Below are 71,409 nucleotides of genomic sequence, written 5' to 3'. Positions count from 1 at the left end.
GGAGCAGTCGGCGGCGTGCGCGCGGGCGGGCTAGCGGTGGCGCTGGCGTGGGGCAATGCTGTGCGGGCACGGTGGCGGTGGAGTTGGCACGACGGTGCTGGCGTGGAGGAGCTGTAGCGGCGTCGGCGCGTGGAAGTAGGCTAGGGCAAAGGCGGATGCGGTGCTAGGTATGGCCGAATTGATTATAAAGGGATCCCAGCGAGACAGAATAGGAAACAAAAACAGAGATCGAAGTCCGCACGATTCCTACTGACCGGATGCTCCGGTGGTAGCGATCGGACGCTACCACCCAGTGTCCGGTCGATTCCAGAGAGGTCCAATTCCTCTAGAATCGTGACTGGAAGCATCCGGTGGTCCATGACCGGACGCAGCCAGAGTCCGGTTAGTTGCCTTAACGCCATGTAGATCGATCGGACGCTGGAACCCTTCCTGACCGGATGCACAAACGCAAAGTCCGGTCACTCCTTCAGCTTCTGTTCACCTCCTGTGAACTGACCGGACGCTGGACTACAGAGTCCGGTGCAGCGTCCGATCACTCTTTTCCAGCAAATCTTCAATGTTCCTTCACACTACCTATTCCCAATCAAGTCCCAACTTAATTAAGATCCAAATAAACATCAATTGGGACTGATGTGAGTGACCTCTCTTAAACCCTCATATTTTTCAAAATATTTTGCCTTAGGCTATAAGTCTTTTTAAGAAAATAGGCAATAAGAGGGCAAATGGAACAAACCGACAAAACAACATCCATGCATATGCAATACTTGTAAGTAAATCTAGTTGCTTGTCAAGTTTGATCCAAGGTTAAGCTTCTTCACACGCTTTTCGGCGGTTATCTTAACCATGTTAGACAAGCCCTATATGCATTACCAAAAATTAAACATGTTGTATATTACAATGAATGCAAGGGACAACACAAGCTCAATTTTTAGTGAAGTTGCTAAAATCAAGCACATTGAGCTCATTCCGCAATCTACAAAATGTAGCCTCATCTAGCGGTTTAGTGAAGATATCCGCTAATTGATCTTCGGTTCTTACACCTTCTAGTGATATATCATTTTTAGCAACATGATCTCTTAGAAAGTGATGGCAGATATCTATGTGCTTGGTGCGAGAGTGTTGAACTGGATTATTTGTAAGTTTTACCGCACTTTCATTGTCGCACAAAAGAGGTGCCTTTTCTAGAACTACACCATAGTCTAGCAAAGTTTGTTTCATGTATAAAATTTGTGCACAACAAGCACCAGCGGCAATGTATTCCGCTTCGGCGGTGGACAAAGCCACACTATTTTGTTTCTTGGAGGACCAAGACATAAGTGATCTACCAAGCAAATGGCACCCTCCAGATGTGCTTTTTCTATCAACTTTGCAACCGGCATAATCCAAATCGGAATAGCCAACTAATTCAAATCTAGCTCCTTTGGGATACCAAAGGCCAATGCTTGGTGTGTGCTTAAGATACCTAAGGATTCTTTTTATGGTAATTAAATGTGTTTCCTTAGGATTAGCTTGAAATCTAGCACACATACACACACTAAACATGATGTCAGGCCTAGATGCGGTTAAATATAACAAGCTACCAATCATGGAACAGTAGAGAGTTTGATCAATCGGGTTACCTCCCTCATCTAGGTCGAGATGTCCATTTGTAGGCATTGGTGTCTTGATTGGCTTACATTCATCCATCTTGAATCTCTTGAGAAGATCTTTTGTGTATTTCTCTTGAGAGATGAAGATGCCTTCTTTCATTTGCTTGACTTGAAAACCAAGAAAGAATGTAAGCTCACCAATCATGGACATCTCGAACTCCTTCGACATCAATTCACCAAATTCTTTGCATGAGTCTTCATTTGATGATCCAAAGATGATATCATCAACATATACTTGACAAATGAAGATATGCCCATCAAGCTTCTTGGTGAATAGTGTGGTGTCGACATTCCCAATGGTGAAGCCCTTCTCAATGAGGAAGTCCCGAAGGCGCTCGTACCAAGCTCTTGGGGCTTGCTTAAGCCCATATAGTGCCTTGGACAACCTATAAACATGATTAGGATATCTAGGGTCTTCAAACCTAGGAGGTTGATCAACATAGACTAGTTCATTAATAAAGCCATTTAAAAATGCACTTTTCACATCCATTTGATATAGTTTCATTTCATGATGTGATGCATATGCAAGAAGGATACGAATGGCTTCTAGCCTTGCAACCGGTGTAAAGGTCTCTCCAAAATCCAAACCTTCAACTTGAGAGAACTCCTTTGCAACTAGTCTTGCCTTGTTCCTCACAACAACACCTTGATCATCTTGCTTGTTTCGGAACACCCACTTTGTTCCAATGACTCTTGCACCTTTTGGTCGCTCTTCAAGTGTCCAAACTTCATTGCGAGTGAAGTTGTTCAACTCTTCATACATGGCATTTATCTAATTCGGATCTTTAAGAGCTTCTTCTACCTTGGTAGGCTCATAGCAAGAGACAAAAGAGTGATGAGCAATAAATGAATCAAGTTTTGGAGATTGAATCATTACACCCTTTGATGGACTCCCTATGATGAGATCTTGTGGATGATCTTGTAGGAGAGGTGTATTTCTTCTATTGACCACTTGAAGAGGAGGTTGTGGAGCATCAACATCTTGTGCTTGTACCACCGTTTGCTCATGGGAGACATGAGTGTATTCATTTTCTACTCTCCCATCTTTTTCGCCATCTTGTGGTACATTTGATGAAGAGGGTGGATCTATCACTTGTACATCATCTTCATCATCTTTAGGCTTGATGTCTCCAACCAGAATGTTCTTCATAGCTTCCCTCAATGGTTCATCACCTACATCATCAAGATTCTCATGTGCTCCTTGGGAGCCATTAGATTCATCAAATTCCACATCATATGTTTCTTCAACCAAGCCGGTGGCATGATTAAATACTCTATATGCTTTGGACTTTGATGAGTAACCAACAAGAAAACCAATATCACAATGTCGTTGGAACTTCCCTAGGTGTTGCCGCTTCTTGTAGATGTAGCATTTGCAACCAAACACCCTAGAGAAGGAGACGTCCGGCTTCTTCCCATTGAGCAACTCATAAGGTGTCTTGCCAAGGAACTTTTGAAGGAATGGGCGGTTTGATGCATAGCATGCGGTGTTGATTGCTTCCGCCCATAGAGCTTCGGGGGTGTTGTACTCATCTAGTATTGTCCTTGCAAGAGTGATCAAAGTCCGGTTCTTCCTCTCAACTACACCATTTTGTTGAGGAGTATAAGTTGCGGAGACTTCATGCTTGATCCCAACTTCATCACAATAAGCTTCAATGTTTGTGTTGTCAAATTCTTTTCCATTGTCACTTCTTATCTTCTTGAGCTTCACTTCAAATTCATTTTGAGCTCTCTTGGCAAACTTCTTGAAGCAAGATGCAACTTCGGATTTGTCATGAAGGAAGAATACCCATGTATACCTTGAATAGTCATCAACAATCACAAGACAATAGAGATTCCCTCCCAAACTCTTGTATGTTGTTGGTCCAAATAAATCCATGTGTAGGAGTTCTAGCACTCTTGTGGTTGACATGAAAGCTTTTGTTGGATGGGTATTTGCAACTTGCTTGCCTGCTTGACATGCACTACAAAGCTTGTCCTTCTCAAACTTCACATCCTTCAACCCTCTCACCAAATCATTCTTCATTAGCTTCTTGAGTGAACTCATACCAATATGAGCAAGTCTTCTATGCCATAGCCACCCAAGTGTTGTTTTGGTGAATAGACAAGTCTTCAAGTTTGCATCTTCGGAGGTGAAGTCCACTAGATATAAGTTGTTGTATCTAAATCCATTGAATATCACTTGATTGTCATCTACCTTGGATACAACAACCTCCTTCTCGGTGAACAAGCATTGGAAGCCAAGATCACACAATTGTCCAACGGATAGCAAGTTGAAGCTCAATGATGCAACATATAGCACATTGGAGATGGAATGATCATTTGATATTGCCACTTTGCCCAATCCTTTAACCTTGCCATTTGAGTTATCTCCAAATGTTATTTTCTCTTGTCCATCTACCTCTTCATCTAGTGAGGTGAACATACGAGGATCACCGGTCATATATTGAGTGCAACCACTATCAATAACCCAATGACTTTCATCGGTCTTGTAGTTCACCTACACACAAGAGATTCAAGCTTTAGGAACCCAAACTTGTTGAGGGCCCTTCACCTTCTCAACAAGTGACTTAGCCACCCAAATCTTCTTAGGCCTATTCTTGTTAGGGGGTCCTAAGAACATGACTTTCATCTTTCCACTAGAATTCTTTCTAAGCATGTAGTGAGCATTGAAGGCAAAGGGTCTAGCATGCTTGGGCAAGGGTTGTGGCGGTGGAGTTTGGTACTCATGAGCAAAGTGGCCTTCTTGTCCACACTAAAAATATCTCTTTGGCTTTGGCTTTGGCTTTGATTGTTGTTGTTGAACTTGAGCCTTCTTCTTCTCTACACTTGCCACATATCCAATGCCACTTCTATCCATCTTTATGACGGTGTTCATGAGTAGCTCACTTTGGAGATGCTTGCCTCTTGCAAACTTGCTCAATCCTATCTTGAGATGCTCTTTCTCCATCTTGAGCTTCTTGTTCTCTTCCTTGAGAACATCATTGTTCTTCTCTTCCTTGAGCTTCTTGTTCTCTTCTTTGAGCTTCTCATTCTCAAGGATCAACTCTTCATCATGATCAAGATTTTCTAGCACAATGGTGTTGTGGCTTTTCATCTCTTCAAGATCTTTCATGAGCTTTTCATTTGCATTCTTGAGCTTGACATATTCATCATAGTCATTGCACTCAACCACTTTCTTGCTATTGCCACTAGATCCTTGCTCAATGCTCTCATCAATTAAATCATCACATGATGTAGCTATATCAATCTTAACAACATGGTTAGTAGCATCATGTGGCTTATTTGGTAAAAATTCTTGAGCAATAACAAGAGTATCATGATTGATCTTAAGAGTAGTGTATTCATCTTTTAGCTTGTTGTGGCTAGTGATGAGCTCATTGTGTACCCACTCAAGTTTATCATGTTTATCTTTAAGCTCTTTCTTAGAAGATTTGAGCTCCTTGAGTTTGGATGATATAGCATCATTTGTTTCTTTAAGCTCATCATTAGCCTTTTTCAATGTATCATATTTAGCTAAGAGTGAATCATTTTTAGCATCAAGCTTTTCATTTTTAGCTCTACTCTTTCTGATGATCTTAGTGTATTTTCTTAGTATTTTGACAAGATCATCATATGAAGGTGAATCATCATCATCGCTATCGCTATCACCATCACTAGCTTGCTCATCATCACTACTATCATCATTATTAGTTACCTTGCGATCACCCTTGGCCATAAGGCATAGGTGTGTAGAGAATGATGGCGATGGTGGCGGTGAAGATGAAAGATCAATAGCAATGGCGGCCACCTTCTCATCGTCACTATCATCATCGGATGATCCACTAGATGAATCAATGTCCGTGAGCCAATCACCGATGATGTAGGCCTTTCCACTCTTCTTCTTCTTGTGGAAGTCCCCCTTTTTGCCATCTCTCTTCTTGTATGGCTTGTTCTTTTTCTTCTCATCTTCATCTTCATTGCTTGAGTCATCTTTCTTGCCCTTACTCTTGTTCTTGAACTTGTCTTTCTTGGGCTTTGTGCATTGATGAGCTAGATGGCCAAGTTCTCCACAATTGTAGCAATCCATCTCGGAGATTGGCTTTCTTCTTGAGCTTGTGAAGAACTTCTTCTTCTTGCCATCGAACTTGATGCCACTCTTGTTGAGCTTCTTTAGCATCTTGGCGGTCTTCTTCACCATGAGAGCAAGGCTTTCCTCATCAACTTTATCTTCACTTGAGCTTTCATACTCAAGTCTTGCCTTGCCCTTCTCTTGGCTAGCTTTGAATGCTAAGTCTTTGTCTTTCTTCTTGGTAGAGGATGGGCCATCTTGTGGCATGATGTGCATGTACATTTCATGAGCATTGATATTTCCCAAGATTTGTGTCGGCGTAGCGGCGGAAAGATCACCTTGATGTAGCACGGTCACAATATGCCCATATTTGTCAATGGGGAGGACACTCAAGATCTTTCTCACAACGTCGGATGGTGACATTTGAGTAAGTCCAAGCCCATTGACTTCCTCTACAAGAACATTCAAACATGAATACATCTCATTAGCACTTTCTTTGGGAAGCATCTCAAATGAATTTAGCTTTTTAATTACAAGATGATAGCGTTCCTCATGCTCACTCTTGGTTCCCTCATGGAGCGCACAAACGTCCGACCATAGAGCATGGGCGTCTTTGTGGTTCCTTACGTGGTTGAACACATCTTTGCAAAGGCCACTAAAGATGGTGTTTCGAGCCTTTGCATTCCATTTTTCATAATTAACCTCATCGCCTTGTAGGTTAGTAGCATCCCGAGGTTTTGGGAAGCCTTGTGAGGCGGCTCTAAGTATACCAACGTCTAGAGCTTCTAAGTACGCCTCCTTGCGGATTTTCCAATATGGAAAGTCATCTCCCTCAAAGATAGGAGGAGGTCCATCCCCGTGAGACATCTTGCTCTAAGCGATTAAGCTTAAAAACGTGAGCACAAAGCTCTGATACCAATTGAAAGGATCAAGATGCCCAAGAGGGGGGGTGAATTGGGCTAATTCTAAATTTTCTTGCAATAATCAAATCCTACGGTTAGCCCAATTAACCCCTTGTGCTTAGAAAAGTGTTTCTATTAATCTAACGCACAAAGGACTTGCAACCTATGTTCCAAACTTACTCTAGCATGACAATTCTATGAATGTAAAAACAAGTATTGTATTGCTCAAAGTAAATGCTCAAAGTAAATAGAGAGAGAGGAACGCGGTGATATTTTGCCGAGGTATTGGAGAGTCACCACTCCCCACTAGTCCTCGTTGGAGCACCCGCGCAAGGGTATAGCCCCCCTTGATCCGCGCAAGGATCAAGTGCTCTCTACGGGTTGATTCTTCGACACTCCATCGCGGTGAATCACCCAAAACCGCTCACAACTTGAGTTGGGTCACCCACAAGCTCCGCTGGGTGATCACCAAGCTCCTAATCACCACCAAGCCATCTAGGTGATAGCGATCACCAAGAGTAACAAGCACGAACTCTCACTTGACCACGCGAAGCCTAATGAGAACGGTAGATGCACACTTTGCTACTCTTGATTCACTAATGAGGCTACTCTCTTGGATTCTCAAATCTCAATCACCTCACTAGGACCTTGCTCTTCTTGGCACTCACAAATGTGTTTCTCAGCTATTGGAATGAGCAAAAGTAACTCCACACATGAGTGGAGCTTCTATTTATAAGGCAGCCTAAAAAACGAACCGTTATGAGCTTCTACGGGGTGATCGGACACTCCAGTTAGTTCAACCCGCACACCAGTGTTTAAGTGTTGACCGAACGCTGTTAGGGTCCGATCACCACTGACCAGACGCGTCCGTTCGCATTAAACCCTCACTAGAACCTTACTGTACTCGACCGGACGCTGAAACCCCAGGGTCCGGTCAGTACTGACCGAACGCGTCCGGTCCCAGAATTCCTTCTCTGGAACCTTACTGGAGTCGGCCGGACGTTGGACCTCAGCGTACGGTCACTTGACCTCTCCAGCGCCCGGTCACACCGAACACAGTCTCCTTGATCAAATGAACTGACCGGACCCTGCGGCCAGCGTCTGGTCGCACCGGAGCCAACGTCCGGTCAGCATTTGACCCTCCATTCACTTCCAACTCTCAATCATATGTGAATGAAGTTTGCTCCAAAGGATCTTAGGAATATGTAGGAGCTACCTAGTGCTAGTTTTAACAAGTGTGCACCACACCTAACTCACTAAACTCACCTAGGTCAAGCTACCCATCCATACCCCCCTTAATAGTACGGCTAAAGGAAAAACAAAGTCCTAAACTACTCTAAGTGTCTCTCCAACTCCAATGGACACTTAGAACTAGTCATCCTTAACCTTGTCGTCCATCCTTTGAAAACCGAAACGATTTCCATCGTAGGGGCATGACCACCTCGATTGCCCAATCGATCTCCATTACCCAATCGATCTCCATTACCATGACCTAACTTAATTGCATCTGCAAAACACACGTTAGTCATAGGGCCTAGATGCTTTTAGTTACCATGGCTAAGGTGGTGGTGGAGAATGGGTACAGGAAGGAGGATGTGAAGGATGGGCCATCCTTTGATGATGTTGGAGGCGATGAACAGCAATGGGGGGTCGATGTGGATGCAACACCTGGGAATATGGATTTGGACGGTCAGTTGACGTAGGAGCAACTTCATTCCTCTCCAATGGTAGTTGATGAATCTAGGCAGTTTTTAGTAGGCCATCTAAACGATGACTTCAATGTGGGTTTGTATGAGTAGGACGAGGAGGAGCAGCAGGAGGACGAAAGGATTGGTGATGAAGTCAGCATTGATTCAGAGAGTTCAGACGATGATGAAGGAGGCAGAGATGTGCCAGTTGATCGAGGTAACCGTTACCCAATACCGGTTCAGGAGAGAGTACTCAGAGATGTGCCAGGTCTTACTCAAGTAGAGGATGGTACCCTTATGATTCATGGGTGAGGTTGAGCGAAGCATAGCAGTACGTGCCACCAGAGCCTTACACAGCGACAGAGCTGATGCAACCAAGGTCGGTGAACATACCTTTTTGTGGCATTCCCAACTATAGGGACATCAACATGATAGATATGGTAGTTTATGACACCAGCCTGAAGATGTGTAGGAAATCATTGTATGACCATGAGAAAGAGATCATTAGCAAGGGGATGATATTCAGTACAATGTCTGAGCTAAAGTTGTTTCTTCAGGACTATGCAGTGTATCACCATAGGCCCAATAATGTTAGTCATTCTGATAAGAAGTTGAGATACTACGTGGCATGCAAGAGGTTGTTTGTGGAGGGTAAATGCTCGCAAGAAACAGAGCGATGGCAAATGGAGGATAACTAAAGTGGTCCAACCCCACACCTATCTATCAAATAAGGGGAAGGAAAATCATGCTCAACTCACGACATGTTACCTTGCCCGTAGCATATTGGGACTCGTTGATGAGAATAACGACATTTTGGTGTCGTACTTGATTCGATCCATACTTGGATTCACAGGTTACACTCCGAAGAATGAAAAGGCTTGGCATGCTAAGCAGCATGCCTTGGTGATTCATTGGGGTAGTTGGAAGGAAGCATACAATGGGGTTCTGAGGATATTGTGTGCAATGCATCACTTCCCTGGCTTGAAATGGTTTACATACACTGGAGGAAAGTACTTCCAATACTACACCGATTAGGTAACACATGTCTTGCAGCATGTGTTTTGGTCTGTTGCGCAGATGGAACATGCCTTCCAGTATTGTCGCCAATCATACTTGTTGATGGCACTTTCCTTACCGGGCAATACAGGGGTGTGTTGATGATGGCGGCTGCTGTTGATCTAGAGGATTAGATAATACCATTAGCTTTTGCTTTGGTAGACGGAGAGAACCTTGATTCATGGTCATGGTTCATGCGGCTTCTATGGGTCCATGCGCTTGGCACGTCTTGCAGAATATGTATGATCTCCGACCGGCACACCGGACTACTAAATGCAATAGAAGAAGAGCTTGTTAGGTTTCCGCCTCTACTGCACAGATGGTGCATGAGACATTTTAGCGCTAATTTCTGGCGCTGTTAGAGAAAGAAGGAGGTGTGTGACAAGGTAAAGGCTCTTTGTTGTGTACGTACAGAGCACTATTTTGAGGAGACAAAGAAAGAACTTGATAAGATGCTAAACACTGAGGGGAAGGCATGGTTGGAGGAGCAGATGCAACACAAATCTAAGTGGGCATTAGCATATGATGAGGGTGGTTTCAGGTATAGCATCATGACCACCAACTCGTCGGAGTCTTTCAACCATGTTTTCACCAGAGTTCGAGCCTTGCCAGTGTCCGGAAATGTTGAGTTCTCGTTTCACAAGTGCAACGAGTAATTTGTGAAGAGGTGGGCCCTTGCGCAGAGGAACGAGCCCACCGATGGGCCATGGGGAAAGGCCAGAAAAGAACATTTGCACAAGGCTAAGGGTTGGGCCAATCAACAAGTCTGCGAGGCCTTTGGACCAAACAGGCAGGTGTATGGGCTGCCGGTGGCACAACCTTGGGCGGCGAACGTTATGTTGGCCGCAACTACCGAATGGGTCTTGAAAAAGTGGAGTGCACTTGCAACGTCCCTCAAATTATGCATGCCCCTTGCTCTCACATGATCATGGCCTGCAGGGCCCGAAGATAGGACTACGAAGCTCCACAGTACATGTCACCCTTATACCCTCCGGTCAAACACCATGAAGATATGGGAGAATAGTTTCAAGCCATACCTTGACCCGACACAGTGGCCGCCTTACCATGGTGCTGACTATTTGCCGGATCCTGACCTGTTAAAGGTAAGGAAGGGTAGGAGGAAGAAGAAGCGACTTAAGGGGAACATGGACGTTATGAGAGGGTACGGCAAAGACAGGTACGGAAGGGGGACTTTGACCAGAAGCGTGGCACCAATCTATGCTCGGTTTGCCACTAACCTGGTCACAAGGCTAGCATGCACACAAGTATTAATACATTTATGTTCTGTACTTATGTTCATTTAATATTTGTTGCTACATTGTCACTAACTGTTTCCTTGTCTTTGTGATGCAGGATGGCCCATCTAGTGTACCCCCTTCTTGAGTTGCACTACGACGAGAAGCACCGAGCACACCTAAACAGGTACTTGGAATTAGTTCTTGGCAAATAAGTATGAAGCCTACAGATTATATGTGCTTATGCATATGTTATGTTCTACTTGCAGGGTACTTATTGTAGAGACCCATATAAGAGGCAGAGACGCCGTACGCACTGCTTCACTGCTGGGACCTAGGACTTGTGATTATTGTAGTTCCACTAGTGAGCTGTAGTAGTTAAGAACTTATTATGTACTTAAGAATCTATGAAGTTATGGAACTTACGAACTTATGGCTCATTATGGTGTATCTATGAACCTAGTCTAGTTATGAATTTGTACTACTAATCAATTTAATGTGTCGTATTTTCTGAGACGAACCGTAAAGAGCCAGCTTTAATTCTACTATTTTTGTGCTGCCAGGCGTTACCGCGCCAGGTCCCTCGGTGCGGCCTAAAGGTACTGCCGCGCCACCTCGAGTGGCGCATCAACATTGCATTGCCGCACCAACTAACCTGGCGCGGCCAGACTGGCGCCAATTTTTCATATTTTGAGCGCTTTGTTTTTATTATTTTCATTTCATAGTTCTTGCACTCAACAGTGGATAATTAATATGTTGCACTCACCTAGATTGGACAACACACTGAATCACTGCAACTTAAAAGCGTAGTTGATCATAGCCATGTCATGTCTGTCCAACCAAGTAAATAAGGTACATGCAACAAACTAGTTCATAGTTACAAGTTTAATTAAGGTACAGTCCATACTAAACATAGAACAGGTCAATCAGCACCATAAGTTCTTCTTTCCTTAGTCAGAATCAACTTTGATAAGCAATTCATCGTCGGAGAACCAATCCTCCTCAGGAGGCAACAGCTTGGATGCGGCCGATTTATGTTTGTAGTACTCTACCTCTGCGTCCCAATCCTCTACCACAACCTTATTCGTGTGGCTGGGCTCACCTGCATTGGCTTGGCTGAAGTACTCCGCCTCCAATTGATCAGCGGCCTCACACAACAACGCATCGCCCTCTGGTTCCTTCTCTTGTGCTAACAAGCCCGCTTCCGCTAGAGCGAAGAGCTCGCTCAGTCTAGCATAGTCCTCCTCCTCCTCTCCACCCTCATCGCCCTCCATGATCTGAGATAGCACGGGGCGACCACCTCTCTTTTTCTGCTCATGTGCCTTCCTTTTCTGTAACCTTGCATGTGCTACCTCAGCGGCATGCTCCTCGCTGTGTCCTGTCCCTGTATGCACAAATAAAATAAGTTAGCAACGCTAATAGAAATAAAAACATGGTACCAAAACAAATAGAGAGTCGAACCACTCACTAAAAAATCTAGGCAATTAAGCAACAAGGTCTTTCATGACCTGCATCTAAACTTTTTCAGCCTCCCTTGCCCTCTCCTCCTGTGCCTTCTTCTCCACAGCCAACCACCTTTTGTCCTCCCTGGCATACCCCTTTCTTTTGCTTTACGACGCATCTCCTGTATGTGTTGCTTAACGAAGACGTCGATGAGCTGAGATCCACACACTATCTTTCGTCCCATTACCTGCTTCGCCTTTACTGTCTCCCAAAATTCATCTCTACCAGCATAAGACACCCAATCACATTTCCTAGTGCTCTGTTCAAAAAATATATATAAGTCATTAAGTGCCGCAAATTCTATTTGAAGTATTCCTAAACAATAACCAACCTCATCATAATCAACCATATGGACGCACCAATGGCCTATTCCATGCTCGGAAGGAACTAGGCCGTACTTGGCTTTAATGCCACATTTGCACAACACTGGTGGGGCTGGGATAATTATCCTATCCTTCTTCTTTTCCTTTTCCTTTGGTTCAGGCCAATGGGACTTAGGTCCATAGAGCCACTCGCTAAAGCGACACTTCCTGTATCCATCCTGCAAAAAAGGCACATAAGAAATTACATACAAAATACCTCAATTTACAAGAACTGTCGATTGGTTTACGTACTTCATTTTTGTTGCCACACCAAAACTGTGCAGAAACAAATGAATCCTCAACCACAGCTGGATCTCCCATTCACACAGAGGCTGGTTGTCAAGTCGCTTTGATGCAGCTTTGTTCTTATCCTCGCCCGTCATTGGTGGAGGGTTCAGGGGAGGTGGAACCCAATGCTTGAAGTCCTCGTATTTTGTTGCAGGAAGCCCCCATGTCTTGTGGAAAAGGAGAAACCTTGGGTCAGACTTCTTAGGCCCATCGATACACCAAAAGAAGTAGGACCTCTCCCAGTGCTACAAAATAGAATACCAACATCAAAACAGGTAATTCATACGAAACATAAATGAACTATTTATAGACAATTACTTACACGACAATCGCCACATGTGTAGTAGGCTCAGCAAGCGGTATCCGGATGCTTTGATTGAAGCACGTGCGCTGGCTTACCACAGTCACAGTTAAGAACAGGTAGTTCAGGATACACAGGTGCATCCTTGCAAGAGGGGTCCGGGTACAAAACTTTCAGAGGACCCTGCTTTCGCCACTTCTCCATACGCCACATGTCGTTCATCTAATGAAATGGAGGGTGCTAAGAACATTTATCCATTATAGTTGCCTTCCAACACTTAAACTAAACATAAAACTAAACATACTAACTAACATCATAACCTAAACATACGGCAATGCAACCACATGTACACTAAAAATCAAGGGCAGCCACTAAACCCAGGCTTGCTAGCGTATTCAATCTACGTACAAGACTTTGCATCTCTTCCCAAACAAAGATTTTGCTTCAAACCCTACCTAACAAGCCAACTCCTCAAATCCACCATCAAAACACAAAAATGAGAGGGGCTTTACCTTGCCCTAGGCTGGGGGGAAGCTTGGGGGCGACCACCAACTAGCTCCAGAGGCTGATTTGGCCGGGAGGACGCCTGTGGCGTCGGTGCGGCCGCTGAGCACGCCTAGCCGAGTGGAGGAGAGAAAAAGAAATGAGGAAGGGAGAGAGAGGGAGCCGTGAGCGGCTCTGTAAGTCGCCGAAGCCACGCTAGGTGGGTTGGCACGGCAATATAGATGGTACGGCAGCCCCAGCCACATCAGCGAGTTAGTGTCCGGCTGACCGGCCACGGTGGCAGGCTAGCCGCGTCGCCATGCATGGCGCGGCAGCGTGGTTTGGCAGCGCCAGCATAGTAGGTGTGGCCAAACATGTTAGATTTGACAAAAAATCAACCGGGCTATTTTTTAAAATAGTATTAAAAAAGGTTAAAAATAAAAAAAATTCTCCCACAAAAGGGCTTCAGCACACCTACATGAAACACGTCGTGGATACGGGCGCTGTCGGGGAGGCGGATACGGTAGGCGACAGTGCCGATGCGCTCAACGAATATGGGCGCTGTCGGGGAGGTGGGCTAAGCTTAGCCCATGGCCCCAGCACCGAGGACTGAGTCGGGCAGTGCAGAATCTGTAGCCAGACCCAATCACCCACGGCAAACTCTAGTGCACGTTGCTTGCCATCGCAGTGCTTGTGGGCGTACTCCTATGCTTGCATTAGGCGGTCGCGAACGTCCGCTAGGAACGCATCGCGATCCTTCAGACCCAATCACCCACGGCGAACTCCAGTGCACGTTGCTTGCCGTCGCGGTGTCGGTGCGCGCAGTCCCTGCCGTGTAAGGCAGTAGGACGAGTGGGGGCCGCCATACATGGCCTCAAAAAGGTGTCACCCAGAGAGCAGAGTGGAAGGTGGTGTTGTAGCAATATTCAGCCCACAGGAGCCAGTCGAGCCACACCCGTGGCCTGTCACCGGTGCTGTACCTCAAGTACTTGGCGATGGTCTTGTTGACCACCGCAGACTGGCCTTCCATTTGTGGGTGGAAGGCCATACTCATCCATAGCTTGACCCCCGCCTGCCTGAAGATGTCACGCCAGATATGCCTGGTGAACACGGGATCGCGATCACTGACAATGGAGTTGGGGAAGCCGTGGAGCCTAACAATGGCAACAAAGAAAGCCTTGGTGACCATGGTCGCCATGTACGGATGACTGAGCTCGATGAAGTGGGTGTGCTTAGAGAATTAGTCGACGACAGTTAGGATGACGCTCTTGCCATGAACGCGGGGGAGGCCCTTGATGAAGTCAAGTGCGATGTCCGACCAGACCTGCGACGTTACCTCGAGAGGTTGGAGAAGACCAGCCAGGTGGAGGGCCTCTGTCTTGTTGCATTGACATGTGGAGCAGGAGCTCACGAACTCCCGAACAAGCCACCTATCATGCTCGATGAAGAAATCCAGGTGGAGGCGCTGAAGGGTTTTCTACATACCTTCATGGCCGGCTGTGTGGGCGAGTTGGAGCACCGTGGGTAGGGCTGTGGATGTGGCGGGCACGAACACATGGGTGCCACGGAGGATGAGGCCATTCATGATGCACCACGGCGTGCCCCGTTCGACGACCACAGAGTCAAGGAAGGCACGGAAGTTGGCTTTGTCTTGTAGCTCCCGGCAGAGCTCCTCAAAAAGCTTGGAGGAGGGCCTGGTGAGCACACTGAGGTGTGCATCATCGTCCGTCCATCGAGACAAGGCATTGACGATGGTGTTGAGGTGGCCAAGGCGATATTCGACATTGAAATCATAGCCAAAGAGCTTGCTCACCCACTGATGTTGTAGAATAGTGGACCAGCGCTGGTCAAGCATGAACTTGAGCGCATAATGATCCGTGCGAATGATGAAGTGGCATCCCCAAAGGTAAGGCCGCCAATGTCGGACCACCTGGATGAGTCCTATCAACTCCCGTTTGTAGGCGGCGAGCTTGAGATGGCCGAGCACGAAGGGTCGGCTGAAGAATGCTAGGGCGCCAGCGCCTAGGTGAATGACCGCCCCAAACTCAGAGCCAGAAGCGTCACAGTCCACCACGAATAGCTTGTCAAAGTCTAGAAGATGGAGAACCAGGGCAGTGGATAGGGCCCGTTTGAGGCCGTCGAAAGCTGTTCTCACCTCTGGTGTCCAAACGAACCCCTCCTTCTTGAGCAGCTAGGTAAGGGGGGTGGCAATTGTGCCGTAATCTTTGATGAAGCGGCGGTAGTACCCCGTGAGTCCCAGGAAGCTGCGCAAGCCACACACCGAACACGGCTACTGCCAGGTTGTCACGGCTTCGATCTTCTCGCTATCCACAGCGACTCTATGGGGGGTATAACCCCGGGTACCCACAGTACAAGGCATGGGCCTCACCATCAGGGATGGTGTGTGGTGCAAGGCACTGCTCGGCGTTCACCGCAAGGCTACAGGAAGGAATCTTGATGTAAGGCCCCCCTAATCGAGGGTCCACTGTACATCATGTATCAGTCCCTAGATCAGTAGCTAATATGAACAATTGAACAAGATTGATATCAACAAACCATACTTTTATTGCTAATGGGGAAAACATGTTACATGGTTCATGTTACATAGCTTGGGCCATCGGCCTTGCATCGCATATCAAAGTTCTAGGACAACGGTTATATCTAGTCGTGACTCCATTCCTACAGGCAACTTGGAGTGCGGACGTAACCCTAGACTTTTTTCTTAAGCGTACTCATATGTCCTAGCATAGCTTCTCATGTAGACGGTCAGCTCTGTCTTCGAGTATCCTCCTATGGTCCTATCCTTGTGTAGCTCGGTCAGCTCCATCTTCGAGTGTACTCCTCGTAGTCCTTGGTAGCTCCATCCTCGGATATACTCCTGCAGCTTTATTCCTAAAAACATAGAGTGGAGTGAGTACATAAAGTACTCAGCAAGCCCTAACTTTGGGTGAAAGTGAGGTGGAGGGGGAGGCTATATATGGATGTGGTTAGTGGTGGAGTTAATTGGTTCATGTGGAGGTGAAGGTGGTAGGGATATGCTATATATGTGGAGGTGGTTAAAGTGGTCGAGGTAGTTAAGGTAGAAGTGAGAGTGAAAGGGTGAAGTAATAATTATAGGTTGGGCCCTGGCAAAGTATTACCATTCTCACCAGTTCCCGGGGTTAATTACAATGTACCATATTAGTAAAATACGTCTTACCAGATTTCCACTATTTTAAGAGAAGTCTAATCATAGGTGATCTCATCCTAGCATCTGCCCATTCCAAGGACGTGGCTATTCGAATAGATTCAATAAACTCTGCAGAGGTTGTACAAATTTTGCCACATGATAGGCGCAATTCCTAACCATGTGCGGTGGAAGGAACAGGCCTAACGAGACCCCGTACCCGAAAGGGCACTACCTTAGATTTCCATATAATTCTACCATGGCTTCTCAGGGGTTGGAAAACACACTAAGCTCGGGAGGATACCAAATCATCCCATCTTAATACTTCGGATGATACCAAATCATCCAGTTAATAAGTATGGGCTCGAACGCGGCCAAAATCAAGGGGCTTTACATGGAGGATCACATAGCAACTACGCCAACCGGACCATGAAAGATGCACATAGCATCCGTGTCTTCTCTTGATATTCCACTGCCAACACCGGCCTCCTAGTAGAATTATACTTCTATCTAACGGGGTGTGAGATCTAGTCTACCCATATAGACATGTGGTTGTACGAAATATCTCACTAGGTGAGATGGCCTACGAACCGGTCCTTATGTGACCGAGGCAAGTATCTCCCAACAGGAACCCTCACTAGGTGATCCTGCCAAGGTAACTTGTACCACACAAGTCACCCCTCACTCGCCCCCTGTCGTTGTTTAGTCTAGTTTTACCAGTTTAAGTTTCATAGTTATTATCCTCAAGTTCTTATTAAGACCATCATTTACCATATCATCATGTTATCATAGTCAAGCTCATATATCATTATAATTCCATTAATTCACAAGTGAGGATTTAAATAATATAAGTTGAGTTTGTCATTTAGTGGAGTGGGAAAGTGGAGGGTTTATGGTGGAGGTTAACAAGATGGTGGTGGTGGAAGGGAGGTAATTAAATAATGTGGAGGTAAAGGGATAGGTGGGGTTAGGACTTGCCTCCGCTCGCTGACGATTATATCTTTATTCCGAGATCCTGATTCTTGTGCTTCTTGCTTCTCTGTCTTGACGTAACGGTGCTTCTGGGTTCCATAAGCTTGACTCCACGTCTTCTATCCTACGTTGTCTAGCGTCGACAAGCAAGGAAAAACACCAAGAAGGGGAACAAAGGAAGTACAACCAAACAAACTTCGCAAGAGAAAGAAGAGATTGTGGATAGGTTGATCCTACTGGTCAGCGGGATATACTACTAAGGCTATCATTACTATGTCAATTTGAAGTAAGGGTTGAATGGAAGGAATCCATCCAACAGGGTATGGCTCCTATGGGTTAGATTAGAGTGGTGAGGTTTTCTGGTGGAAACCAGACCACATTATTATCTTTTACTATTATGTGAACCTGAAAGAGAAAGCCTGACCAGGTCATCATAACTGGTCTGACTGCCTTCTACAAGTCCACAAAGGGTTTGGCGTGGTTAACTAAGTGGGTTCATGTATACGTGTTCATGAAGTTGGGGTTAGGTGGTTAGGTACGTGCACATGTATCCATATACACATACCGGGTATAGGTTAAGCAGGGGTGTATGATTATTAGGTTATCATGGGTGATGGCTAAGGTTAGCGGCACATACGTGTATGCACTGTACATGCCTAGGGTTTATTAGGGTGGAGTAATGGATGTGTGGTTAGCCATGGATATGTACAGCGCTCAATAGGTATATATATAGCTACAAAATAACTTATTCTGTAGCCACTTTGAGTTACGATAATTACTATACTAATTTACGATATTATAGTAACTCCTTACTAAGTGGTTTACTATAATGTTATGGTAAATATCTCCATGTGTTATAGTAACCCAACTATCGTAAATATGTATTGACATTATCGTAAATTAGTATATAAAATTATCGTAAATGGAGGTAGCTACAGAATAACTTATTTTGTAGCTGGCTACTGAATATACTCTCCCTATATATATATACCCGCTACGTATGCATGTCTATTATTCTAAGTGTGGGATGTGTGCGTAAATTCAGGTATCTGCATACATGTCATGGTGTACACATATACACGAATATATGGTGCTAAATGGTGTTAGTAGGTGGGTACAACTATGGTTAAAAGACACGGACAAACAAACATAACTAGAATTTAAATGAGCACCAAAAATTACGAAATAGGATATGAATATGTAGGGTTTGATTTTGAAAGATTTTTGGTGGAAGAATTACGGGATTCGGAGTTTGGATGGAAAGGATATAAATTGCCAAAATTTATATGCAAAACGCGAATGGAACGGAACTTGGAAATTGTTTTGGGATTTTAGTTGGTGGAAAAGGAGTGGGAAAAGTTTGGGTAGGTTCTAGGGTGGCTCTAGTTTATTTAGAAATTTTCTGGGAAATTTTCTGGAATGAAAAAGGCTTATCTTTACTCTCCTATGTACGATTCCGGGTACGCCTAGCAATTTCACTGCGGCTGACATGCGGGCCCAGTCAATGGTCAGGGCTGACCGCACTGTGCTGTGAGCCCGGCTAATATTCCAGGCTAATATTTAAATTCCTACATATTATCACACAATCATTCAAACATTCATACATACATTTCAAGCACAAATGCAACAATTTAAATGCGAAGCGCTTCTCTACTCCTAAAAATATTTCTAGCACTAATATTATTCCTACGCGACACAAATATGCATATGGTGTATTTTTAATGTAGAGTTTTTGAAAAAAAACGTATGTTTAGAAACGGTCTTGAGGAGAATAAAGTAATCAAGTTTTAATTTGTTGTAAATTTTTAAAAAGTTCAAATTTTTAGTGGATTTTAACATGGTGCAAAACACATGGTGTTACACTTGAAGATAGATAGAGATCTGATCGGATATGCTAGATATCATATTCCTTATTATGATTATTATGTAACCGACTAGATCTAGATCTAACCATCCTGTAAACCTACCCCCCAGACTATATAAGGCGGGCAGGGGATCCCCTCAAAATAATCCAATTCACCTCAATCAATACAAACCAACAGAACACATGATGTAGGGTTTTACATCATATTGATGGCTTGAACCTGTCTAAATCTTATGACTCTATTGCCATCAAGTTCCTGATCACGCGTACCTCTAACACACAAATCTACCATCATGGGTATACCCCTCGGTGGACTATCGACGATATCCCGTCGATAGTTGGCGCGCCAGGTAGGGGTGTGCGTGCTGATTCCAATGGCAAACCAGATGGTCCACGTTCTAAGCTCTCCGTTCTCTCCCTGGCCAGGCCAGTTCTTCACGGTCGGATCTATCTCCTTGGTCATCAACTTCGACGGTGAAGGGGAGATAGTGGAGGCGGTGCAGGATAATCATGTGCTGACATGCCAACATCTGCATCAGTAGATCTGATCTCAGATTCCATTCTAGGTCATCTTCCTCGCCTAGAGCTCGCCGCTCGGTGCCTCATCGGCCAAGGAAGCTCGTTGAAGAAGACGATCTGATCATTGCTATTGATTGGGTCAGCAAAGGCTTAGCCGACTGCTTGTCTCTTGCGGAGTCCGTCTTAGATCGATCTTATGAAAGTGATGATTTTTCGTCACGCCTGTACCACCAGACGGTCATCGCCGAGCACTCTGCTCATTCACACCATCTAAGGTGGCAAGATGAAGATTTGGAGATTACGGCTACTCCAGAGGAGCGCACGATTTGTCGCCGACCACTCCCTGTATCCGATCTACCTAAGGCTAGTCGATAGGCCCCAATGGAGGATTTCGAGAAGGCTCATCCCTTCGGACTGAATAATGGAGCTGCCACTTACCAAAACTCCATGCAAGATCGCTTTGCCGACTAGATCCAGCACCGCTACGACCTCTCTAGATTCAATCTGCCAAAGGTTGATCAGGCGGCGCCAATAGTGAACATGGTGCAAATCCATCCGCTTGATGGGGATTCCTTGCTTACCATCCTGGAGGAAGATCCAGGGTCAGATTCCAAGGGTTCCACCAGGGCCGCCATTAGCTACTCTGCCATGCCTTGGCATTTTCTTGGCAAACTGTTCATGGTCAGTCATGACAGCATTGCTCAAGATGTGGAGACCAGCGCCCAGTGTGGAGCTCTTGAAGGGAGGAATGCTGATCGTGCGTGACGTCATCAGGAAGAAGCAAATGCTGCCAATGCTACTGGCGGGAACCCAGCCAATGCGGGAGGTAATCCACGCCCTTTTTCACAATCTTGATCAAGAATTTTTTCACGTTGGTAGTCAGGACGTCAAGCAGACGTTGAGCGCCAATCTAGCTATGGCCGCTCATGAGTTGGATAGACTCCAACAAACACCGGAGATTATCAAGGTTAGAGCGCTGCTTCAAGCAGCCCAAGTTCAAGTCTATGAGCTCCGCAACGACTAGGCTCCCTCCCACTCCACGGCGTCGAATCGCCATCGTTCCACAGGCCAACATCCTTCTCACTCCCAATGAGTAGGGGGAAGTCATATCTCCCTCGGTCGCCACCAGGGGGACGGCCAACACCTTATGGTGGCATCAAGAGGCAACTACCCCATCAACCCTAGCCAGCAAGGGGCCGGGAATCAGCAAGGCCAGTGAAGAGCCGAGAACCGACCTCCCTAATAGGCCAATCCCGGCAACACCAATCAGGAAGTTGATCAACTTGTCGGCGTCGTTCGCAATGTCCTCAACACTAGCCATGATGTGTGTAACCGCATCGAGAGGCAACGCAACGAGCGCCACGAGAGGAGGCCATTTGTCGATAACAGCATGATGATGAATTCGACAATCCCATCGATGCTCTCCTGCCAGCTGCCGGCAACGTTGTTATTCCCACTGCCGGCAACCCGAAGGACCTTGCCCCTTCACAGCAAGACTCTGAGCCGTTCAATGGCCTGTCGACTTCAACATTTCTGGGGTTGAACCCTACGATGGCAAAGTCAACCCCGAGCAGTGGCTACAGCTTTATGCCAATGCTGTGTGCACTACTGGGGGAGTCTGTGATGTAATGGCAAATTAATTGCCTGTTATGCTTGCTCCTTCTGCAATGAACTAGCTCACCAGTTTGAGGGTAGACTCCATTGGCTCTTGGGATGATCTCAAGAGTGCATTCATTGAGAACTACATGGCGACGTGCGTTCGACTAGGAACGAAGCATGACTTGGAGAGGCTCTACAAAGAACCGGTGAAACTCTCCGCAGCTACATCAGGCATTTCTCAGAAACAAGGAATTCCATCCCCAACATAAGTGACGGCGAGGTTATCTCAGCGTTTATTCGGGGTCTTTATCACCACCCCGAGCTACGTTCTAAGCTCAACCGAAAGACGCTGCATACAATTGGTGAGATGTTACAGATAGCCAATTCATAAGGATGATGTTGCCTAGACTTCTCGATCCAACTACTAGCCGCATCGCAATGATGATCACCACAAAGAACGGCGTGATGACGACCGCGACTACCCCTATAATGATAGGCCGGAAGGCTCGAGGGCAAGGCTGTTTCATCGTAGTTGACTAGACACCATCATCGCCTTGGTTGAGCAACCATGCGCTAAGCACAACTATGATGATGACTACGAGAAGCTTCTGGATGGTCCATGCCTCATACAAAAAAATAGCAAACATACAATGCGGCAGTGCTATGGCTTAGCCAAGGCCTATCACGATGAGGAGAATAAGAGGTCCAAGAAGCATGACGACCATGAGGATGATGGTCACAAGGATTCTAAGCTCCCCAAGGATGCGAACAAGACCAACTTCCAAGATCAAAGAAGACCATTGGGACAATCTCGGAGGAACGGCTGCCTCCGAGAACAAGCGAAGGCCAAAGCTTACCGCTCACCAGGTCCTATCGGTCACCAACAATGACACCATCGCCGATCCTAGGTACCTAAACTGGTCAGAGTATTCTATCACCTTCAGTAGGGCCAACCAGTGGTCAGATATTCCCTATCTAGGGGGGTTCCCGCTTGTGCTGGACACCATCATCCAAAAGGTGCGGTTTAGAAAGGTCCTCATTGACGGCGGGAGCATCCTCAACATACTTTTCGCCAGAGCCCTAACTGAGTTAGGCATCTCCAAAGTGGACCTCACCCCTATTGACTCTCCTTTCTGGGGAATTGTACCTGGTAGGGCATCCCAGCCTTTGGGCGAGATTGCATTGCTCATCCAGTTTGGCACCATCAAGAATTTTTGTAATGAGTACGTTAACTTCATGGTGGCCGACTTTAACACCGCCTATCATGCCATCCTTGGTCGACCGTGTCTAGCCAAGTTTATGGCCCTACGGCACTATGCGTACTTGGTCATGAAGATGTTGGTGGAACAAGGTGTCCTGAGCTTACGTGCCAACATCGCCGTCGCTTATGCTTGTGAGAGAGAGAGAGCCTTGCACTCGCTGAGGCGCTCGATCTTTTAGCATGCATGGATAGCTGTCTTGTTGAGTCCATGGAGGTACCTACAGAGGAGCAGGAGATTTCGACGGTGGAAGCACCCCAAGCAGGTACGAAGGCCAAGGAGACAAAGGAGGTGGATCTCGGTACCGGCGACAAGAACAAGATCGCCAAGATTGGTACCAGCCTCAATCCTAAATAGGAAAGCGCGCTCGTCAGCTTCCTACGCGCCAACACATACGTGTTTACATGGAAACTAGCAGACATGCCTAGGGTGCCCTAATAGCTAATCGAGCACTCCTTAAATGTCTCGCCAACCGCCAAGCCGATCAAGCAGAAGCTCCGACGATTCACGTAGGACAAGAAGGAGGCGATTAGGGTAGAAATAACACGGCTCTTAGCAGCTGGTTTATCAAAGATGTGTATCGTCCTAAGTGGTTGGCTAATCCAGTCCTTGTATAAAAGAAGAATAAAGAATGGTGGATGTGTGTTGATTACACCAATCTCAATAAATACTACCCTAAGGACCCCTTCGGCCTACCTCCTATAGACGAGGTCATTGACTCCACCACCGGTTGCAAACTCCTGTGCTTCTTAGATTGCTACTCTGGTTATTATCAGATCTCCTTAAAGGAGGAAGACCAGATTAAGACTTCTATCATCACGCCCTTTGGTGCTTATTGTTACACCACCATGTCCTTTGGACTCAAAAACACCAGCGCCACCAACCAAAGGGCCATCCAGCGTTGCCTTGCCAAACAGATAGGGCGCAATGTCGAGGCTTATGTCGATGATGTAGTGGTTAAGTCTAAGACTGCCGATGACCTCATCACCGACCTCGAGGAAACATTCGAGAGCCTAAGAAAGTACCGATGGAAATTGAATCCCACTAAGTGTATCTTTAGTGTCCCATCGGGTATTCTCTTAGGTTATATCGTCAGCTGCCATTGCATTGAAGCTAATCCTAAAAAGGTATCGGCGGTCACCAACATGAAGTAGCCGACCTGTGTCAAGGATGTCCATAAGTTGATAGGATGTATGGCGGCTTTAAGTCATTTCATACCACGTTTAGGGGAAAGAGGTATCCCTTTCTTCAAGTTGCTTAAAGCCAAGGAGCATTTCACCTAGACACCTGAGGCCAACCAAGCTTTCACCGAGCTCAAGCTTTTCCTGACAATGCCTCCGATCATGACAACTCCACAACCCAGTGAGACATTACTTGTTTATATTGTGGCAACCACCCATGTCGTTAGCACCACTATTGTTGTCGAACGAGAGGAGGCTAGACATGCAAACAAGGTTTAGTGCCTAGTCTACTTCATCAGTGAAGTCCTGAACGAGTCTAAGACTCAGTATCCGTAGGTCCAGAAGCTCTTGTATGCAATCTTGATTACGTCTAGGAAGCTCTGCCACTACTTCGAAACATACAACATTGTTGTGGTTACCGAATACCCGCTGGGAGACATTCTTCGCAATAAGGAAGCCAATGGCAGCATCATTAAATGGGCGGTAGAGCTCGGCATGTACTCCATCGAGTTCAAGAGTCAACAGACTATAAAGTCATAGGTGCTCGCCGACTTCATCGCCAAGTGGATAGAGATGGAAGAACCCATCCTGGCTGATCATCCCAACCACTAGACAATGTACATCAATGGAGCACTCAACATCGATGGTGCCAGGGCGAGTGTGTTATTCATCACCCCATCTGGGGATGAGCTCCGCTACATCCTATGGATCCACTTTCTAGCCTCCAACAATGCCACTAAATACGAGGTGGCGCTTCATGGTCTCCGCATCCCCATTTCCCTTAGCGTAAAACGTCTAATGGTGTATGGCGATTTTGCGCTAGTGATTAACCAGGTCAATAAGGACTGGTCCTGCACCAGCGAGAAGATGGATGCTTATTGTGCCGAAATTAGGAAGCTTGAAGGTAAATTCTACGGTCTCGAGTTCCATCATGTCATTCATGATGAGAATGAGGCAGTCGACCACCTATCTAAGATAGGGTCGACCAGAGCTCAGGTTCTAGCTGGAGTCTTCGTCTAGGACCTTAGGACACCATCGATCAAGCAGAGGGAAGGAGACGATGAAGTGCCCTTGGCCGAGCAGTTAGTCCTGGCGGTGCCTGCACCCAACAGCGATTGGAGAGTGCAATTCATCAAGTACCTCACTACTGCAGTCATGTAGAAGTGCCGACCGACAAGATGGAGATGGAGCATCTTATTCGACGCAATAAGCACTATGTCTTGGTTGATGGAAAGCTAATGTGAAAGAATGCGATAGGGGAGTTATTGCAGAAGTGCATCTCTTAGGAAGAAGGTGAGAAGTTGCTCCTTGAGATACACGCCGGATCATGTGGTAACCATGCAGCCTCTAGGAATCTGGTCGGCAAGGCTTTTCGAGTAGGTTTCTATTGGCCTTCCGCCATTGCAGATGCCGAAGCATTAGTTCATCGATACGAAGGGTGCCAATTTTTTGCTAAGCGGATCCATGTTCTAGTACAGGCCCTACAGACGATCCCAGTCTCCTAGCCATTCGCATGCTGGGGATTGGATATGATTGGGCCCTTTAAGGCTGCCCCGGGTGGATTCAAGTATGTTTATGTTGCCATTGACAAATTTTCTAAGTGGATTGAGTACAAGCCTCTCGTCACGGCTATGGCAAAGAAGGCAGTGGAGATATTTGAAGACATAATTCATAGGTTTGGTCTGCCGAACAGCATCATCACCGACTTGGGATCTACATTCACCGGTAGCATTTTCTAGGATTTTTGTGAAGATCGGTGCATCTCTGTAAAGTATGTCTCGGTTGCCCACCCTAGAGTAAACGGCCAGGTCGAACAGGCTAACGGCATGATATTAGATGCCCTCAAGAAGAGATTATATGAGATGGAGGAGAAGCATCCGGGAAGACGGCTTAAAGAGTTGCCGGCTGTAGTTTGCGGGCTATGGACTCAGCCCAGTCGTAACACCGATGTCTCGCCTTACTTCATGGTATATGGCTCAGAGGCAATATTGCCTGCAGATGTCGCCTTCCGAGCACCTAGGGTGGAGAATTTTGATGAAGAAAAGTCTGTGCAACACTGACTAGAAGATGTTGATCATTTGGAAGAAGAGCGTCTGATTGTGTGCGTTCGGACGGCTAAATATTTGGAAGGACTGCAAAGGTGCTACAATCGCAATGTTCAGGAGCGATCCTTTGTGGTCGGTGATCTAGTACTCTGCAAGAAGCAGAAGACGGATGGAATGCACAAGCTTTCATCGCCTTGGGAGGGTCCCTATATTGTCAATGTAGTAACCCAACCAGGGTCATATAGGCTATGCGACGCCGAAGGACTGGACATCCCCAACTCCTGGCACATCGAGCACCTTAGGCGTTTCTATCCTTGAAACATTCTGAACAAAGATATGTACCCTTTTATATATGAGCATTTAATAAAGTTTTCTTCTTGTTGTTTCTCCATTTATTATTCGTGTTTAACATCTTTAAGATGCTCCATTTTGTTCCATCATGCTGTCGACCAGCCACGTTCTCATTTGTGTTATCCAGAAGTGGCCCTGTTCTTGATTTTGCACCTAAACGTGCATGGGCAGTAGCGCTCTACGTCATGGGCGGTCAGCAACGGCTCCTTGGCGATGTCTGTGTCCTTAAGCGTGTACGAGAATCAGCGCTCCGCGCCATGGGATATGGGCTAGCTGGGGCTGGTGGCACGATAAAGAACCAATTATTAAGGCACTAATCATATTTTAGATATGACCAATTTGAACAAACATAATGTTTATCTACAACTGCTCGGCAAGGTATATCATTGTTTAACATAGCAATTCTAATATACTCTGCTCTGTTTTCTTCATCGCCGAACAGGTTTAGGTCGTCAGCCAGTTTGGTCACCGACTCCATTGCCTCTTCTTCAAGCGCTTCGATCTGCGCTTTGGTTGTCCCCCGGGCGAAACCTCCATCGATTACGTCCAGCTCTACTAAGGGGTAGAGTGATCGAACTACTGCCAAGGCATGCCCTGTGGTAGAGTAGGCGACATCGCGGGTGTACTCCTTGAAGCGAGTCATGGCCCTTTTGCACCTCTCCAAGATGGTGTCGGCTCGAGGTGGCCTGTCTCTGAAGATGTACATCTAGGGCTCCAGCGGCTCAGGATCGACGTAGTCCAATATAGGTTTTATTCCCGTCACTATGGCGTCGATCTTGTCCTGTTTGGCTTTTAGCCGTGACTGGAGGTCTTGGAACTGCACTTGAGAGTTGGTGTGGATCACTGCAAACATCACAGAGCCATGTTAGACACGCTCCACATTGTGGAAGATGAACTATTATCACAAGAAAATACATTGGATCTCCTCGGCGATCTTTTTCTCTGTTGTACGCGCTTCATCCCTCTCCTTCAACAGTTGTGTTGTTGACTCCCGCGACAGGAAGAGGTCTGTCTCCAGCTCTGCATCAATAGGGATTAATTTTAAGCATGATGTAGGGGCAAAAAGCAAGGCACTATGCCATAAGGCCTAAGGTCTTACCATTTTTCTGCTCGGTCAGTGACCAGTTTTTGAACTCCAGCTCCGACACACGCGACTGCAGTTTCTCCTTGTTGTCGTGAGCACCGACCAAGCTCTTTTCAAGCGCTTCCATCGATTCCCACAGCCTCTTGTTTTTGGCAAGGGCTGGGCTACCCATTCTAGCAGCCGAGCACGGTGCTCGGATGTTTTCATCAGCTCCTGCAGTAACATTAATCAAGGATTGCTCTTCACGACAACAAGCAACACATAGCTTGGCTTACCTGTATCTGGCTCGATGTGAATGCGAGGATGGCCTACAATTCCTTCATTTGCTTGCTGGCTTCAACCTCTTCCATGACCTACAGCACGTCTCCTTGGACTAAAAATGTTTTTGCAACTCGAGGAGGGGCTTCCCAAGGACATGATGGCTCCCGATGGATCTCTTCGATTACCTTAGGTATTTCCCTCTAGGGACATTGCTTCTCCTTGTGCCGCTGTCTGCTCAGAGTGCCGACGATGGCCACCATCAGTGATACTCGGGGACTCACCATTGGCTCGGTGCTGGTGGTCAGACTTCATTGGCTGGCTCAAGGCAGCTGTATCGACTAATGACCTCAGCTCCTCCTCCGACCGGTTTCCACCGATGTTGGTGGTGCCAACGTTTGGGGCGGACTACTTCGTCTCACACCGCGGTCCTCTAGCGCCAACCGGGCATAACTTTTTGGTTGATGCTTCGCTATGAAAGGATGGTTGTTCATCAATAGTTTCAAGATTAATAATGATCGGCATGGACTGAGGGTGTTATACTTACATGTTTGATCACCTGACGGAGGCTTTCAACCAATGTGCCTTGCTAGACCTCCCTTGCTCTACGGTCACTGCTGCCATCTTCGAGAAGCATAGGGGTGGTCGCCTCGCCCCCACGGTCTCTAGGCTTGCTGTGTTTGCTTTCCCCGTTGGAGCCTCCTGTTCAGGCTCAAGGACTTCGTCACCAGTTCTGCCGGACGCCCTAGTGGTTGGAGAGGGGCAGTGTGGGGGATATGACCCCCGGTATTCAAAAGACAAAACATGGGCCGCACCATCAGAGGTGGCCTAGCCCACAAGATCAAGGCCTGCACGGCACTGGTCGACGTGCACGGCAAAAGATTGTATAGTACCAAATAAGATACTTTTCTTGTAACGCTGCCCCTCTAGAGTATATAAGGATAGGCAGGGGTCCCCTAGTCGACATCTACATACATCCCATATTCAATACAATACAACAAAGACATAGGACATAGGGTATTACGTCGATCTGATGGCCCGAACCTGTCTAAATCGCTATCTCTGCGCCTTGTGTCACCATCCAGTTCCTGATTACGCGCACCTCCACCGATCAATCTACCTTCGTGGGATACCCCTCGGAGGACTGCCAAGCATCTTTTGTCGATAGGCAGCCATGCGCTTGGCCCTTTGTTGGAGCATTTCCTCCTCATCATCATCAGAAGACAAGGTGCCTCGGTGCTCGAATATCGCCAGCTACGCCGGGGACTCCTCAGTGCTTGGACATTGCTAGCTACGCTGGGGACTCCTCAGTGTTTGGATTCTTCATGCAAGCATCGCCAGCTAAGCTAAGGACTCCCTGGTGGTCGGATCTTGCTATGTCTCATCGGTGTGCTATCAAGCTGCTCCATGATGTTCGGATCAGGGTGCTGATCTTGGGCAGCACGTCTGGGGTCTTGATAGGCGCATGTCAGATGATGTTGGCAAGCTTTCAGACTTCTTTTCTTTGACCCTGCTACAAGATTCATTCTTCATCTTCCAGTAGGCTCGGGAACTAAGTGGCTACACTTCTCCTGGCGGTGAATGTAGTGCTTATTTCTTGATTTACCCCCCTTATTGACAGAGTCTAAGTGGCTACACTTCTCCTAAGTGCAAGAATTTTCAAATTTTATCTTGAACCCGTTACATCCTTCTAGCAAGCCTTACTTGGCTAAGTCCAAGGTCTCCTAACTAGTTAAACTGGTCGGCATTGACTTTCACCGCCCAGGCCATCAGTTAAACTGGTCGGCTTCGACCTTCACCTCCTAGGTCACCAGTTAAACTAGTCGGCTTCGACCTTCACCGCCCAGGTCACCAGTTAAACTGGTTGGTTTCAACTTCCACTGCTTGGATCACCAGTTAAACTGATCGGCTTCACGTCAAAGTGCTCGGACTTGTTCAAGACAGCGTTGCTCAAAGGATACAAGGTGCTCGAGGACTAGCTGTGGGGGATATGACCCCCAGTATTCATAAGACAAGACATGGGCTACACCACCAGAGGTGGCCCAGCCCACAAGATCAAGGCGTGCACAGCACTAGTCAACGTGCACAACAAAATATTGTATAGTACCAAATAGGATACTTTCCTTGTAACCCTGCCCCTCCAGAGTATATAAGGAGAGGCAGGGGTCCCCTAGTCGACATCTACATACATCCCATATTCAATACAATACAATACAACAAAGACACAGGACGTAGGGTATTATGTCGATCTGACGGCCTGAACCTGTCTAAATCGCTGTCTCTGCGCCTTGTGTCACCATCCGGTTCCTGATTACGCGCACCTCCACCGATCAATCTACCTTCGTGGGATACCCCTCGGAGGACTACCGAGCATCTTTTGTCGATAGGCAGCCATGCGCTTGGCCCTTTGTTGGAGCATTTCCTCCTCCTCATCATCAGAAGACGGGGCGCCACATACCTCCGGCTACTGGGGCGTGTGGTGGACTCCTTGATCTTCACCCCGCCTTGCTTGGCGAGAGGTGTTGTAGCTGTTTTTCTCTTCTTCTTGGCTGGCTTTTTGGGAACTAGCTATTTCTCGCCCTTTGTTTGTTTGCGCTTAGGAATGACCTCCTCTTCTTCACTGACCAACTCGGATGGCTCCCTATCATCGAGAGTCAAATTTGTTGATTGCTGGTCCCTGGTCGACTATGCATCAATAGCAGTCCTGTGACTACACATCAAAGATATCATGAGAACATTACAACTGGTGTAGTAGTACAAGCTAAGCTGGTCAGATCACTTGCCTCCAGTCGCGGGTTGCTGAGGCTATATGGCCTCTGTTGCCCCACATTCCTCAATGATGTTGAGGTTGCAAAGAACTTCTGGAGCCGGGCATAGGTGTCGCCTTTCTCCAACTTCTTGGGTGCCTCCTGAGTTATATTGGCATCCCCTGCGTATTCGTACACGGGGATAACCCTCTCTTTGCTTGGTTGGATGCGGCGGCATACAAAATTAACCGCAATGCCAACCCCATCCAACTCAATTTCCTTGAGGATCTTCATCAGCTCCTCAACCTAGGACATCTCCTTGCCCCTTGGCTTCGCCGACCAATTTGCATTTGGCACTGCATAATGGTCGATGTCGATCGAAATGTTTGGTTCCCAATTTCTGCAATAGAACCACTTTGCAGTCCACCCCTTCAGTGAAGTATTAAGTGGGACATCGATGTATTGGTTCACCATCCCATCCCACAACTGCAGGTATACACCACCGACCACCTTGGGAGATCCCTTGCCGAAGAATGGTTTCAGACAGAAGAAATGGCGGAATAGATTGAAGTGTGGGGTGATGCCGAGGAAGGCTTCGCATAGGTTGATGAAGATAGAAATATGAAGGATGCTATTGGGATTCAGATGGTAGAGGCTGATACCATAGTATCGGAGCAAATTGCACAAGAAGGGATGGGTAGGAAGTCCAAATCCCTGAACAAAGTGGGTTTCAAAGACAACAATTTCATATGTATCAGGGGTTGGGAATACCTCACCTGTTGCTAGACGCCATTTGTCGGTTTCCCAGTCAGGGATGATTCCTTCCATCACCATTCCATTGAGATCCGATTCGGTAAGGGTCGATGAGATCCATTCTAGATCCCACCGAGCTTGGCCTGCATCCCCCATGGATTCCTTCTCAGATTTCTTTAGGCTTGTGCGGCTGCGCTTTGTCCCCTTCGCCATGGCTCAGATCTAGTTGGCGGAGGAAAGATTTGAATCGATTTCGTATAGAGATTTGTTCTACTGGTGGAGCGGTTGCAAGATGCAGGAGTGTGAGGAAGATGAAGCAACTGTTAGTGACAGCAAATGGGGATATGTGCCATAGGTAGCCGAGTTTATAACGGTCCCCCCCCCCCGCCTCTTTGCTTTCTAGGGTTTTCAGGCAACCGCCCCACACCACACGCACGACTCTGAAATCTCCACGGTTAGCTGTTGGGCCATTTAGTGGGCCTTTTTAGTTTCCTACTGAAGGAGGCTTCTTCTGACTGCGGGTGCTAAGCACACACCACTTATTTGATCTTTGAGCATATTTTGACTTCTCTTCTGACCCTGCTACAAGATTTTTCTCAATCTTCTAGCAGGCTTGGGGACTAAGTGTGTACACTTCACCTTGCGATGAGTGTACTATTTTCTTTTTTCCACTGGTTTTCAGCTAAGCTAGGGACTAGTTTTGAGTTCGGCTGCGTGTCTAGAGATTTCTCTTCTTTGACCTTGCTATAAGATTTTTTTCAATCTTCTAGCCGGCTCGGGGACTAAGTGTGTACACTTCACCTTGCGGTGAGTGTACTCTTTTCTTTCCTGATGGCTGAGTGATCAGCTAGCATTAGGAGTCTTCTATTTTTTAAACCTAGCACTAGGTGAATTCTTCACCTACCGTCAGGATCGGGGACTCAGTGTGTACACTGCACCTTGCGCTGCGTGTATTATTTCGGTAATGGACTAAGCTCCCTTATTGACTAAGTCATAGATGATAATCATCTAACATCACAAATGGCACCTAAGTGTGTACACTTTACCTAAGGTAAAAAATTATATTTAATTTTGAGCTCCTTACATCCTCCTTGCAAGCCTTATTTGAGCAAGTTTGAGGTCTGCAGACCAGTTAAACTGGTCGGCTATTTATTTCCTTTGGTTGGTTACCAGTTAAACTGGTTGGACTACCAGTTAAAATGGTCAGATTAGCAGTTGAACTGGTCGGCTTCAAGCTAGACTGGTCGAACATGATCAAGATGGCGTTGCTCAGTGGATACAAGGCACTCGGGGACTAGCTATGGGGGGTATAACCCCGGGCACCCATGGTACAAGACATGGGCTGCACCATCAGGGAAGGTCCAGCCCACAAGATTAAGACGTGCGATGTAAGGCACTACTCGGCGTGCACCGCAAGGCTTCAGGAAGGAATCATGAAGATAGATAGAGATCTGATCGGATATGCTAGATATCATATTCCTTATTATGGTTATTATGTAACTAACTAGATCTAGATCTAACCAACCTGTAACCCTACCCCCCAGACTATATAAGGTGGGTAGGGGACCCCCTCATAATAATCCAATTCACCTCACTCAATACAAACCAAAAGAACACACGACATAGGGTTTTATGTTGTATTGATGGCCTGAACCTGTCTAAATCTTGTGTCTATTACCATCTAGTTCCTGATCACGCGCACCTCTACCACACAATCTACCATCATGGTTATACCCCTCAGTGGACTATCGACGATATCCCATCGACAGACTCCCTCGGCCGAGATCACATGGCCGAGATATGCCACAAATGACATCACGAAGGAGCACTTGGTGTGCTTGAGGCAGAGATGATGTTCCCGCAGTGCGGTCAAGACCACGTTGATGTGTTGTAGATGCATCAACCATGATAGTCTGTATATGAGTATGTCATCAAAAAACACCAAAACAAACTTATGAAGGAACGGCCAGAGCACGGAGTGCATCAGACTCTGGAACGTCACCGACGCGTTCGTGAGCCTGAAGGGCATCACCAAGAACTCAAAGTGGCCCTCGTGTGTCTGGCATGCTATTTTCTCAATGTCGTCAGCGTGCATCCGCACTTGGTGGTACCACGATTGCAAATCCAATTTGGTGAAGAATCGAGCTCCATGGAGTTCATCCAACAACTCTTCGACAACCGGAATCGAGAACTTGTCTTTCATGGTTTGCTGGTTCAAGGTGCGGTAATCGACGCAGAAACGCCATGAACCATCATGCTTCCTAACGAGGAGGACGGTAGCAGAGAACACTGAGGTGCTAGGCCTGATGATGCCTTGCTCGAGCATAGTGGCGCACTGGGCCTCCAGATCATCCTTCTAAAGTTGAGGGTACCGGTATGGTCGCACCGCCACTAGAGCTATGTTGGGCAGAAGATGCATCCAATGGTCATAGGGGTGGGCTGGTGGGAGGCCCTTTGGCTTGGCGAAAACAACCTCGAACGACTGGAGGAGGCAGTCGAGCATGGCGGGCTCATTGCTGCGGATGGCGTGGAGGCGGTTCGTGGACTAAACATCGAGACAAGTTGAGCCAATGCCGCGCCAGAAGACACGACTACCCCCGCGTGAGAAAGCCATGCATAAGTCATCAAAATCCCACAAGATCGGCCCAAGCGTACGAAGGAACGTGACGCCAAGGACCAAGTCATAGCTGTTAATCGGGATGGAATAGTAGTCGATGGTGAATAGCTCCTCTCCAATGCAGATGTCAATGTCGCGTGCTAGCCTACGGCAGGCGATGCGATGGCCATTGGCCACGATGATACTAGAGCCAGGGCATGGCTGGAACTAGAGACCGACGCAATGAGCCACATCACCGTAGATGAAATTATGCGTGGACCTAGAGTCGAGGAGGGCAACAAATTGCTCATTGCCGATGGAGATGTAGAGCTACATGGTGTCTTTGGTGCATATCCCCGCAATGGCATGGAGGGAGATCATTGGTGTCTCGAGGTCGAAGGCAACTGGTTCAACGGCTTCGGGCTCATCTTCCTCATAGTCCATGTCGACAGAATATCATCGGCAGTCCTCTAAGGAGTATCCCATGAAGGTAGATTGATCAGCAGAGATACGTGTAATCGAGAACAAGAAGGCAATGGATACACAAGAGTTAGACAGGTTTGGGCCATCGGCATGACGTAATACCCTACTCCTGTGGTCTGTTGGATTGTATTGGCTATCGTATGATATTGCGTGTGTTTGGAGGGGGTCCCTGCCCACCTTATATAGTCCGGGAGGCAGAATTACAAGTTGGTTAGATCTAGGAAATAACCGGAAAGTTATAACAAATTACAGGAATCATGGGATCATATGTATCCTAACAGATCTCGTAGTATCTTTAAGATATCTTCCCGGTGTCTTGCGGGACTCGCCGAGCAGTGCCGTGCCCCGTAGGGCTTCATCTTGTGGGCTGGGCCACTCCTAGGGGCGCAGTCCATGTGGTCTGCCATGGGTATCTGGGGTCATACCCCCAACAGCTAGTCCCCGAGCACCTTGTATCTGTTGTGCAACGCCATTTTAAGCTTGTCCGAGCAGGTGCGAACAAAGCCGAGCAGTCAAACTCATGGTCCGACCACCGTGATGAGTTGTTGAGCAATTGTGAACCATCGCCGAGTAGTGTGAACTGTCGCCGAGCAGTTGTGAACCGTCGCCGAGTAGTGTGAACCATCGCCGAGTAGTGTATCCCAAGTAAGGCTTGCCATAAGGATGTAAGGAGCTCAAGTCCAAAATCAAAAATTTCCTCATAGTGGACCAAGTGTGCCCACTTAGAGTCTGGCCACGAGAAAGGGAGATAGTCTTCTTCAACTTCAGGAGGCGTGGAGTCTTCCAAATTAAAGCAAACACACTCACCGCAAGGTGAAGTGTGCCCACTTAGCCCCCGAGCCGAACAGTAGGTGATGTAGTCATGTGGTGCCAGGGTCCAAAGTAGAAGAAAAGCAGAAGACCAACCGAGCAGGCAGCCAGTCCCCGGGCGTAGCCCCGAGATGAGAAAAGCACATTCACTGCAAGGTGAAGTGTGCCCACTTAGTCCCCGAGCCTGATAGTAGGTGACGTTGTCACATGGTGCCAGGGTCAGAAATAACAGTCAACAGAAGAAAGTCCCCAGTGTGGTGAGGAGCCAAGTCATATTGATGATGTAGTCCCCGAGCCACAAGTGGAAATCCTAGAGAAAATAAATCGTGGAGAAAAAACCGGAGTAACGGCAGTACAGTAGGAGTTACTGAGCCTTAATGGATTGCGAAGAAGTCGGCGAATATTCAGTGAGTAGTAACAAATTGCTACAAAAAATGGGCGATATGGGCTGTAGTTGCATGAAAGCCTAGGTAATGGCCCACCACGCCATTTCGAAGAATTCGGAGAGGCACAAATCGTGGATTGGTTTCCCAAAAACCCTCGAATGTGAAAGGTGGGGGGAGTGCTTTATAACTGCGCCGCCGCACTCTATGCTCCCACCTTTCCCACTTTGCTACTTCGTCTTCCTCCTTAGCCCTCGCACTTCCAGATTCATACGCGCTTCCGCTGCCAATCCCAAACCAGATCTGAGAGATGGCGCCGAAGAGGGGAGTTGGAAACCCAAAGAAGGCGGCCACCGGAGCTAGCCATGATAATGAGTGGGTGCCGTCGCTCATGGGGGAGGCAGAAATCAATAGGATGGTGGAGGTGGGCGTTCTTCCAGACCATATCACCACCGGATGGCGGCCGGCCAACGGTGAGCCCTACCCAATGCCTCATACCGATGAAGCTGTAGTATTTGAAGATTACTTCTAGCGCAGGTTAGGATTTCCTATTCAACCTTTCTTGAGGGATCTATTGGAGTTCTGGAGAGTTAGTCTATGTAATCTCCACCCAAACACCATCTTGCACATCTCTATCTTTATCCATTTCTGTGAGGCGTATCTCGGAGTTCTTCCCAACTTCAACCTCTTCCATCACCTATTCTGGCTAAAGAAGAAGGGCAGTGGCGGTTCTAGGGTGGTCGGCGGCATGTATCTACAACTCCATGATGGGATGGCAGGCGAGTACATCAATGTACCACTGAACACGTCGTTGAAGGGGTAGAACGCTAGGTGGTTCTACATGAAGCAGAGTCATCCTGCCATCCGTTGCGACGTCGACCATGTTCCGGAGAACCAGAAGAGCTGGTCAGAGAAGCCGAGCTGTGGTGATATTGATCAAGTGAAGGAGCTCCTCGGCATGATAAAGGGCGTGAAGATGAACGATGCACTGGTGGTGGCGAGCTTCATAGTGCGCCGTATTTAGCCCTGCAAGGAGAGGGCCCACGCGGGCTTTGACTTCAAGGGGGACACCGACAGCACCCGGGAGAGGACGGAGAGGCTGACAAGGGATGATGTGGTAGAGCGGGTCGCAGAGCTATTTGCTCAGACCAGGCCCTTCAACTGTACAAACCCGCTTCCTCAAGTAAACGTCTTGATTGTTTGTTCCTGATCCATTTTTATCATGTACCGTTGCCGAGCAGTGAAGTAATTCACTTGTGGAAAGATCCATTCGCAGGAATGGGCAGCGTACTTCTTGGGGGTGTTGAGGAGCGATTGGCTGAAGGCAGTGGACGCCCGGCCAACAACTCAGCCTAAGGAAGGTGCCATCAGTGCCTCGTGGAGTTCAAAGGCATGGACGCTGGTCGGATGGAGAGTCCGCCCTCGGTGTTGGGGAAAGTCCGGGCGGCATCTTGCTTGGCGGCGACCAGACCACTCGGACGCAGAGTGCGGCGATGTCCGAGTGGTCAGATGACGACAGGGCTATAATGGCTCCTCCACCGAGCACTGAAGCACCTCCGCGCAACATGCGCGTGGAGGTGCAATCACAAGGAGGGGATGTAGCCTCCAAACAGCAGACGAAGGGAGTCCCCGAGCAGCAGGCGAAGGGAGTCCCCGAGCAGCAAGCGAACGGAGTCCCCAAGCAACAGGCAGAGGAGAGGCCAAAGGCAGGGGCCATGAGACCACAGCCCAGGGCACGCGGGTTGACCCCAGAGCTCATTGGTGGCCACAGCCAAGTTGGCGCTCGAGGTCTTGTAGACATCATGGCCGTCAACACGGACAAATTCGTCGTTGAGGTTGTGTTGGAGTGGGCGTGGCCTTCCTTGCGAGTCCAGCTGATCATTGCGAGCAGCCTCGGCTAGCACAAGGGCAGCCTCATTTGCTCGGCGCTATGCACGGTTGGCGTTCCTGTTGACGCGAGCGGCACGATCCTCGGTTTCCCCATCCCGTGGGGCTGTCAATGCTGACATTGAAAATTCCGCCTCCATGGAAGGGAGGGAAAGGAGGTTGTACGGTGGTGGTTTCGGAGATAGTCTCCATAGAGCCCTAGGACTCGGAGCCTAGATTTTCCTCTAGGATGGTTTGGAGGGATGCTTCGGGGCATTGACCGACATGTAGCATGTTGATAGTCGGCAAGAGCTGGTCGGCGATCTTGTCGGCGAGAGGATGGACATCTCCAACCTGGTTGGTGAAGTTGCCCCTTAGGTCATCTTGATAGGTGGCAGCAATGCTGGTGAGCCTGAAGGGTAGGGCCGTAACCTCTGGAGTTTCCTGATCAGCCTCCGATAGATCTGAATCGAAGGGTGGTTGGCACTGAACCAGAGTAGTCAGAGCCAATTCTGCGATGGAGAGGCAATTGGCGAGCTTCTGGCCAACTTGATCGATGGATGCGATCAGAACGTGGTCTGTTGGATTGTATTGGCTATCGTATGATATTGCGTGTGTTTGGAGGGGGTCCCTGCCCACCTTATATAGTCTGGGAGGCAGGGTTACAAGTCGGTTAGATCTAGGAGATAATCGAAAAGTAATAATAGATTACAGGAATCATGAGATCATACGTATCCTAACAAATCTCGTAGTATCTTCAGGATATCTTCCTGGTGTCTTGCGAGATGCGTTGAGCAGCGTCGTACCCCACAAGGCTTCGTCTTGTGGGCTGGGCTGCCCCTGGGGGCGCAGCCCATGTGGTCTGCCATGGGTATCTAGGGTCGTACCCCCCACAGTCCATCACTTCCAGGTAGAAGAGGCGAGGGCACTTGTGACCATGCACGTAGGGTTCATCACAATTGTAGCAGAGCCCTTGCTTGCGGCGCTCGGCCAACTCTGTCGGCGCCAGGCGCTTAAAGGGGCGCAGCGGCGGCGGCGTTGTAGAAGAAGACGGAACCAGGGACCCTGGCCCCTCCATGGCTGGTGACGGTGTGGCCAGGCGCCCGGGGCGCGGAGCGCGGTGCAAGACGGCCGAGGCGGCTGACCCAGCGGTCCCATGGCTGGTGCCGCATTATGTCGTTCATAGGTGCATGCCAGGCTCATGGTGCATTGAAAATCTTGCGGGTCATTGAGCTCCACGTCGATCCGGATATGTTCTGGTAGACCCCAGGTGAAGAGTTGCGCCTGCTAATATGGGGTGAGGCAGCCGGCATGCGCCATGCATGCCTAGAATGCCTCTTGGTATGCGTCGACAGAGGCCATGAACGGTAGCCGCGCTAGGTCCGCCAGGTGGTTCGTCCGGAGCGATGGCCCAAAACGCTGATGACAGAGGTGCTTGAAGTCCTCCCACCCTGGGGCTCCCGCATCGCGTTCTAGGGCATAGTACCACTGCTGGGTAGTACCGGTCAGGTGGAAGGAAGCGAGCCACACCTTGTCGACTTCGAGTGTGCGCTAAGTGCGGAAGAACTGCTCACACTTGTTGATCCAGCCGAGTGGGTCTTCTTTGCCATCGTACGTCAGGAACGACAGCTTGTGGTATCTGGGCACGCCGGCGGCCGCCAATTCTGGCGGATCGTGTGGAAGGGGCGGCGGCATGTGCATGGCCGACATGGGCAGTGGTGGCGGCATGTGCATGGTGGACGCGAAGGAGGGGATTAGGGATGGCGAGTGTGGAAAGTGGATCTGGGTGATCGGCACTGGCATTGAGCAGGTCACCTGCTGGGTGGAGGCCGGCTCTGGGAGGATCGGGAGGGGGTGGGCAGAAGTGGAGGGAGGCCGCCGTAGCTGGGCATGCCAAACGGGAGCAGTGGCTGCGATGATGTTGGTGGCCGGTTCTCGACGTCGGCCACACGAGTGGCCAGATCACCCATCTGGCGCTACAAGCCGTAGATGGCCGTGGTGAGCATGTTGAGCACAGAGGCGGGCATTTAGGTCATCATGGGGTTGGTGGCGACGATGGGTGCGGTGGAGATCGGCGCAGTGGTGACGATGGGCATGGTGGTGATCGGTGCGGTGGGGGCGATGGGAGCAGTGGTGGTGGTGGGCGGGACAACGGCGGAGGATTGGGAACCTGACATCTTCGATACCAGATTGTTGGAGCTTGGATTGTTGCAGAGGAAGTAGGAATGGGAAGTTTGAGGACGAGGCTTAACAGCCCGGCGGCGAGGTTGCGACGCCGTGCTCGGCATCGCGGTTGTTAGCGAGAGCGAGCACAAGGAGCGGGAGAGATTAAACTCAATCTCCAGCTGACTTTCATTAACAATAGTGTTTAATACTTATACCCAAATCCTAACAACTTCCTGCTAACTGAAAGGGATAACAATTCCTAAACAATCGGATCTCACAAACAAATCCTAAACAATCGGATCTCACAAACCAACATGCATGCGCTGAAGACTCCTGGTGGACGCGCTCTGGCAATGGTGACCACGCTCTGCCGCGCCTTGGCGTGGCCCACTTCTCAGCCACGGCTCCGCTTCCGGTGCTGGTAGACGTTCCCCACCATAACAGTCTTTGTTTTAATTTAACCAGTAAGGGCTTTCCCCTTCTGCGCTGTAAAAAAATCAATTAATCTTGAAGAAGAATGTATTTAGCAGAAGGATTTGACAAACCCTTCCTAATATTTTTTTAGAATTTTAGGGCCGAGCCCCCGTCTTTTTACTTTTTTGGCCAAAAGACATTGTAACAGTTACAGCGCCACGGAGTGGGGAACGTCACCTATTCAATACAGCGTAAACGATAACCCAAGGTTCTATATCAAGACAAAAAAAACTATAATATTTCATAGGAGACACAGAAGATGCTGGTCGCCCAAGTCTTGTACAGCTTCCGCCCTTCAGGATCTCCTTCCATCCTCTTGGAGACAGCTTTTTAAGTCATCAGGGAATTGCCATCAGAGTTCAACATCCTTTCCCAGCCGACCCAAGCCTGCCTTTTCAGTGCTTCGCATCCGGCAACTAGAGGACTTGGGCAGCCGCTTCCTTTATATGAGCAACTTTCATTTGCAGGGTAGCTTTCTTCTCCGGGCACAAGATTTCCCATTTTTGCACCAGAGAAGCCGTTCTGTAGAGAAGTATATCCATTCTCCTCCACGAATGTCTCTGAAAACAAATATCATTTGGGACTTTGTGTGGCGAACCTACTGACATGAAAAAGTCAGTAAGGAAGACTCATGTAAACGTTGGTTAGTGCCGAATTTTTTACTTTTTGGCCCTTTTTTTGAAAGTTTCTCTCAAATAAACCCCTGGCGGAAAGAATTCCAGAAATGGACCCTTGGCTCGGCGCCAGAGTGAGTGGCGCCGAGCTCGGCGCCACGGTGACTGGCGCCGAGCTCCTGGCCACGGGCAAACGGCCTGCAAGGGGCTCGGCGCCAGAGCGGATGGCGCCGAGCTCGGCGCCGTAGATCTTGGCGCCGAGCTCGGCGCCACTCACTCTGGCGCCGAGCTCGGCCTAAATATCTACCCGGCCGGCCTTCTTCCTCATCTAGTTGCCCTAGCCAGCCCCCGCCGCTGCCGCCGCGCCCACGCCCGACGTCGCCCGCGCCCGCCTGCGCGCGCCACGCCGCGGCACCCGCCCGCCCGCGCCCGCCGTGCCGCGCGCCCGCCGCGGCCCGCGCCCCCCGCGCCGCGCGTGCCTGCCCTACCTTTTGGGTATTAAAGTGAATCATTGCCTCCATTCATGGCCATTTGTTAATGCGATTGACTGTTTGACAAGTAATCTTCCTTGGTCTTAAATATAGGTGGCGACCGGAGACTCACAGCTTCCACCTACCTTTCGGGGAGATGATAGTCTCGCTTCAGGACTGTCAGAAGATGCTAGGCCTAAGGATTCATGGGAACCCAGTCACCGGGCAGTGCAGGTCAGAGGGATGGAGAGCACGAGTGGAGGCCTTCCTTGGGCGTGAGCTTGGCGAGCAAGGGGCTCGCACTTCTGGAGTTCCCATCTCATGGCTACGTACAGAGTTCGCACAGTGCCCCGAGGAGGCAGATGAGGAGACGGTTGTGTACTACTGCCGGGCGTGGATCCTACACCTTTTTGCTTGCGTTCTCTTTCCAGACGCGACGGGTGACAATGCGTCCTGGATGTGGATCCACTGCCTCAGTAACTGGGACCAGGCGGGTCAGTACAGCTGGGGCTCTGCAGTCTTGTGTTTTCTATACCGGCAGCTGTGCGAGGGGTGTCGTCGGTCTACGGTGAACCTGTCACTTGGTGGATGCGTGTACCTGTTACAGCTGTGGATGTGGGCTCGTTTTCCAATTGGTCGTCCAGAGGTACTGGCTCGTCGTGAGTGGTTCCAAGGTCAGCCTCCAAGTCGCCAGCCGACGTGGGCGTACCTTTGGGACCAGGTCAGGGTTTCGCACACGAGGATAGACCGGGCGTACATTCAGTACACGAATGAGCTAGATTCGCTGACGGCGTCTAGTGTAAGTAAATTTTATTTTCCATGCACCTATTAAAAGGATTAGTATACCATCTAACATCTTATTTGAACATGATGCAGGTAGAGTGGGAGCCATATGGTGGAGAGGACGCACTACTTTTTCAGCTGAGCACCGTATGTGGGGCCGACGACTACTTCTATAGGATGAGGTGTCCTCTAATCTGCTTCTATGCTATCGAGTACCACCTGCCAGATAGGGTTGCACGCCAATTTGGAGTGAGACGGCTTTGGCCTATGCCTATGTTCTCGACTGGCGTTGACTTACACAAGTAAGTGTTTTGATATTTCAAATGAGTCATGATGATGGTCCATTTATTATAATATGGTGCCACGTACGTGGATTAATGTAACGATGACATACGTGCAGGTTGGATCGTCAGAGGAACAAGAAGATTTTTGACTGGGAGAGGCACCACCAGTCCTACATTGAGGAATGGGAGGAGATGCACGACAACCTGGACGACAACAACGAGCCGCACACGAACCGTGAGTTCAGGCGGTACCAAGCTTGGTACCAGCGTTCGACAAGGTGCAGGCTCAGACTACAGTGGACCGAAGCTGACTACGCCGATATCGAGTCCTCCGACGATGAGGACACGACGTACGACCGGTCCACTCGTGCAGGAAGGCAGGTGGAGGCAGGACCGATCTTGGACAGAGTGGTAAGCCAATCAACTTATTTTGTTACGTTTAGTTACATAACAATACATTAGGTGTTCTTGGACCGACGTTAGGAGTTATCTATTGTAGTTATTGCAACCTTCGCGCTGTATAACCCTTGTAATAAGTTACATTCTTGTACAAAAGAAAACAAAACTAAATATATAACCCTTGTAATACATTAGGTGTTCAGAAGTCTTAATATTGAAAACATTGTTGCAGGGCAATGCACTGAGAAGCTCAGTTGAAGAGATCGAGCGCGTTTGGCCTAGAGTCAATGATGACTACATACTTGGCTTCCTAGATGTAAGATTACAAATATTCTTTCAAACAAATCATTAATACGTTATATTCTTTCACTTAACATTGTTTTGTACAACAGAGGCTGTCACGTCGTCTACGCCGTGCGGCTGGTCGTTGTGGTTGCAGGACAAACACGACGCATGACGTGTACGATCCTTCCGCAGGAAGAGGAGCCTTGGGTTCCTCTAGTCAAGCAGCTACAGGGGACGAGGAGGAGGACGAGGAGGCCGAGGACGACGATGACATGGACAAGAGGCACGATGAGCTTGGGCCCTCTCAGCTCCATGACGCTCCATCGACTTATCCTACACCGCCTCTAGGCACTAGGCGACGCCGTCCTCGTGACCCTTACACTCCAGGCACCAGCGCTCTGGGTCACAAGGGTAGGGGCAAGAGTAGGAGACAGTGAGGGACGTGGTAGATGTTACTATGAACTATTGTATTTACTTATCTTTAATTATTCGGGACCGTATGAATATTGTGGACTATTTGTACTTTGCATGACATATTATGTTAGTTGTGATATTCGTTGTGGTTGCATTATGCTTGTTGGATGAGTAAATGTTTAGAATATATATTGATGTCTCTGTTTGTAACTGTGGATGCTTCTAATACAAGACCGTATCTTGCGAATTTTTTGCGTGAATCTTTAATCATACTATACTTGTACAAAGACACAAATGTAGTACACAGATTAACTATAAATTTATTACGTTTATAATCCAGAAATATTTGTACATACGCTGTGTACAAGAATCTATGCATTTCAGAGAATCTATGATTTTCAGATAATAAATATAGACTTTTTAGATACACGGACATCATCGAATTATCACATCACTGATATAGACCTCTCAGCTGCAAGGACAACATGCAAGGAAGCACAACTAAACTCTATCTCCACCATCCATCTTATGACTGTTTGATCCAAGGGCTGAGGTAAAGCGGCACACGGATCGCTGACATGGCACATTGACAGGCCTCCATTCCTCCTCTTGACCTATAAATAACCACTCACTCCCTCTCATTCACACAAACAATAAGGAAGAAGAACACTCCTCGGCATTTGCTTTCGTTATAGTACCAATGTCTGGAGGGTCGTCCAGAGGGAGAGAAAAGGGGAAGAAAACTACCTGGGGGTGGGAGGGTCCTCTTGGTCCCGATTTCTTTGAGGAAGCTCTTTATGAGAGGTTCCCAGTTGAGAGCAAAAGTGATTTCACCAAAGAGGCACCACTGACAGGATACGATGAAAGGAAAGAAGAGTGGCCAAAATACATGCATGGTGAGGACTGCCTAGTGCAGATGTTCACCGAGGGAATAGATGGAGGTCATCGTTTCTTCAAATGCCCGCGAGCATGGGTAATTTCTTTTACTATTTGTTTCTTCAATATGTTTGTCTTGTATATCACTTACACGACATACTTTTTGTAGTCTTCCTTGACAGAAGAAAACTGTGGGTTCAGTAGGTGGGTCGATCCTCGACCTATTTATCCGCATGCGGAGTACATCTACTACCTACAAGACCGTATCTTCGAACTAGAAAGGGAAGTTAGCAGCGGTTACAAGGACGACGAACAGGACGACAACAACAATGGTGCCGATTCACAGGAGGCACTCTGCAATGATTCATATTGCCCCTGCCCTAACCACAAGAAAAAGGGGTCTCCCCCATCACCCTCGCCACCACCACCACCAACAACGGGAGGCTACTATGGAGAAGGTGCAACACAATTTGCTATGTGGCCACACTACTAGGATGAGTTTATGTTTTTCTTGTGGAGAATCCCAGGTTTAATTATCTAAGGCATGTTAGGTTTAATTACCGAAGGCATGGTTTAATTACCTAAGGCATGTTAGGTTTAGTCAAAGAAAACTATGTACCCAGGTTCGGTACCTGTAGTCACATGCCATTTAATGTGTTTCGTGTGTTGATTTCTATAATATCGTATGTCGTTAACTGTTTTTTGCAGCACGTGTTCAAATAGAAATAAGTCTGTATCATTAAGCGGAATATTAAGACCATTGATAATGAAAACAACCACATAATGAAAAGTTAGATACTATGTCATATTACACAACATATTAATAGTATAACTAAGTGCCGACAGTAGACAAAGGGGCAAATGCACTTCCAAATCCTCAATCTGAAATGTACTGAGTAAGCAACTCATCATCCGAGTACCAGTCCTCTACTACAACCCTGTTGCTGCGGCTAGGCTCAACTGCGTTGCTCTCACCTGCCTGTCGCTTGTAGTAAGTGGCCTCCGCTTCGTCTGCGGCCTAAGTGAAGAATGCGTCGTCATCCTCCTCTGCCTGTAAGCCTGCCTCTGCTAGGGCGATGAGCTCGCTTAGTCTGCCAGTGTCGTCGTCAGCCTCCTGCGCCTGAATGCCCGCCTCTGCTAGAGAGATGAGCTCGCTCAGTCTGCCTGTGTCGTCGTCAGCCTCCTGCGCCTGTATGCCTGCCTCTGCTAAAGCAATGAGCTCACTCAGTCTGCCAGTGTCGTCCTCATCCTCGTCTCCATCATCACACAGCACAATCGATGATTGAACGGTGCGACCAGCTCATGATCTATGGGCATCTAACTTCTTCTCCTCATATCTTGCACGAGCCACCTCTGCAGCATGTTCTCCGCTGCAACCAATCCCTTGATGTATAAAATGCAATCAGTTAGCAACTCGATAATATTACATTTAAAACCAGGCAACAAAAAAAGGTTTTCAAGCACTCACTGGCACATAATGTAGCAACATGCTCGTCCAAGACCTGCATCTGTACTCTTGTCTCCTCCCTTGCCTCATTCTTTGCCCTCTCCTCCTCTAACGTCGTTCGCCTCTCCAATCTCCATTTGTTAAGCCCAACATCGATCGGGTTATAAATACCGCGCTGTCTAGCAAACTCACACATCTTTTCTTTGTGATGTTTAACGAATAGGTTGACGTAGTCAGGTCCATATCCCCTCTTCCGTGCAATTACTTGCCTCTTTTTCAGTTCATCCAAGAACTTAGCTTGACCATCATAACATTCCCAACTGCATTTCCTAGTACTCTGTTCAAAACAAATATTATATCATATATGTATTAGGAAAACAAACAAAATACGATTTCATGTTTACCAGAATTATAACAAACCTCATCATACTCAATCATATGGCCGCAATAATGACCTATTCCAAGCTCCGAAGGGACTAGGCCATAGTTGGATTTTACACCACATTCGCACATGACAGGAGGTGCTTTGTAGATTACACGTTCTTTCTTCTTTTCCTTAACCCTCCGCGGTTCTTCCGGCCATTGGTTCTTAGGACCATACAACCACTCCTTGAAACGACACTTCGCCATTGAATACACCTAAATAATGAGACATTAGTACATAAACACATATAGCTCAAGATTTTAACACATACACTTTGCACTTACTTCATGCTTGTTTGGACACACAAACTCCAACGTATTCTCAGGGTTTATCACAGCTCGATCTCCGCAATCGCACAGAGGAGGTTCCTCGAGTCGTCTAACGGCGGCTAGGTGCTTCTCCTTAGCCGTCATTGCCGGAGGGTTAGGGGGGTGGAACCCACCGCTTGAAGTGCTCACGTGGATGTCTCCCTCTAAACCAATCGTCGAAAAAGAGGTACTTAGGATCAAACTTTTCTGCACCATCGATCCACTGAAAGAAAAAGCACCTCTCATGGTCCTACACAACGAGATTCCAATAATATATTAGTACCATACTTAAACAAATAAAGAAAAAGGATAGTACAAATAATTTCTTACATTAAACCGACTACATGTGTAGAAGCAACGCGCGGCTGTGTCCGGATGTTTCGATTGAAAAACATGGGCCGGGAAACCACAATCACAGTTAGGGACAGGAAGGTCAGGGGGAACAGGGGCATCTTTGCTAGACGCATCGGGGTATAATTCGCGAGGACGACCCCGTTTTCGCCAAAACTCCTCCCGAAACATTTCTTGCATCTAACAAATGGGATGCAATTTAGCAAACATAAATAAAAACATCACAACAAAATATCAATGAGAACCATAACTACAATACAATCAATTTCGTTATAAGAACCAAAAGCAGTTAACATTATACCCTAAATCTAGGGTTTCTCATTTCATCCACAACAATAAATCCATAACATAACTACATGCGGCTTGGTTTGCTAGCATTTTTCACGCTTTGAAATGAACCTACGGTTATATAATACATATATTGAGGGATACAATGAAACCCTAAGTGATGACGATTCTTAGGTTCAAAAATCCGACTAATATGTACCGAATCTATACGAGAAAAACAAGGAGGTGAGCGAGTATACCTTGCTCTCGAAGATCTACGGATCAAATCAAGGTTTTCAAGGTCCAATATGTCGATTCGTGAGGTAGGATGAAGTGGCGAGAAAAAAACCCGAGGAGAAAGAAGAGGAAGAACGCTCAGGGAAGAAGGCTGGGCGGGGGTTAAATGCAGGTAGCTCGGCGCCAGAGTGAGTGGCGCCGAGCTCGGCGCCATCCGCTCTGGCGCCGAGCCCCTTGCAGGCCGTTTGCCCGTGGCCAGGAGCTCGGCGCCAGTCACCGTGGCGCCGAGCTCGGCGCCACTCACTCTGGCGCCGAGCCAAGGGTCCATTTCTGGAATTCTTTCCGCCAGGGGTCTATTTGAGAGAAACTTTCGAAAAAAGGGCCAAAAAGTAAAAAATTCGGTGGTTAGTGCATCCATCCATCTCCAGCCAGAAAAAAGGGAGTGATAGGATACAGACATATGTCAGTGTGAATGTAAATGAGGGTGTGTTTAGTTCCTCCCAAATTCCCGACTTTGATACTATGCAAAAAAAAGATTCCCCATCACATCAAACTTGCGATACATGTATGGAGTACTAAATGTTGACGAAATAAAAAACTAATTGCACAGTTTGGTTGTACTTTGTGAGACGAACGTTTTGAGCCTAATTAGTCAACAATTAGACAATTATTACAAAATAAAAACAAAACGCTACTGTAGCTACATGGCCTGAGACCGAACCGGAACATCACACACATGACAGAAAAGTCTCTGGAGGAGTGTTTGGTCTCACGCGGTTTCCCAATTCCCACACCGTCAAAGGACAAGAGGACAGGACTGTGCCGCAGGTAGTTGTCAAGTGTAGTAGTGGCGTGGACCCTGAAGTCCTTGATGCCCAAAGGTCCTTACATAGACTATTCTCTCTCAGATCATTGGCCAACGATCCTGCCGTTGTTTTGATTTTTATACTCCCGTCAGTTCGTCCTGCCGTTGTTTTGATTTTTACTCCCGTCAGATCGTCGTCCTGACTAGGGCAGCGTGTACTGTGCCAGCAACAAGCAGCTGCCTGGGTACAATTTTCAACCAGCTCTCCACAACCTACCGGTGAGTCCAAGGCTCCAAGCTCGGGCTCTGTTTTGTTCTGTCCTTATAAGTTGCATCTCACTGCACGCACAGGCACGACCTGTGCAGTTGAGCACAAAGCCACAACCACACAGCAACCTTGCCCCCTTGTGCTCGATCGCCCAGGGACAGCAGATCCATGGAGGTTGTGATGGGGGCATTGCCGGGCGTCATCAACAGGCTCGGTGACCTCCTCGTTGGACACCTCAACCTGCACAAGACCGAGAAGGGCGAGATAAGGTTTCTACAAGTTGAGCTGGAGAGCATGCAAGGTGCCCTCGAGAAGCACTCAAGCACACCGGCAGACCAACTAGATTTCCAAGACAAGATCTGGGCTAGGGATTTGAGGGAGCTGTCCTATGACATAGAGAACACTATCGACACGTTCATGGTGCACGGCAAGAGCAGTGAGTTCACCTGGCCGCATAGCTTTAAGGAGTTCATTGGTAGGAGCTATGATTTGTTTTCACAGTTCCAGGTTCGCCGTAAGATTGTTAATGAAACCAGAGATATCAAGAGGCGTGTCATTGAGGTGGGCGAGCGGCGTGAAAGATACAAGGTCAACAATGATGTCCATAAGCCTCCTGCAGTTGATCCTCGTTTATTGGCTCGGTATGAGAAAGTGACAAATCTTGTTGGTATGGATAACGCACGAGATGAGGTTGTCAAGATTCTGATGGGAGGAGATGAAACGTTCAAGAAGCAAGGTGACATAGTTTCCATAGTTGGATTTGGAGGCCTGGGAAAGACTACTCTTGCAAATGTTGTGTTTGAAAAGATTGGAGCACAATTCGACTGCTCTGCATTTGTTTCGGTGTCTCAGACTCCTAACATGGATAGATTGTTCAATGACATGCTATGTCAGCTTTCCAAGACAAGCAATGCAAGCACCAATGTTATTGACAAACTAAGACAATTCCTTGAGAATAGGAGGTATGAGCACACCACATTATATATACCGATAACAATTTATTTGTCTATTGCGTTTTCCCTTTCTTTTTCATGAAATTGGCATTTTAGCGCCCAATATATATATATAGCATATGGCTTGGCAAAATACCATTGAAAGTTCTAGTATTTGATAAATCTACTACACCAGGTCAAGGAAAAAAAACTAATAACAAATGACCTACATGTCCCAGTTAACTGACATACCAGAGTCAACTACTACTCCTCACGCATTAATGTCATGGTTTCCAGTGGAAAGATAGCAAAACATCATCATGTGTTACTTTCTTAGATATATTGTGAAGTGGAGACTCTTGAGGTTCATAGTACTAATCTAGCTATTCCTTTAACAGTTTACAATTTTTTATTTGCTGAATCAGTACCCTAGTTAGTTTAATTTACACATCACATATATAGGAAAAAAATGAACTTTCTACCTAACTTGCTATTGCCATATGCATAGGTACCTCATAATCATTGATGACATATGGGATATCTCAGTCTGGAAAATGATTAAATGTGCTTTGCCGGAAAACAATGGTAACAAAATTGTCACAACCACCCGTGTTCTTAGTGTCGCAGAACAAATTGGTGCTTCCTATAAGCTGAAACCCCTTTCTATTGACAACTCTAGAAAATTATTATACAGAAGAATATTTGGTGAGGAAAACAAAGACAATTGTGAAGATGAGGAGTTGTTCAAAATATCGGATGGAATATTGAAAAAATGTGGTGGTGTACCCTTAGCTATCATTACAATTGCTAGCATGCTGGCTAGTAAAGGAAGAAATACATTGATGTGGCACAAGGTGTACAAGTCAATTGGTACCGGACTAGAGACTTGTCTAGATGTGAAGAATATGAGAAATATTTTGTCATTCAGCTATTATGACTTACCATCCAATTTAAGGACTTGCTTATTATATTTAAGCGTGTTCCCAGAAGATTATGCAATCGAGAAAGATTGTCTGATATGGATGTGGATAGCTGAAGGTTTTATCCAATGTCAGAGGAAAGGGGAGAGCCTATTTGAACTTGGAGAGGTTTACTTCAGTGAGCTTATCAACAGAAGTATGATCCAACCCGTGTTTGATGGGTACAATGCCACAATAAAATATTGCCGTGTACATGATATGATTCTTGACCTTATTTGTTCCCTGTCAAGTGAAGAAAACTTTGTTGCTGCATTGAGTGACGTGGATCACACATCTCCATCTCCATCTCCATCGAAAAAGATATGGAGGCTATCCCTCCAAAACAACAAGGTACATCATGCTCCACACTGGGATACTACGAGCATGCAACAAGTGAGGTCAGTTATTGCTTTCCCATCAGCTTTTCATCTAATGCCGGCCCTTCCAAGGTTTAGAGTCTTGCGTGTACTGGATTTGGATGGTTGTGATCTTTCACAAGGTGATTACAGTCTTACATTCATTGGAAATTTATTTCACTTGAGATACCTGGGACTAAGGCGCACACGTATCTCTGAGCTTCCTGAAGAAATAGGAAACATGCGGTTTCTACAAACCTTGGACATAAGGTGCAATGAAGTTTGCTTACCATCGGCTGTTGTTCGGCTAAGTAATTTGATGTGCCTACGCATTAGCAACCGTACAAGAGTGCCAATCGGAACTATTGGGAGCCTCACGTCCCTTGAAGAGTTGTCAACTTTAAGCATCTACAACGACTCCATGGGCAGTGTAAAAGAGCTCTGCCATCTAACAGAGCTGAGGGTGCTGGATATCGTCTGCCAAACTGAACAAGCGGACACCACGGAGAAATCTCTGGTAGAGGTCCTATCCAAGCTGCAGAAAATCCAGAGCCTTGATATCTTGATCTACGGTGGTGATTGCAGCTTGGATGCTTGGGCCGCCCCTCCATGTGTCAGGAGACTGCGACTGGATAGATGCTGGTTCTCTACACTACCTGGTTGGATGAATCCATGTCTCCTTCAGGACCTCTCGTTCCTATGGATCTCAGTGAGGGTGCTGAAGCAGGAGGATCTCGAAATCCTCGGGCGGTTGCCAACCCTCAGCTACCTATATCTCAAGGTGGACCAGGAGAATGTAAGGGACATTGGGAGATACTGCATTAGTGAATGTTCATTCCCATGCCTGGTGTTCTGCAGCTTGTGTGGATTTGGAGGACCTGTGGTCTTTCGGCAAGGCGCTATGCCGAGGCTCAGAAGCCTTCGCTTCATGTTCCCTGTGCAGGAGGCTAGGAAAATCACAGGCAACAGTGGTTCTCTTGACTTGGGCCTCGGGAACCTGCCGTCGTTGCAGGATGTCATCGTTCGTTTCCGATGCGAAGGCGCTAACAAGGAAGAGGTGGAGGAAGGTAGGACTGCGTTGAGGAGTGCGGCACAAATCCATCCCAATCGTCCGGTCCTCGAGATATACTGATGAAGATACAGGTGTTGCTAGCTCCAGCCTCCAGCTGTTGTTTCTCTGCTTCCCTTCTTTCCCACTTTCTTCTAACGTTAATTTCCTCTGTTTCTTTCCATTTTCAGATTGCCAATATCAGAAGTACAAGATAACCTAACCACTGCTAGTAAATGAATCAAAAATGCTATACAACACACGTGTGTTTTATGAAGAAAAAACACATGGATTTTTTCTCTCTTTTTTCCCCTGTGATCACCGGCTCCTGAACCTGTCGGGCACTTGGACCTGTCGGCCACGATGGCGCAGTGCGTGTCCACGTCGTTGGCTCGCATGTACCAGCCGAGCATCTCGTCCAGCCAGCCCCAGTCGCCGATCCCGTACGCGGCCACCATCTCCTCCATGGACGCCTGGAAATCCACGTACGGGCTGCGATTTGTGATTTATGCTGCGATTTGTGATTTGTCCTTTCATAGAAAAAAATTATTTTTTTATAATCTGTGGATCTATGATCTTGTGATTGTCTAGAGGTAGAAGAATACTAGAGGTAGAAGAAGGATGGAGGTATAAGGAGGATGGAGGCTGTTGGATCTTAATTCTATGGTGCAAAAAAATTAATGTGTTAAAACTACATAAAACGCATGGTTGTTGAGTAGACAAACACTTTTTTTATCAGTTTCACTCTCAGCCGTATAATTGATGGTTTAGTGAAAGGCATCTTGGACCCCCTCATGTCTCTATCGTCTATTCACATCTTGCAATTCACTCGATTCCCATTGGGGCTCTTCGATCGAGTCTGCCCCTGATCCCAGCCTGGGGTGACGGCGGGCGTTTGGATCCTTCCGGTCAAATTTAGCTTTGCTAAAAAAAAAACCAACACTGTTCAGGTCACATAGGATGTTTGATGTCAATTAGGGAGACTAAACATGAACTAATTATAAAACTAATTGCATAAGCCAGGACTAATTCGTGAGACGAATCTATTAAGCCTAATTAATCTATGATTAGCACACACATTGGCAAATCATGGACCAATTAAGCTCAATGAATTCGTCTCACGAATTAGCCACGGCTTATGCAACTAGTTTTGTAATTAATCTATGTTTAATGCTCCTAATTAGGCTCTAAACATGCTCTTAGGTGGAAACCAAACAAGCCCCTGTATTCTTAGGAGTAACTTTGTCGTAACTTCAAATTGATATTCAATGGATCACACGATAGGTTATATAGTGGTTTGACTCCATCACTGCATCACATCTCAAGTCCTCCACTACCTTCAGACAAGTCTCTCAAACACATAATAAATGATATATATATATATAAACCTGCTTATATACAGCCTGTTCGCTGGTTGATTTCTGGACTAATAAGTTCGACTGGTGCTAGTTTGTTGTGAGAGAAAAACACTGTTGGCTGGCTGATAAGCCCTGGCTGAAACCAACAAGCGAACATGCTAATAATCTCAAAGACATGAAACAAATTTGATGAGTTGTAAATCACTCATCACAAGGTTGAACACCAGCTAGTTTATTCAGAAAAACCTAATTAAATGTGACATGGTAACTAACCAATCATGAAACCAAAGATTGGATTAGCTTCTCCAAATTCATGTAGGACGACACCCTTCTCTAATGCTCCATTTGTCTTGGCCTTCAGCTCCTGAGCCTTCCTCCTCTTCTCCCCTATGTCGCCCTGATCATCAGCCTCTCCAAGGCCTTCGCCACGGGTTTTATTCTAGAGAGGTGATTTTTTTTTTTGTCTTTAATGGCATGTGCTCTCACCACCTTCACTATTGAATTTGCATTGAGAAGTGTGCTCACACATATCTTAATATAGATTCGCATTGAGATGTGTGCGTGCACACTTCTCAATACGAATGCAATAATGGAGATGGTGAGAGCACATGCCCTTAAGGGCACATTTAATTTAACTTTTGTTCCATACCCACCTCCGCCTTGACATCCCCTATGCTGCCGTTGAGCTTACCAGCACTGAGGACATTTTCTGTTGGCTTTGTCACGCCTACGGATACCCCACAACACCAAGCACGTCCATGAAGAGCCTCTCGTTGAGAAACTGCTCGGCGAAAAGCGGCCAACTTGCCATGGGCATGCCGGCGGCAATGGCCTCCAGAGTCGAGCCCCACCCACGCAGTGCATGAAGGAGCCGCCGACGGCGCGGTGAGCTAGGATGGCGACCTGAGGAGCCCAGCCTCGTGTGTCATGACCTGTGGATCGAGATGAGGTGACCGGCACAGCGAGACGGGGCCTACGGCGACGACGGTTTTGCCGGTCGCCATCCTAGCTGCCGTTGAGCTTACCAGCACTGAGGACATTTTCTGTTGGCGATTAATGGTCGATGCAATCCAACAAAAGATCTGTATGTATGTGTACTTAGCAGTGCCGCTGGGGTGGTACTACAAACTGGAGTCGTAGAAAACCATGAAGTAACAAGTACCGATGATCCTACTCCGCGTACACGTAATCAGCAACACAAGCTAGACGTGATTTTTCGAAGGATAAACAATCTGAAGAATTGGGACCGGGCACGTTGTACGTGATTCACAGAACAGAGCATGCCGTCAGCACTATCGTATCCAGTAACCCTCATTGCACACCGAAACAGAGCCAGCTTCGTAGTCGCAATAATCTGTCACTAAAGTACCCATGTTTAGTTTTTGTTTCCGTGTTTGCATATTCATCAGGCCGGTACAGTGGCCTACGCCTACCAGTCCCCAGGGGGAAGATCCCAGGTTGCCCTGGCCCCGCATCATTATGTTTTTCACGGAGAAAATACCCTGCTTTTGTATGTTGTATACCAAGTACACCTAGCCCCGCATCATTGAGATCAGCAAGCGGCAGTAGTAGTTTCATCAGCAAACAAAAAGTTAATTCAGTCTTCTTCTTCTTTTTTGCGAGACTCATAACGCTCACGTACACGAGCACACACTCACTCCTATGAATTTGTCGACGGACACGTCGTATACCATTGAAAGAATAACGCCGTTAAATCATAGAAATAAATCTAGAAAAATACGAGCATCCGTGTCAGATCGGAGACTTAAATCTGAGTGGGCAGATTCCACCACAAGGAACCCAACCAGCTGAGCTATGCTCAATTCGCTACTTCAGTCGTTTGTTGGGTATACGAACATTTATGTCTCGTTTGGAATAGCTTTTATGAGCTGTTTATATGTCTAAAATAAGCTAAAACTAGAAGTTAAATGACATGATTTTTACTTCTTCTAGCCACATGTCAGGATCGTTCCTGCGCATAGTCCGGCACCGGATATTGATACGCCGATACAGATCTAGTATATAAATATATTAAAAAAAAACAGAAGCAGGTATCTACTCAAACATTTTTCACTCTAGCAGAACAATCAACAAATAAAATGGCTAAACATAGACACAAATAGAGATAGGTAATCCGATAATCCATCAAAGATAGCATAATACTTGGTGTTACAAAGATTAAGGTCTCAACGATTAGAGATAAACTAGTCCATCAACCCATGCTCCGGCAAGGCTAGAATCTTAGGAGACATAAGCATATTAGTTATTGTTTAATATATTTGGCTTATAAATGTTACTTATATAAATTTGTAACTTTTTCTTTTGTTCATTTAATTTATAAATATATGTACCATAGTTTATGGATATTTAATTATTGTTTGCAATAACTTATAGTACTATTTAGATGTAGAATTAAGTGATATTTTTATTTTTTATAACAATTGAGGTTGATAATTGAGATACAAATTAAAAGGTATTACTTTATGTTATCTTTCGTAATAGCATATATGAGTAATTTGAATCCAAACTTAGGGGTTACTTTGCATTAACTTTCATAATAGCAATGTGGGAATTTATAAAAGATATTAGGGGGTTATGTTAAATTGTTTTTCATAATGGTAGAAGTGCGTAATTTAGATATAAATTTATTTAATTTATTTGAATTATCTTTCACAATGACAGAGTTGGTTAATTTAGATATAAATTTAGGGGGTTAATATAAAATATCTTTCATAATAGCAACAGTGGGTAATTTAGATATAAATTTAGGTTGTTATTTTGAATTATTTTCATAATGGTAGAGTAGATAATCTCAATATAAAATTAGGGTTTTCCTTTATGTATTTTTCATAATGGTAGAGTTGGGTAATCTTTTATAAAACAGAATAGATCCAATGACTATTATTGATTATGATGATGAGATTCTACCAAATTAAGGGCTAGATGTTTATGATTATTTTGAGAATTTCTAGACTTATCTCTTTTTATAGCGCATCCGGTGAGAATTGACGTGGAGACTCAGTTGGGGCCTCCAAAGTGATTGTAAGATGGTAGAGGTGGGTAATTTTTTTTATTATAGAACAAAATCGATCCAATTATTGTAATTGATGATGACAATAAGGGTATACCAAAATAATGGCCAAATATTTTTAATTATTGTTATAATTTTAAGGATTTGTTTTTTCTAGGGCGTCTCTGAGAATAAACCTGGAAGTACGATGAAAAAAAGGACGAATGACAAACTGGCGGTTTCCTATTTCTTCATCGTTGACAAAAATTGTGTCCTCTTTTTCTATATATATAATAATTGCAGCCTGACACATAGCATGTAAGTTGTTTCATGGTGGGTCTCTGATATTAACCTTTAACCTGATTTTTGGGTTAATAAATTAATGAACGTGATGGGTACGGCCGTTCATTAATTAACCTAGTGCCATTCACCAAAAAAATAATTAATCAAGTGAACGTAGTTGGTGGGCCCCCAAGTGATAGTTTTAACGTCAAGATTTTCTACGTAAGGTTAATATATCTAGCTTTTGTTAATAGATTAACCAGCAATAAACGTGATGGTAATTTCTCCCGAATAATAAGATTTTGGGCTATCATTTAATCTATAATAGCAGAGGTGGGTAATTTCTTAGTAAAAAATGGATCCAATGGTTATAAATAGTTAGCCTTTTGATTTGTTTGTTGGATCTTTTTGATTAATGTGAGAACTTTTAGTATTAATATTTTTCTTAACGCGTGAGAATTAACGTTGAGCATTCATTGGAGCCTCTAATTAGTAATAGGAACTTTTAGTATTTATCTTTTTTCTTAACGCTTCTGGTGAGAATTAACATGGAGCTTTTGTTATGACCTCTAATTAGTAATTGTAAGATTTATATGATGTATTTATGTAGTATATAATACTAATCTAGAATATAGCCGCTTGATTTTTGTCCACGAGTTTGTCTATTCACCTATAATCTTCTACTAACAGGTTTGAGATGGATTATAGGATTTCAGTAATCTATTGGTTGAATTATTATAATTTGACATACGGCCTGTTCGCTGGTTGGTTTCTAGGCTGGTTTGGGTTGGCTGATGCTGGTTTATTGTGAGAGAAAAATACTGTTGGCTGACTGGTTTGGGCTGGTTGAAACCAACAAGCGAACGTGGTGATAATCTAAAGTATTTAGAACACCTTGAGATTATTTTTTTATATATATAGTTACTATATAATCAGAGGGTGAAACAACCAGACGCCTAATCAAATGATAGTCCCACACCCTACCTCCGGAGATATTTCAGTCACACTTTTTCTTTATCAGTTTCACTTTCAGCCGTATCTGATTGATGTTCAGTGAAAGGCATATCTTGGTTCCCCTCATGTCTCTCTCGTCTATTCACAGCTTGCCATTTCACCCGATTTCCCTGGGACATCTAATTATTTGCCACTCTTACGGAAGTCGTCTCTCCGATTGCAACTTTATGGTGGCAACTAAAAAATATCTCAAAAAATAGTAACTCCTCTAATATTTTGTCATTTTTGCTGACGTGGCATGTCAGATCAGCCAGCCAGCTTGGGAACGGGCCATTGACGCTCGAAGACCGAAGGCAAAAGACCATTCTGCCCCCGCCGTGTATTGCTTAACCAGCGCCGTCTCCTCCCATCTGCTCAGTCCCAACTGTTTTGGAAGGATCTCAGGGGCTAGACTGCAAATATAGTTTGACGGGACGGTTGAATAGCCAACAAAGATGACGTGGCTGCTGACCGAGTACGTGGCGCATGCTGATTGGAAGATAAAAAATGATGTGGCCTCAACATGACTTTGGTTGACCAACGGTCAAGATGAAATTGTGGCCGTCGATCTGGAAACGGATGGCCGAGAGGAGCCTCTGCTCTGGTTGTCTTCACAGCAGCAGGGACGTCGGCATGGTGGTGCTCCCGTGCGGCGGGGGCTCGACGGCGTCGGCCGGGTTGCGGCTCCGGTGGCCGGGGACTCGCGGCGACCGGCGGAAAAGGAAGAGGCGACCGCGGCGTGTACGCTGGTGGTCCTCTTTGTCAGCAGAATGGCTCGGGGTGGTCTGGAGACGACGAACGACGAAGAGGTGCGTGCGGACGGTGGTGGCGGAGCTCGGTGGAGTTCGACGATGCGGCCACGGATCGACGATGAGGAGTAGCGGGGTGAGCTCGTGGCGACCCTGCGGTGCCGGCGAAGAACCGATCGAGTCCAGAGGTGGTGGGAGGTGGGAGATCACGAGCTCGAGCCGTTCCGGCAATGGCGGCGACGGCGAAAGTTGGGGGTGCTGGCGCGGGAGAGAAGTTGCGGGGAGGGGCGTAGGAGCAGCAGCGTGCACTTGCGACCTCGTTCCAGTTTTTATAAGGAGATGAACGAACGTGGACGGGAATGGAGCTCAGTTCATTGCCATCAATGGCGGCCGGAGTAACAGACAGAGGAAATGGAGGAACGTCCATTTGATGTAGGGATATTGAAGAGCAACGTTATAGCAGCACTATTGTGGAATTTAATTGCCGCAGGAGTAAAGGAGGTGGGCTCTTTGGAGCTCGGATTCTCCGTTAACGGGGAAGAGAGAGAGGGAGGAATTCCTGACGGAGGTTGAAGACAACATGACAGGTGGACCCGCCCTGGCAGTGAGCAGGCCGGAGAGAACCGTTGGGACTGAACAGATGGGAAGAGACGGGCAGAATGGTCTTTTTGCCTTGGGTCTTCGAGCGTCAACGGCCTGTTCGGCTGATCTGACATGCCACGTCAGTAAAATAGTAAAATATTAGACGAGTTACTAATTTTTGAAATATTTTTATTTTTTGAGATATTTTTGTAATTGACATTATAAAGTTACAATAAAAGAATGGCAAAATATTTGACGAGTTACTATTTTGAAATATTTTTATTTTTTAGGATATTTTTATAGTTGACATTATAAAGTTACAATGAGAGAGGCGGGGCAAATAATTAGATGTCCCGATTTCCCATTGGGTTGGGGCTCTGCGATCGAGTCTGCCCCTGATCCCCCAGCCTGTGGAAATCAATAAGAAAAAGAACTCAGATCCGGCGACTGGACTGTGGCTTCCATCGATTCAAGCTAGCGACGGTGGCTCAGATCCGGCGAAGAGCTGCCGTGCCGTACGCATCGCCGGGGACACCGGTGAGTTCACCGAGCTCGCTCTTTCGCTCGCCGCCGTTCTGTCTCAAGATCAAGGACGTCGTCGCCGACATTTTGGTTTCTCTAGAACACCAGCGCACGCACACGAGCACACAAATATATACACAACCATTTTATACCTGTGCTCTAACAGGGACGGATTCATGGAGGTTGTGACGGGGGTACTGACGAGGCTTGTCTTCAAGCTCGGTAAACTGCTGGTGGGCGAGTACAATCTGCAGAAGGGGGTGAAGGGGGAGATCATGTTCCTCCAACCTGAGCTCCAGAGCATGCAGAGCGCCCTCAAGGAAATCTCAAAATCTCCATCAGACCAGCTTGACCATCAGGATAAGATCTGGGCCAGTGAGGTGCGCGAGCTGTCCTACGACATAGAGGACAGCATCGACACATTCATGGTACGCTGCGAGGGCGGTCAGCTCGCAGCGCCGAGCGGCTTGAGAGGGTTCATTGATAGGAGCCTTGATCTGCTGACAAGGTTCCGTGTTCGCCGTCAGGTTGCAATGGACATTAGAGGCATCAAGAGGCGTGTCATAGAGGTGCGTGAGCGGCGGGAGGTGTACAAGATTGACGGTGTTGGAGCTAGGCCTGATGCTGTTGATCCTCGGTTGTTGGCTCATTACACAAAGGTGACAGAGCTCGTTGGCATCGATGACGCTAGAGATGAGCTAATCAAGGTTCTGACTGATGGGAGCGAAGCGTCCAAGCAGCATGGCAGGGTAATTTCCATTGTTGGGTGTGGAGGCCTGGGAAAGACAACTCTTGCTAATGTTGTGTACCTGAAGATTAGAGCACAATTCGATTGCTGGGCTTTTGTTTCCGTGTCTCAAACTCCTGACATGAGGAGATTATTCAGGGGTATACTCTCTGAACTTGGCAAGGACATCAACGAAGAAACACTGGATGTGAAGCACTTCATTGATGCAATCAGGAAATTCCTTCAGGCAAAGAGGTATACGAATGAATAACACAATAAATCAATAAGGCTAGCCGACAATTTTATATGTATATGAATGTTGTTTTCCAGTGTTAATTTACACCATATGTTTCACCATATTTTACCATAGCAGTAATCATTGCACGCACAAAGATTAAGTTGGTACTTAGTCCAAAAAAAACGAATCTGAATTTGCTTATGAATACCTTTGTTATGTGTACAGGTACTGCATTGTTATCGATGACATATGGGATATCTCAGTTTGGAATATGGTTAAATGTGCTTTGCCTGATAACATGGATGGACATGTAATTATCACAACTACCCGTAATTTCAAGGTAGCTCAAGAAATTGGTGGTGCTTACAGCATGAAACCCCTCTGTCATGAAAGCTCCAGAAAATTATTTTATAGAAGAATATTTGGCAATGAAGAAAAATACAAATGTCCTGATGATGAGCACCTAACAGAAGTATCTGATAGAATATTGAAGAAATGTGCCGGTGTGCCTTTAGCTATCATTACGATAGCTAGTTTGTTGGCTAATAAAGCAAGAGACAAAATGGAGTGGCTCGAGGTGTACAACTCTATTGGTACCGGACTCGAGGATAGTACAGATGTAGAGAATATGAGAAAGATTTTGGCATATAGCTACTATGATCTGAAATACCATCTGCGGATTTGCCTACTATATTTAAGTATGTTTCGAGAAGATTATGCAATTACAAAAAATCATTTGATATGGATGTGGATAGCTGAAGGTTTTGTACAATGTGAACAAGGGAAGAGCTTATTTGAACTTGGCGAGTGTTACTTCAATGAGCTCATAAACACAAGCATGATCCAGCCTGTGTATGACAGGCATGAGGCCATGATAGAACATTGCCGTGTACATGATATGGTTCTTGAAGTTATCCGTTCCCTGTCAAGTGAAGAAAATTTTGTCACCATATTGAACAATGAGCACAGCACATCTCCATGGAAAATGTTTCGAAGGTTGTCTCTTCAGAACAGCATGGTACACCATGATAGCACATTCCCTAGTATGAGCATGGTACAAGTGAGGTCAGTTATTACCTTTTCATCTGCTTTTGATCTAATGCCGGCCCTTGCAAGCTTCAGGGTTTTGCGTGTACTAAATTTAAAAGGTAGTTATCTCCCACAAGGTTGTGATCTTAAGCATCTTGGAAATTTATTTCACTTGAGGTATTTGGGACTTGAAAGGACATATAGTAATGAGCTCCCAGATGAAATAGGAAACCTGCGTTATCTACAAACATTGGACATAAAGGGAAGTAATATTGGTAGCCTGCCATCAACTGTTGTTCAGCTAAGACATTTGATGTGTCTTTGTGTCGACCAAAATACAAGAGTACCAAATGGGATTGGGAGCCTAACAACACTTGAAGAGCTCTCAACGTTATACCTCTGCGACGAATCCACGGATATCACAGAAGAGCTGTGCCATCTAACTGAACTGAGGGAGCTAGAACTTTTCTTCTGGAACAACACCTTGGAGAAATCTTTGGTGGCGTGCCTATGCAAGTTGAGAGAAATCCAGAGTCTAGTTATCTGGGCCTCTGGTGGTGAATACAATTTTGATGCATGGGTTGCTCCTCGACATGTCCGTAGATTGCAGCTACAATCCTGCTGGTTCTCAAGGCTGCCAGATTGGATGACTCCTTCCCTTCTGTGCCTCTCCTCCCTGTGGATCAACGTGAGGGAGCTGCACCAGGAGGACCTAGAAATTCTTGGGAGGTTGCCAGCACTCCATCATCTGTATCTGATGTTGGACCATGAGAAACTCAAAATCCCTCAGAGATTCGTCGTTGGTGCTTGTTTGTTCCCATGCCTGGTAGATTGCAGGCTGATGGGATTTATGGGAGCTGTGTTCTTCCATCAAGGAGCTATGATGAGGCTCAAAAACCTTGCCTTCACGTTGTATGCAAGGGATGTGACAGAAATTGCGAGCAGCGATGGTAGTTGTTTCGACTTGGGCTTAGGCAACCTGCTGTCACTGAAGAATGTCATGGTTTACTTCCGATCCGGAGGCGCCGGCGAGATGGAAGTGGAGGAGGCCAAGGCTGCACTGGCCCATGTGCTTGAGATTCATCCCAACCATCTCGACTATTACATATGGGGTTGAAGGTTAGCATGCCACTGAGATGCATCCCACCCAAACCGGGCAGCCCTTGCAACTAACGACAGGAAAAGAACCTCGATCAGTTTCTCTCCTTTCTCTGTATTGTAATCTTTTCCCTGTTTTCCTCCACAAAAGAACCTCAGTATCTGTCGCAGGTTCAGAATAGTGATGGCCAATGGAAACAAGTAAACAACAGGCCGAACCCCAACCCCGCCCCCCCTCTTCTCGTACCGAACCCCAACCCCGCCCCCCCTCTTCTCGTAGCAATGATGTTATGGTTTACTCATTGCCCATAGAAATGTCACAGATCAGGATATACGAGGAGAGAAAAATGTACCGCTGTGACTGTAATTCTGGGATTTTTATTCAGATTGTAGCATTAAAAGAGAATTGGTGATATCTCACTTGTACCACCTAGTTTTGGCAAGCCCTCTTCTTCAAGAGATGGTTATGAATTATCGCATACCTTCAATTATTTGTGATTAGCAGATACAACTTTTTTTATTCAAAATTGAGCTCCCAGCGACGTTTTTTTTTTTTTGAAAATCACCTCCCAGATACCTGCAATATTTTTATTAGCATTTCAACCTCTAACCAGAATATGTTAAGTTTTGTGGTAACATTGGATCACAGTGAAACTTGCAGATATTTAAGGCTTGCATGTATAACAACAATGATATGGAGACAAAGGATCACTATACCTTTTGGCAACTGCTTCCTTTAGTTAGGATCTTCTTTTGGAACTGTTAATCTTAGGATAGTAACCCTCAGCAATTTTCAGAGGCCCAGGTATAGTGCAAGGACTGACAAGTCAAGGTATGGGCCCTGGTGGGCTTCTAACTATCGTGGGTCGTCCTGAGTACAGAAAGTGAGCAGCAACACAACTTGTATCGTGGACCTAAACCATCTGATTATATTCTTTGAAAGACAAAATGCACTATTCATGGTCGAAGAAAATTCAAACTAATCTCCAAAACGTCGGAACCGTTACAGAGTACAAACTCGAATATACAGCCTTATGTACACTGGCAATTCAAACAGCACCTCCAAATCAATTGCTTAGGTCCTCTTCCTTCATGTTTGCGCTTTTCGCAGAAGCCGGGAGTGGGATCATAATTCTTGTATCTACTCGATGTAAAGATTGTGATTTAATAAAATCCTTCCTTTATCCAAAAAAAAAAAAACTAGACACATAACATATTGACACACATTGTAGTGATCTCAATTCTAAACCAGAGCAGGGAGTTCTTCCGAAGGGGAGAAAAAACAGGGCAGGGAGTAAACAAGCTCACTCAAGGACAACGATCAAATCCACCTTATCAACCACTATACCAGACTTTTCGTCGAACATGTCTTCAGTTATATCTTCGGCTATGAGGTTCTTATCCACTCTGGTGCTCTCGACGTAGAACTGGGATGCGCCGTAATTGCATTGCTCTGGTGCCATCACCAGTGCTTGCAGTGTTATGGTGATACTACACTTGGATCGTGGTGGAACAATATTTTTGCTTGGCTGTGTGCGGTACAGAAGTGAGCTCGAGGTTGTAATTCTGAAGGCAAAGTAATCATCTGTATCATTAATCAGCTCAATTGTGCGAGTTATCGCCTTATTATGCTCATAGGGGAAATGCAGCTCCAGTGGCTCAATCTCAATCATGTCCTTCAACAATGGATGTTTCTGGGAGAAAATTTAGATATGGATTAACATGACCATGTACTAAATTTCTTACGGAGGACGATGTAGCAAACACCCTTACCTGATCAAATATAGATATGTTGGTATTATTATCTAATTCGTTGAGCTCATGGATTATGGAGTATATGGGAGGTCTTCTATTTCGTTCTCTGTGCAAGCACTTCAGTGCCAATTCGAGGCATTTATGCACTTGATGGTACCACAATGGTGTATGCTTCCCTGATTTATTCCACCTATGTTTCCATTTTCTAAGTACCTGTCATTTCAGAAACAAGGTTAGAATAATTCATGGACAAGGTTCATGCAGATTTTTTATGTGTCCTGTAGCTTCAAATATAGAAATAAACTCCCTCAGTCCTGAAGTATAATGAATTTTCAGTTGGCCTAAGTCAAACCATTCTAAGTTGACCAAATTTGTAGAGAAGAATATTAATATCTAACTTAAAAAGATAAACTATAAAAATATATTTCATGATGTATTGATGAAAATCATTTGATGCCATAAATATTAATGTTCTTTTCTATAAACTTGATTAAACTTATGACGGTTTGACATAGGATAACTGAAAATCAGGACTGAGAGAGTATACACAAATGACCTGGAAATATCAAATCAATACTAATAACTCCTTAGATTCAAAAAAAAAATACTAATAACTCCTTGGAGTTAAGGCGGAATCTCTCGGTTTCAAAGAGAGTTCATCTGTTTCACATGTAAAATTCCAACAAGTTTATGTGAATTTCATTCATTCCAAAGTGGGCCCTAAACTTGGACCAACCATTTCTTGCGTGTAGCACCCGGTTTTAAGAACAAAACCAGATACGCACCATATGTGAGCCCAGGAAGTCAAATCTCATATATAGCTACAAATAAGGGTAATATCAAAAAACAATGCTCAACACATAACATACTTAGTATAAAAGATATAACCTTAGACAACAAACAGCGGAAAGACAACTCCGATCTTCGGGTGAAGATTCCAATCCATAGGGACAACTGACCGGTTGATCACAAGCCTAACTCCTCCAGACTAGCAATCTGATACCCATCCGGGATTTTTCCAAAGATTTAAAAAATAAAGCAAGCGTAAGTACATGTCGTACTCAATAAATATAACATGAGGTTCAGGAGGTTCAAAAGGCTGATACTGGTTTAACTGCGATTAGATTTTAATGAGTCATAATTTTAGCAGTTGAGTAGCAACAAATTCATCACAAGCCCATATAAACACATGATCAGGTAAACATGAATAATGAATAGCATAAACAATTAATCATTAATGAGTATCTTTATCATCAGTGTTCATCATCATTAACCATTAATGATCATCTATTCCGTAAGGCTCAAAGGCCGTTCGTGACCGTGAGCACGGCTGATATATACCAGTTTTACACTCTGCATAGGTTGTACACTTTCACTGTGAGTCGTGATTTACCCTTTCGTTCGAGGTGGCCAACCTCTTGACCCACTACCAAGAAAGATCGGCAGAGTTCACTATAAAGCCTTTCAAAGATTCGTCTAACAAGTTAGGATTGCTAAAGGTTTCCCCATCAATAAGCATAAACTCCCCTCCAATGAGTGACTAACAAAATACAAAAAGCCAAAATGCACCGTCTTGGCAGGCAAAGGTCATGCCTGTCGGAGCCCCTCTTGCGCCATAAAGGTAACCACTAACAAGCTAGAAAATGTCCTTATACTGAGCTAAAGCCAGAACCATATAGCCCTCACAGCTGTACTGTAAGTCAACATACTCGTCTCGTTGTCAACGGGAACATCATTCACCACTAAAAACATAACGCCGTTAAATTCTGAAAAATTTGTTCACACGGAGAGTCAAATCCAGGAGCTGAAGTGCTACTAAGACTATTGTAATTATTAGGCTACACGCCGCATAACCTGAAGAGTTTGTCCTAGAGATTATTTTATTGGCAACTGCTCTATTACTCCTCTTTCAAAAAATCGCACGGATCTCAAAGCATCCTATCTTACTAATTAATTGTTTTTCTCAAATATTTTTCTTTTTTGGCCCAGCCCATCCAAGCCTAGCTCATGTCCAGTCGTGACCCACGCGAGCTCTGTTTGTCCCGTCATTGGCTTTCACCTTTAGCTCCGGCTTGGTGTGAGGCTCTTGATCCATGCACGCACGCACAACGGGCAAATGACTCCTTGCATTTGTCCACTGAGGCGAGGCAGCTGCGGCCGCCACGGTGTGGACACATGAGCAGCCGCTCGCCGCCTCTGCACTGCGAGAGGGGAGGCGACCGCGCCTATCATCTCCTTCGACGAGTAAACTGGGCTGCCACCGAACAAAAAGGATCCGGGAGTTAGATCTGGACACGGGCTGGGCTTAACAGGCTGGGCTCACGAGGGAATCCAGAGAAAAAAATAATAAAAAAATTAAATAGTTACATAAGCTGCTTTGAGATCCGTGCAATTTTTAGAAAGGGGAGTATCGGAGCGGTTCTCTTCTTTATTATACAGCTATATTATTACAATGATGATCCGAGGGTGAACACACCACTCATCGAATGGTGGTCCCACACCCTATTTCCGGAGATATTTCAGTCACACTTCTTTTATTGGTTTCAATTTCAGCCGTATGATGATCGATGGTTCAGTGCAAGGAATCTTTGGCCCTTTTATGTGTCTCTCGTCTGTTCACATGTTGCCATTCATCCCATTCCTATTGGGGCTCTTCGATCAGAGTCTGCCCCTGATCCCAGTCCCAGCCTGGGGCGGCACGGCAGCCCAATCTCAAAAAGCAAAAGGAAGTCAACGGCAGCACGGGCACTGAACAGTGCTTCCATCGATTCAAGCTAGCGACGGGCAGTCCGATCTGGCGAAGAGCTGCCGCGCCGTAGGCTCCGGCGGCCGGGGACACCGGTGAGTACGTTCTCCAAGCTCGGTAGCGACGGGCAGTCCGATCTGGCGAAGAGCTGCCGCGCCGTAGGCTCCGGCGGCCGGGGACACCGGTGAGTACGTTCTCCAAGCTCGGTCTTTCGCCGCCGTTCTTTGTCTCAAGATCAAGGGCGTTGTCGCCGACATTTTAGTTTCTCTAGAACACCAGCGCACGCACACGAGCACACAAATATATACACAAACCATCATATACTTGTGTTCTAACAGGGACGGATTCATGGAGGTTGTGACGGGGGTACTGACGGGGCTTGTCTTCAAGCTCGGTAAACTGTTGGTCGGCGAGTACAATCTGCAGAAGGGGGTGAAGGGGGAGATCATGTTCCTCCAACCTGAGCTCCAGAGCATGCAGGCCGCCCTCAAGGAGATATCCAGATCTCCGTCAGACCAGCTTGACCGCCAGGACAGGATGTGGGCCAGCGAGGTGCGCGAGCTGTCCTACGACATTGAGGACAGCATCGACACATTCATGGTGCGCTGCGAGGGTGGTCAGCTCGCAGCGCCGGACGGCCTGAGAGGGTTCATTGATAGGAGCCTTGATCTGCTGACAAGGTTCCGTGTTCGCCGTCAGGTTGCAATGGACATTAGAGGCATCAAGAGGCGTGTCATAGAGGTGCGCGAGCGGCGGGAGGTGTACAAGATTGACGGTGTTGGAGCTAGGCCTGATGCTGTTGATCCTCGGTTGTTGGCTCATTACACAAAGGTGACAGAGCTCGTTGGCATCGATGACGCTAGAGATGAGCTAATCAAGGTTCTGACTGATGGGAGCGAAGCGTCCAAGCAGCATGGCAGGGTAATTTCCATTGTTGGGTGTGGAGGCCTGGGAAAGACAACTCTTGCTAATGTTGTGTACCTGAAGATTAGAGCACAATTCGATTGCTGGGCTTTTGTTTCAGTGTCTCAAACTCCTGACATGAGGAGATTATTCAGGGGTATACTCTCTGGACTTGGCAAGGACATCAACGAAGAAACACTGGATGTGAAGCACTTCATTGATGCAATCAGGAAATTCCTTCAGGCAAAGAGGTATGAATGAATAACACAATAAATCAATAAGTCTAGCCGTCAATTTTTATATGTATATGAATGTTGTTTTCCATTGTTAATTTATGCCATATGTTTCACCATAGTTTATTGTAGCAGTAATTATTGCACGCACAAAGATTAAGTTGGTACTTAGTCCAAAAAAAAAAACAAATCTAAATGTGATTATGATATGCCTTTGTTATGTGTGCAGGTACTGCATTGTTATTGATGACATATGGGATATCTCAGTTTGGAATATGATTAAATGTGCTTTGCCTGATAATATGGGTGGACATGTAATTATCACAACTACCTGTAATTTCAAGGTAGCTGAAGAAATTGGTGGTGCTTACAGCATGAAAGCCCTCTGTCATGAAAGCTCCAGAGAATTATTTTATAGAAGAATATTTGGCAATGAAGAAAAATACAAATGTCCTGATGAGCACCTAACAGAAGTATCTGATAGAATATTGAAGAAATGTGCTGGTGTACCTTTAGCTATCATTATGATAGCTAGTTTATTTGCTAATAAAGCAAGAGACAAAATGGAGTGGCTCGAGGTGTACAGCTCTATTGGTACTGGACTCGAGGATAGTACAGATGTAGAGAATATGAGAAAGATTTTGGCATATAGCTACTATGATCTGAAATACCATCTGCGGATTTGCTTACTATATTTAAGTATGTTTCCAGAAGATACCCCAATTACAAAAAATCATTTGATATGGATGTGGATAGCTGAAGGTTTTGTACAATGTGAACAACAAGGGAAGAGCTTATTTGAACTTGGAGAGTGTTACTTCAATGAGCTCATAAACACAAGTATGATCCAGCCTGTGTATGACAGGCATGAGGCCATGATAGAACATTGCCGTGTACATGATATGGTTCTTGAAGTTATCCGTTCCCTGTCAAGTGAAGAAAATTTTGTCACCATATTGAACAATGAGCACAGCACATCTCCATGGAAAATGTTTCGAAGGTTGTCACTTCAGAACAGCATGGTACACCATGATAGCACATTCCCTAGTATGAGCATGCTACAAGTGAGGTCAGTTATTACCTTTTCATCTGCTTTTGATCTAATGCCAGCCCTTGCAAGCTTCAGGGTTTTGCGTGTACTAAATTTAAAAGGTAGTTATCTCCCACAAGGTTGTGATCTTAAGCATCTTGGAAATTTATTTCACTTGAGGTATTTGGGACTTGAAAGGACATATAGTAATGAGCTCCCAGATGAAATAGGAAACCTGCGTTATCTACAAACATTGGACATAAAGGGAAGTAATATTGGTAGCCTGCCATCAACTGTTGTTCAGCTAAGACATTTGATGTGTCTTTGTGTCGACCAAAATACAAGAGTACCAAATGGGATTGGGAGCCTAACAACACTTGAAGAGCTCTCAACGTTATACCTCTGCGACGAATCCACGGATATCACAGAAGAGCTGTGCCATCTAACTGAACTGAGGGAGCTAGAACTTTTCTTCTGGAACAACACCTTGGAGAAATCTTTGGTGGCGTGCCTATGCAAGTTGAGAGAAATCCAGAGTCTAGTTATCTGGGCCTCTGGTGGTGAATACAATTTTGATGCATGGGTTGCTCCTCGACATGTCCGTAGATTGCAGCTACAATCCTGCTGGTTCTCAAGGCTGCCAGATTGGATGACTCCTTCCCTTCTGTGCCTCTCCTCCCTGTGGATCAACGTGAGGGAGCTGCACCAGGAGGAACTAGAAATTCTTGGGAGGTTGCCAGCACTCCATCATCTGTATCTGATGTTGGACCATGAGAAACTCAAAATCCCTCAGAGATTCGTCGTTGGTGCTTGTTTGTTCCCATGCCTGGTAGATTGCAGGCTTTTGGGATTTATGGGAGCTGTGTTCTTCCATCAAGGAGCTATGATGAGGCTCAAACACCTTGCCTTCACGTTGTATGCAAGGGATGTGAGAGAAATTGCGAGCAGCGATGGTAGTTGTTTCGACTTGGGCTTAGGCAACCTGCCGTCACTGAAGGATGTCATTGTTTACTTCCGATCCGGAGGCGCCGGCGAGATGGAAGTGGAGGAGGCCAAGGCTGCACTGGCCCATGTGCTTGAGATTCATCCCAACCATCTCGACTATGACATATGGGGTTGAAGGTTAGCGTGCCACTGAGATGCATCCCACCCAAACCGGGCAGCCCTTGCAACTAACGACAGGAAAAGAACCTCGATCAGTTTCTCTCCTTTCTCTGTATTGTAATCTTTTCCCTGTTTTCCTCCACAAAAGAAGCTCAGTATCTGTCGCAGGTTCAGAATAGTGATGGCCAATGGAAACAGGTAAACAACAGGCCGAACAACCCCCCCCCCCCCCCCCCCCCCCCCCCCCCCCCTCTCGTAGCAACGATGTTATTGTTTACTCATTGCCCATAGAAATGTCACAGATCAGGATATACGAGGAGAGAAAAATGTACCGCTGTGATTGTAATTCTGGGATTTTTATTCAGATTGTAGCATTAAAAGAGAATTGGTGATATCTCACTTGTACCACCTAGTTTTGGCAAGCCCTCTTCTTCAAGAGATGGTTATGAATTATCGCATACCTTCAATTATTGGTGATTAGCAGATACAACTTTTTTTTATTCAAAACTGAGCTCCCAGCGACGTTTTTTTTTTTAAAAAAATCACCTCCCAGATACCTGCAATATTTTTATTAGCATTTCAACCTCTAACCAGAATATGTTAAGTTTTGTGGTAACATTGGATCACAGTGAAACTTGCAGATATTTAAGGCTTGCATGTATAACAACAATGATATGGAGACAAAGGATCAGTATACATTTTGGCAACTGCTTCCTTTAGTTAGGATCTTCTTTTGGAACTGTTAATCTTAGGATAGTAACCCTCAGAAATGTTCAGAGGCCCAGGTATAGTGCAAGGACTGACAAGTCAAGGTATGGGCCCTGGTGGGCTTCTAACTATCGTGGGTCGTCCTGAGTACAGAAAGTGAGCAGCAACACAACTTGTATCGTGGACCTAAGCCATCTGATTATATTCTTTGAAAGACAAAATGCACTATTCATGGTCGAAGAAAATTCAAACTAATCTCCCGTCACACCTAATTTTAAGGATAAAATTGAATACACCAAACTCGTGTGTGTTCAGGGATCAGTCACACACACAAGTTGACAAATTATATAAAGTATCATCACGGTGTGTCTTATATCACGATTAAAAACATCACATTATCTTACACCACACAGCGGAAAGTAAAAAGATAGCTCTCTCGTGGAAGCTCCAACACAGGGACGGTCGACTGGTTGACCATAAGCCTAATAGTCCTCAGGAAACTCCTCATACACGTTGTCATCTGTTACCCATCCGGGATTTTTATGCAAATAGTGAAAGTAAACAAGCGTACGTACTTTCTGTACTTAACAAGATAACATGGGGTTATGAAAGCTCAAAAAGGATGACACTAGTTTACTGCAGTTAGCACTTTTAGTAGGTCAAGACTTTATCATCAACTATTATCAAGTTATGCTTAAGCCTCAATTAAACCCACGTGATC

The 71,409-nt window shown here is 46.2% G+C and overlaps 5 protein-coding genes and 1 long non-coding RNA gene across 6 annotated transcripts; 3 read left to right on the top strand and 3 right to left on the bottom strand.

Annotated features, from left to right (window-relative positions):
- Positions 1-14,758: 14,758 nt before the first annotated feature.
- LOC136489419 (uncharacterized) lies at positions 14,759-15,373 on the bottom strand. The gene is made up of 2 exons (XM_066486062.1): positions 15,004-15,373; positions 14,759-14,892 (listed from the first exon to the last, which is right to left on the bottom strand). Exons 1-2 carry the CDS (start codon positions 15,371-15,373, stop codon positions 14,759-14,761), a joined length of 504 nt encoding a protein of 167 aa, XP_066342159.1.
- A 30,472-nt stretch (positions 15,374-45,845) lies between these two features.
- On the bottom strand, positions 45,846-46,855 carry LOC136485728 (uncharacterized). The gene is made up of 4 exons (XR_010766533.1): positions 46,729-46,855; positions 46,375-46,648; positions 46,087-46,305; positions 45,846-46,003 (listed from the first exon to the last, which is right to left on the bottom strand). It is a non-coding gene; the product is annotated as an uncharacterized lncRNA (long non-coding RNA).
- A 1,412-nt stretch (positions 46,856-48,267) lies between these two features.
- Positions 48,268-52,118, top strand: LOC136485490 (disease resistance protein RGA5-like). Its single transcript, XM_066482359.1, has 3 exons — positions 48,268-49,288; positions 49,767-51,716; positions 51,813-52,118. The coding sequence occupies exons 1-2, from the start codon at positions 48,495-48,497 to the stop codon at positions 51,703-51,705; spliced, it is 2,733 nt and encodes a 910-aa protein (XP_066338456.1). The 5' UTR covers positions 48,268-48,494; the 3' UTR covers positions 51,706-51,716; positions 51,813-52,118.
- Positions 52,119-58,970: 6,852 nt separating this feature from the next.
- Positions 58,971-62,647, top strand: LOC136485489 (disease resistance protein RGA5-like). The gene is made up of 3 exons (XM_066482358.1): positions 58,971-59,132; positions 59,284-60,099; positions 60,308-62,647. The coding sequence occupies exons 2-3, from the start codon at positions 59,294-59,296 to the stop codon at positions 62,226-62,228; spliced, it is 2,727 nt and encodes a 908-aa protein (XP_066338455.1). The 5' UTR covers positions 58,971-59,132; positions 59,284-59,293; the 3' UTR covers positions 62,229-62,647.
- An 866-nt stretch (positions 62,648-63,513) lies between these two features.
- On the bottom strand, positions 63,514-63,882 carry LOC136489418 (vesicle-associated protein 3-1-like). Its single transcript, XM_066486061.1, has one exon. The coding sequence runs from the start codon at positions 63,880-63,882 to the stop codon at positions 63,514-63,516; it is 369 nt and encodes a 122-aa protein (XP_066342158.1).
- Positions 63,883-66,575: 2,693 nt separating this feature from the next.
- LOC136485488 (disease resistance protein RGA5-like) lies at positions 66,576-70,201 on the top strand. Its single transcript, XM_066482357.1, has 3 exons — positions 66,576-66,894; positions 67,049-67,864; positions 68,076-70,201. The coding sequence occupies exons 2-3, from the start codon at positions 67,059-67,061 to the stop codon at positions 69,994-69,996; spliced, it is 2,727 nt and encodes a 908-aa protein (XP_066338454.1). The 5' UTR covers positions 66,576-66,894; positions 67,049-67,058; the 3' UTR covers positions 69,997-70,201.
- Positions 70,202-71,409: the final 1,208 nt, after the last annotated feature.

The sequence above is a fragment of the Miscanthus floridulus genome, chromosome 10 (genome assembly GCF_019320115.1).
Source record: "Miscanthus floridulus cultivar M001 chromosome 10, ASM1932011v1, whole genome shotgun sequence".
Lineage (NCBI taxonomy): Eukaryota > Viridiplantae > Streptophyta > Magnoliopsida > Poales > Poaceae > Miscanthus > Miscanthus floridulus.
Note: the sequence above shows the minus strand (reverse complement) of the source record. Positions and strands in the feature narration are given on the sequence as shown.

Coding starts and splice junctions, on each gene's coding strand:
- LOC136489419 (XM_066486062.1), bottom strand. CDS start 15,373: ATGCTTGACCAGCGCTGGTCCACTATTCTACAACATCAGTGGGTGAGC. Junction 14,893..15,003: donor CCACACAGCCGGCCATGAAG/GTATGTAGAAAA, acceptor GCAACAAGACAG/AGGCCCTCCACCTGGCTGGT.
- LOC136485490 (XM_066482359.1), top strand. CDS start 48,495: ATGGAGGTTGTGATGGGGGCATTGCCGGGCGTCATCAACAGGCTCGGT. Junction 49,289..49,766: donor CAATTCCTTGAGAATAGGAG/GTATGAGCACAC, acceptor CCATATGCATAG/GTACCTCATAATCATTGATG.
- LOC136485489 (XM_066482358.1), top strand. CDS start 59,294: ATGGAGGTTGTGACGGGGGTACTGACGAGGCTTGTCTTCAAGCTCGGT. Junction 60,100..60,307: donor AAATTCCTTCAGGCAAAGAG/GTATACGAATGA, acceptor TTATGTGTACAG/GTACTGCATTGTTATCGATG.
- LOC136489418 (XM_066486061.1), bottom strand. CDS start 63,882: ATGATTGAGATTGAGCCACTGGAGCTGCATTTCCCCTATGAGCATAAT.
- LOC136485488 (XM_066482357.1), top strand. CDS start 67,059: ATGGAGGTTGTGACGGGGGTACTGACGGGGCTTGTCTTCAAGCTCGGT. Junction 67,865..68,075: donor AAATTCCTTCAGGCAAAGAG/GTATGAATGAAT, acceptor TTATGTGTGCAG/GTACTGCATTGTTATTGATG.